This window comes from Trachypithecus francoisi, unplaced genomic scaffold (genome assembly GCF_009764315.1).
Source record: "Trachypithecus francoisi isolate TF-2019V2 unplaced genomic scaffold, Tfra_2.0 Lachesis_group1, whole genome shotgun sequence".
Taxonomy (NCBI): domain Eukaryota; kingdom Metazoa; phylum Chordata; class Mammalia; order Primates; family Cercopithecidae; genus Trachypithecus; species Trachypithecus francoisi.
This window is the reverse complement of record NW_022681454.1, coordinates 129160958-129233046: the sequence shown is the minus strand read 5'-3', so window position 1 is coordinate 129233046 and position 72089 is coordinate 129160958. Positions and strand designations below refer to the sequence as shown.

Here is a 72089-nt window from a genome sequence, read left to right as displayed (position 1 = left end):
ATACACGAGTTAGTGAATTAGAATTGTTAGAAGAAGTGGATGACAAATTCAACATATCTTATGAAATTATTTAAAGTGATTCAACCAGAGTACAATTCTTACTGGAAGTAAAATGTTTTCTCACATTAGTTATTTTAATTATTTTTAACTGTACATACACATATTTGGATTATTCTTAATCTTTGCTGCTATACATGCTATTGTCATTGATCTATGCCTAGCCTTCTTTCATGTATCAGCTTTCTTTTTCATTTAATTTTACAAACTCATACTCATCTAAATGTAAAAAGTAAACATGAAATGCCACATACAAAAAACTCTCACATTTTAATAATAACTGATAAACATATATGACCATCCTCATCTCCCTAACCTGGCTTTTCCTTAATGAAGTTATCATCTTTCTGAATCTAACATTCACCATTCTCTTATTTTCTTTTTAAAATAAAACTTGTGTCTTTTACATAGATTTCTAAAGTTATTTTTTACATATTAATTAATTATCTTAACTGAAAATGTTTTTATGTTCTACATAATCTTTGAGAAACATTTTTATTAAGGATAGTAAATGTTAGATGTAATATTTGCTTCTTAGAGATTCACAATCTTATTAATATGCTAAAAAATGTAATACGTAGAAATTCTCTCCTTTTGGTTTTGGTTTCAATTCCTCTAATATTCTTTATCTAAATGCCTCATTTTCTATAACAAGTCCTACAGGAAAGTCCTGGGCAATAACGTTAGTATATGCTGGTCTTAAAATTGTAGTGGTAAAAACACTAAACGTGAAATCTATCCTCTTAACAAATGGTGTATAGCGATGTCACTACTTTTTGTGTATAATGAAAACATTACAACCATTGAATAGCAATTCCCCATTTCCTCTCCCTTACAAACTCTGGCAACCACCATTCTACTCATACCCAGGAGAGAACAGTAGTTCTACTTTATGCAGAGTAGGATGGTGGTTGCCAGAGTTTGTAAGGGAGGGGAAATGGGAGTTCTATCTATGAGTCTATTTGGAATATCTCATGTAAGCGAAGTTATACAGTATTGTTCTGTAACTGCTCTATTTCATTTAGCATAATGTCCACCAGTGTCATTAATGTTGATGCATATGGCAGGATTTTCTTCCTTTTAAAATCTAAACAAAAGCCTATTATAGGTACATAACACATTTTCTTTATTCATTTGTCAATAGACGTTTAGATTGTTTATTATCTCAGGTATTGTAAATAATGCTGCAATGAACATAGGTGTAAAGATATCTCAACATCCTGATTTCAGGTTTTTGGGAAATGTTACCAGAAGTAGTATTACTGCAGGCTTTGGTAACCATTATTTTACTCTCTATTTCTATGTATTCAACAATTTTAGATTCCACATATAAGTGAGTGTGTTAGTTCATCTCACACTGCTATAAAGAAATACATGAGTTTGGATAATTTATAAAGAAAATCAGTTTAATTGTCTCATGGTTCTGCAGGCTGTATAGGAAGCATATTAGCTTCTGCTTCTGGGGAGGCCTCAGGAAACTTACACTCATGGCAGAAGGTGAAGAGAAAGTAGGCATGTCTTACATGACCAGAGCAGGGAAAGGGTTGGGAGTTGCTACATACTTTTAAATAACCAGGTCTTGTGAGACCTCACTCTCTATACAGTACCAAGAGGGTAGTGCTAAACCATTCATGAGAACTCTGTCCCCATGATTCAATCACCTCCCACCAGGCCATACCTCCAACAATGGGGATTACAATTCAATAAGAGATTTGGGTGGGGACACAGATCCTTACCATATCAGTGAAATTATCTGGTAGTCGATTTTCTGTGCCTGGATTATTTCACTTAACATAATGTCTTCCAAGTTCATTCATGTTATTACAAATGACAGAACTTCTTTCTAAGGCTGAATAGTATTTCATTGTTGTACATATCCCACATTTTTAAATCTATTCATCTGTTGATAGACACTTAGGTTGATTCTACATCTTGACTGTCATAAATGGTGCTGCAATAAATGTGGAAATGCAGGTATTTATTTATCACATTGATTTCAATTCCTTTGGATGTATACCCAGAAATGGGATTATGGATCATATGATGGTTCCATTTTTATTTTTTGAGGAACCTCCATACCATTTTTCATAGTGGCTATAATTATTTGCATTCCCACCAACAATGTACAATAATTCACTTCTTACTGAATCTTCACCAATACTTGTCTTTCATCTTTTTAATAAAAGCCATTCCAAATGTGTAAAGTGATATCTCACTGTGGTTTTAATTTGCATTTCTTTAATGATTAGCAATGTTGAGTATCTTTTCACATACCTCTTGGCTATTTGTATGTCTTATTTTGAGGAATGTCTGTTCTGTTCCTTTGCCCATTTTTAAATTATTATAATTTTTTTTTTTTGCTACTGAGTTGTTTGAGTTTCTCACATATATTGGATATTAACCTCTTATCAAATGCATTATTTTCAAATACTTTCTTCCATTATTTCGACTGGATTTTTGCTTTGTTAATTGTTTTCTCTATGCTGTGAAGAATCTTTTAAGTTTGATACCATTTCACATTTTTCTTTTTGCTTTTGTTTCTTGTACTTACAAGGTAATAACAAACACATTATTGTCCAGACTAATTTTACAGAGATACACCCCTATGTTTTCTTCTGGTAGTTTTACAATTTCAAGTTTTACTTTTAAGTCTTTAATCCATTTTGAGTTGATTTTTGTTTATGGTATTAGATAAAGATCCAATTTTATTTGCCTGCATCCAGTTTTCCCAACACCATTCACTGAAGAGATTGTCTCTTCTTCATTATGTGTACTCAGCACGGGGCATTTTTTTTTTTTTTTTGACAAAAATCAATTGACTTTAAATATATGAGTTTATTTTGGGGCTTTCTATCCTGTTCCATTTGTCAAACTATTTGTTTTAATGCTAATACTATACTATTTTAAATGCGATCATTTTACAATATGTTTAAAAATTAGGGAGTATGTTGACACTGACTTTGTTCTTTTTGCTCAAGGTTATTTTAGCTACTTGGAGTCTTTTGTAGTTTCAGACAAATTAAAGATTTTTTTTCTATGTCTGTGAAAAAAATTATAATTTTGATAGGCATTGCATTGAATCTGTAAATCCTTTTAAGTAATATGAACATTTTCACAATATTAATTCTTCTGCTCTATGAATATGGAATCTATATTTTTTATTTGTGTCCTCTTCAACTTTTTATCAGTGTTTTATAAGTTATATTATACTTATCTTTCACTTCCTTAGTTAAATTTACACTTAAGTATTTTATTTTTTTCTTAATTTTGTAAATTGAATTGTTTTCTTCATTTCCTGTTCACATATTATGTAAACTTATAGAAATACCACTGATTTTTGCACACTGATTTTATATCCTGCAACTTTGCTGAGTTAGTTTATCAGTTCTAACAATTTCTCTCTCTTTTTTGTAGTCTTTGGGCTTTTCTATATATAAGATCAGGTTATCAGCAAAATGAGACAATTTTATTTCTTCCTTTCCTATTAGATAGTTTTACTTCTTAGTCTTGCCTAATTGCTCCGGATTGGACTTCCAGTACTATGTTGAAAATAAGTACTGAGAGTGAGCATCTATGTCTTGTCCCCAGTCTTAGAGAAAAAGCTTTCAGATTTCAGAAACTGAGAATGATGTTAACTACTGGTTTGTCACATAGGGTCTTCATTGTTTTGAAGTATGTTTCTCATATACCTAATCTGTTGAACGTTTTTATCATAAAAGAGTGATGAATTTCATCAAAATATTTTTCTGCATATATTGAGATAATCATATCATTTTTATTCTTTATCTTGTTGATGCTGAGTTTCACATTTACTGATCTGCATACGTTGAACCGTCTTTAAATCCCAGGAATAATAGCCCACTTGATCACAGTGAATGATTCTTTTTATGTATTATTGAATTTGGTTTGCTAATATTTTGTTGAGAATTTTGACATCCATGTTTATCAAGAATTCCTATAATTTCTTGTAGTGTTATTGTCTCGCTTTAGTATCAGGATAATGCTGGCCTTGTAAACGAGCTTGAAAGTATTTCCTCCACTTTGATTTTTTTGTAACAGTACAGAATAATTACTACTAGTTTTTCTTTAAATGATTGGTAGCATTTTGCAGTGAGGCTGACCATCCTGAACTTTTCTTCGTTGGGAGAAATTGTAGTACTGATTCAGTCTCCTTACTCATTATTGATATGTTCAGATTTTCTATTTATTTATGTTTCAGTCTTGGTAGGTTGTGTTTCTAGAAATTCATCCATTTCTTCTAGGTTATCCAACTTGTTTGCATATCATTGTTTATAGTAGTTTCTTATGATCATTTGCATTTCTGTGGTAACAGTTGTAATGTCTCCTGTTTCATTTCTCATTTTATTTATTTGATATGTCTCTCTTTTATCCTAGTCTACCTAAGGGTTCTCCATTTTGAGTATGCTTTCAAAAAACCAACTCAGTTTCATCGATATTTTTATTGTTTTTCTAGTCTCTATTTTATTTCTCCTCCAATCTTTTTTTTTTCCCCTTCTGCTAACATTGAGCTCAGTTTTTTTTTTTTTCTTTTTCTAGTTCTGTGTGGTGTCAGTTTAGATTATTTGAATTTTTTTCTGATATAGATGTTAATTGCTATAAATTTTTCTCTTAGGATTCGTTTTGCTGCATTCTATAGGTTTTGGTATGTTCTTTCCTTTTTCGTTGGTCTCAAAATACTGTTTTGATTTCCTTTGGTTTCTGTTGAGATCTAGTGCTTGTTATGAAGCATTTTGTTTAATTTCCACAGATTTATGTATTCACCAATATTTTTCTTCTTAATGATTTCTAGATTCATATAATTGTGAGACAAAATATTACTTAATATGATTTCTATATTCTTAAAGTTTTAAGACTTGTTTTAGGTCCTAACATATTGTCTATCCTGATTAACATTCCATATGTGCTTAAGAAAAGAGGAATGTGTCTTTTGATGTTTGGAGATCACATGTTCTATATATGTGTGTTAGGTCCCTTTGGTCTAAAGTGTAATTCAAGTTCAATGTTTTTCCATTGATTTTCTGTCCAGATGCTCCTTTCATTGTTGAAAGTGGGCTATTGAGGTCCCCTACTATTACTGTATTACAGACTTCCCCTTCCTTCAGATTATTTTATCACTACTTTATATACTTGGGTGCTGTAATACTCAGTGCATGTATTTTTACAAGTGTTATGTCCTTTTGGTGAATTGACCCCTTTTTCATTATGTAATGACATTTTTTGTCCCTTTTTATATATTTTGTTACTTAATATCCATTTTGTCTGATATCAGTATAACTACTCCTGCTTTCTTTTTAACATTTCTTTGTGTGAAATATCTTTTACCATCTTTTAATTTTCAATCTATGTGTGTCTTTTTTTTTTTTTTTTCGAGTAGAAGTATTTTTATTTCAAGGCACCATAAAATGATGATCTCTCTAAGAAACACCTCTCCTTCCATGTGTGAAAATCCTTGGGCGAAAAAAAAAATCCCACACTGTGCTCTTGGCCATCAGGATCATGGAAAACAAACTTTGGTGAATGCGAGCAACTGCGCCAGACAGGACACAGGTTACAGGGCCTGATGTCACTACGGTAACTGACAACCTTGGAACGGACCCTACTGCTGATGTTTCAAAAGGACACAGACGTGAACTGGTCACTTCTAATTAAGAAGAGCCAGCGGGGTGGGGGACGCTGAAAACCAAAAATCCACGTAGACATACGTGGCAGTGAGAACGTCTGTCCTCCCCTTCCTTCTCCTCACTTCCTCTCCTCCTCCTCACTCAGGCTGGTATTCTCCTGGTGTGCAGACGTCAGCTTGCCCTGCAAAAGGGCTGCCAGTTTTTTACATGTCTTTTTGAGAAACGAGCTGCCCGGGTGAGCACTGTTCACGTGAAGGTACAGGTCCTCCTGGGTGGAGCCCGTGTAGCCGCAATCCTCGCAGACGTAGAGCTTGTCCCGCCGCTGCTTATAGGCGTACTGCTGCTGCACCCCGTGGATCTTCTTCAGGTGGGACTCCAGAGAGCAGCGCTGGGTGAAGGCTTTATTGCAGACGTTGCATTTATAGGGACGAATGCCAGTGTGGGTGTGGACGTGACTCTTCAGGTCGAAGGTGTCGTTGAAGCCCTTGCCGCAGAAGGTGCACAGGTGTCTTTTCACCTGGTTGTGGCACTTGAGGTGACGGTTCAGCATGCGCTGCAGACGGAAGCCCTTGCCACACAGGTCGCAGCTGTGAACCACCGAGTCGCGGCACGTGCCTGTGGTGAACTTGATTTTCGATCTGGCGACCGGGCGCTGCTTGGCTGCCAGGTGTCCATCGGGGCCCTCGGCGTCGCCGGGCTCGGGGGTTTCGCGCTCGGGGGCGTGCGGGGACGAGCTGCTCTCGGCTCCTCCAGGCTCCCCCGCGCTGCTGCTGCCGCTGCCGCTGCTGCTGCCGCCGCCGTCGCTGCGGCGGTCCTCGGGAGGGTCGTGGAGCAGCCGGCCCAGGCCCACTGGGATGTAGGTGTCTGCCCTTTTCTCATCCGGGAGTTCATCCCAGCTGCGGACCGAGACCCCCAGGCTCCTCCTCTTCACCAGGAAGACTTTGGGCATGGTGGGGTCCCCTCTCCCGACAGCGGCCCCCTCCTCCCGGCTGCTCCCCGCTAGGGGCGACGGCGGCGGCTCCGTCCCCGGCTCCCGGCGGCCAAAGCCCACCTTCCCGCCTCGCCTGCCCTCTTCCTCCACCCCCCGCCGCGGCGTGGCCCAGGCCTCTCCCCCGCACGCCTGCCGACTCCCAACCTCCCGGCTGGGCGACACCTATGCCTTAAATCGCGAGTGACACCACGCCGGGGAAAAAGTTTCATAAGGTGGAATAGAAAAGGCACCAGGAAACTTGGGAGTGAGCATGCGCCCTGCAACATAACGGTGTCAACAAGCTCGCTACCTGTCCGACCGGTTCCGGCGGCCGGGGCTGCCTGTTCCAGCCCTTCCTTAGGCATGAATGTTTGCAAAAGAATTTAAAGTCTGCTCTTCCCCCTCCTCTTTTTAAGAAAGGAAGAACATTTTTTAATCAACCCCCGCCCCATTCCCCCATCACCTGCACCTCGAGGCGAGCTCTTCGAAGTAAACCGCAGGTTCGCCTCCCAGGGCACCCCTCCGGTGAGCTGGGGCCTCCCACGAGTTGTCTCCCTCCCCCGCCCGGTGGATTTGTCTTCGACGAGCCAGAAAATGGCTCAGTTCCTCTGGACCTCGTGGAGCCTTCCCGGGGCTTGATGAAATCAGGGAGGTCAGAAGGGCGAGGCGGCGGGAGACTTCCAAGGATTCTTTCCAGGAAGCCAGCATAGTGAACATTGGCTACATCTTCTCGCCGCCCCTACCGGGGAGGTAGGAAAGCTTTGCATTTATTATTATATCTGTTTGTTCCTATCAACCTTTATGCCTGGAGGAGAGAGGGAGAGAAGGAGGGGGAGTTGGTAAAATATGCCAAGTTTCTAAAGCAGTTGTGCTCACGTTGGGGGACGCGCTGCCCTTCCCAAGGCCTTGTTCCGGTGCGCCCAGGACAACCGGCCCAGCCTCCTGTATCGCTGCGGCCGCCCTCCTCCAGGAGGTCGTCAGACGTGTGCCAGCTGCCGAGTGCTGCGGGGGCGCGTCTGATCTATGTGTGTCTTTACATATAAAAGATTCATAGTAACGTAAGTGTTTTGTAGACACCATATGGTTAGATCTTGGGTTTCTGTTTGTTTGTTTGGTTGGTTGGTTGTTAATCCAGTCTGCCATTCTGTGCCTTTTGATTGTAAAACTTAAACTATTTTCATTCAAAATAATTAGCGATAGGTAATCATTTGCTATCGATATTTTTTAAAATTGTTTTTCTGGTTGTTTTGCAGATTCTGTTTCTTTCTTCTTCTCTTGTTGACTTTCTTGCTGAATTGGTGATTTTCTGTTGTGGTATGCCTTGAACTCTTTCTTTTTGTATTTTGTGCAACTCTATAGGGTCTTGCTTTCTGATTACTGTGAGGCTTACATTAAACATTTTATTTTTATAACAGGCTACCTTGAGCTGACAATAACTTTCTTTACATGTACAGAAACTCTACACTTTTACTACCTCCCCTGACCCTTTATGATTTTGATACCAAGATTTAAATTTGGGAGAAAATTTGTATATCTTAACAATTTATTGTAGCTACAGTTGTTTTTAACCTTCATGGTAGAGATAAACTTGCTTTACATACTGAGTTTATAAATATTAAAAAATTCTGAATATGTCTACATATTACTTAGGTCATTTAATTTTTTACTTGTCAATTTTTGTTGTTGTTGTTGTTATTAATTAGCAGTCTTGTGTTTCGGCTTACGGGACTCCTTTAACAATTCCTATATGTCAGGCCTGGTAGAGAAGAACTCCTTTAATATTTATTGATTTTAGAAACTTTTTATTCCTTCCTCATTTCTGAAGGACAGTTTTCCAGTGTAAAGTATTCTTGATTGGCAGTTTTTTTTTTTTTTTTTTCTCCTTTCAGCACTTTGAATATATCATCTCACTCTGTTTTGGCCTGTAGAGTTTCTGCTGAGAAATATGTTAAAAGCTGACTGGGGATCCATTGAATGTGGTATGTTTCTTATATTTCACTGCTTTTAGTAGTCTTTCTTTATTTTTTAATTTTGATAACTTTATTATTATGTATATTGGTAAATTTTTTGTGGGAGTAAATTTTATGGGAGCTTGCTAAGATTACTGCACCTGGATATTGTCATCTTCCCCCAAACGTAGGAAATTGTTAGTCATTATTTTCTTAAATATACTTACTTATTCTTTTTCTCTCTCTTTTCCTTTTATAATTCCTATTATGCAAAGACAAATTTGTTTGGTGGCATTCCATTATTTCCATGGGTCTTTATTATTTTTTAATCATTTTTCTTTTTGCTCTTCTTACCGGATAATTGCAAATGTCCTCTTTTCAAGCTCGCTGATTCTTTTTTCTGCTTGTTCAAGGCTGTTGTCAAAGATTCCTGATATATTTTTTTATTTCAGTTATTGTACATTTTATATCTAGGGATTTCATTTTTTTATTGTTTCTATTTCTTTATCACATTTTTCATTTTGTTCACAAATTATCAAATTTCATTTAATTTGTTGTCTGTCGTTTTTTGGACTTCCCTGAACTTCTTTAAGATGATTATTCTGATTTTTTTTTTTTTTTTTTTTGGTCAGTTGTTTCACAGATTTCTGTTTCTTCCAGGTTAATTATTGGAGTTTTATTAGTTTATTTTGATGGTCTCACATTTTCTTGAATTTTTATAATCCTCATGTTCTTTCATTGGTGCCTGATTTAAGAATATATATACTTCTTCCAACAGTTGTTGGAAGGTGTTTTAATTTTTTGAGAACATTTCATCCTGTTTTCCATAGTGGCTGTGTAACTGGGGACCTCAATTATATATATATAAATTAATCACACAGTATCTTTTTCTTCCTTCTCACTCCTTTTACTCCATCATTTCTTCCCTCTCTAGACACTCCCTCCAGCAATGTATCCTTATCTAATTTTGCTTTTGCTTAAGGAATTCCTGAGACTGATTTTGAGACAAACCAGGCACATAGCCCAGATTCAGGAATTTTCCTACTTAGAGGGAGTCATGAACAATTAGTCTACTACCATCAGGCCAAAGTCAAGATAACAACAACCATATATCTGAATAAGCAATTTCCCAAGGTAGCCACTGAAACAAAGACACAGAGACCCTGCACCTCGCACCACTCCTGCATATACATTAAAAAATGTAAGATGGTCTTTGTGAATATAGTTCACTATCTTCTCATTTTTCTGGCTCTCCAATTAAACCTGCTTTTCTTTCCAATAGTATTCATCTTTTGTGTGAGTACCCAAAGCTGGGTTCAGTTACAGTTGTATTATTTATATTCACACCAACAATGTACAAGTGTTCCAATTTCTCCACATAAATGGAAAAATTTAGTACGGCTTCTTTCTCTTCTTTTATTTTCAGGTTTTCTTTGGAAACATTAACCTATAACTTATTACCACTCTCTTAATTCAAGCGGAAAAATCTCACTTCTTATTTCAGAGAAAAAATAAATTTATTAAATGTACATTTTGAAATGCCAGTGTGATCTTAATTATTCTCCTTTTCTTCTCTCTTATTATTAGAGGAGGAGAGTTGTTTTTTGTAAATAATATTACTTTTTTTTTCTTTATAACATCTTTTGTTCATTATATTGGGGACTGTATTCTGTAATTGATCCGTGCCTTATCATAACTTTACTTCTCTTTACTGGTTAAGACAAGTGACATTAACATACTTTCAGTTACCATACATCTTAAAGACTCTTTTTCGACTACATTATTTTTTAGCCAGTCAACAAATATTTATTGAGTACTATGTGTTATTCAATGGACATATATGTAAATAAAAGACAGATGCTTCCTGTTCTCATAATTTACCACATCATGGAAGAAAATAGACACCACAACCTAATTAAAATTTGGAAATTGCACTGTACAAAATGATAATAAAGAAAGTTATTGTGTTCTAGTAATCTATTCCGTGAAAGATTATTGTTTTTCATGTACTGATAGTTTTCTCTGAGTAAATACAGTAACTAAAAGTGTTAATTAATTGTTAATTTAACCATAAGTGTTAGAATGCTGAATGGATTCTTCCACTCCACCACTTCAAACTTGTGGAAGAGCATTGTTCTTAAGTACAGACTTCAAGAATGAAAAAAGAATAATGTTGAAAGGAAACCTTGGAATTAAAAAATAAGATTCTTTGTGTTTCACCACTGTGCGTTCCTTGTCTTCAAGTCTCCAGTCATTACCAGCATTAAGATGAAGCACCTTGCTACCAGGAAGTTCACAGTTGACTTGTGCTAGAGTTCTTATAAAGAGTCAATGTGCAGGCATATTCTAGCTACATGTACAACCCTAATTTTTGATTTTCCTACTCTCTGCCAAAGCAGAATTCTCCAAAATAAGATGCAAGCATAAATTCAGTTTTTATTTTAAAACAATGCTGACAGGCTGCTACATCCTATTCTAAAACAACTCACAGACCCATAGTTGTAGAACATCATTTTAGTTTGGCTTAAAACATAATGATGAGGAATGTAATCATGATGTTGCAAATGCAAACTATTTTTTACACTAGAAGCCTGTGTAATATGACTGCGGCACAGATGGAAGATGCAGAAGATGAAGACACTGACTGTATTGTGGTGGAAGTTGGGAAAGAGGGAAAGAAGCAAATGTTAAAAGAAAAGTGATTCTTCATTTTTTGGACGCTTATCTAAAAAATGTAGTGATTCACTTAGAGCTGCTGCAGTCAACATTTAGCATTCGATGAAAGTTGTTAAAAAATGAACTATTGCACTTAAGTAGAAATTGTACAAATAAAAGTCAAACACTCTAAAAATAGTTAATACTAAAGAAAACCATTTGGTTCTGTCCAGCTGGATTTGGAAAAACACATTCTATAATCTGTGCAACATATGAATCTAGAGAAGAAAAGTGTAAATGGAAATAAAATGGTTAGAAGGCAATTTCCAAGGAAATGCAAGGTTGAAAAGAATAATGATGTGAAAGAAAAGGCCACATAACTGTGTTCTTCATTGTTAACTATTTTAAGAATGTTAACATGCTCAAATACATGACTCAGAAACATTAGTAACCTATTCCAAAACTTTTGAAAGATATCAAACTTCTAAGATGTTTTGAAGTTTACGTATTTTATAACACAATTTCTCTTTGAATCCATTGAGTTATTTCTCAAATGAAGTGTTGAAACAAAACAGAAGAAATGAGGTTAGACTCATATAATTCTAATCCATACTTTTCTTATGGGATATACATTAAAAATAGCACAGAGGAGGCAGGTAGATTGACAGCAAAGAAAGAATGCCACTATGCTAATCACTAAGCAGCAAAAATACAAAGTAGAACACTCTTTCAAACTACTTTTGTGTTCCTGAAACTTCTGAGGTTGGAATGCTGTTATATGTTCTTTCAAGTATTAAAAGGGTTGATGATTAGCAATTGGAGTACATTTTTCAATGAGGATCACGTCTTATGATTCATACTCTACTATATAGAGGATGACATTTGAAAGATGACAATGACTGTGATAAAGAGGTTCAAGGTACCAAAGATGAAGTGAAAGAAGTAGGTGTGGAAGAGAATGATGATATAGCAGAAAATTATGAATAATGTCAATATCTGGTGGACTGTGAGCTGCAATGACTTAGATTGTATATATTATTATAGATAATAACCTGCAGGGCAAAACTCTAGAAATAAATATTAATTATTCACAGCCTTACATTGTTTAATTTGCTAAGTTTTGATATAGCATAATGTATGTTTTCAAGATCAGTTTATTGTATTTAGAATTTTATCATAAAATTTTCTATGAGATATATAGAATGCAGCAAATTATCTGTTTATTCATTTCTTACAATGGACTTTTGTGAAGTACTCTGGGTTCTTATGAAAAACTGGGCCTTATGAAGTACTTTCTTTATCTAGTAGCTATGAAATATATCAGAATTGTAACTGAGTCATACAGATATTTTGACATTTTTTTCAAAAGGACAACTAAGGTTATTTTCAACTCTGCTTAAATGATGATTCTTTAGTCACTGTGTATTAGAAATGATATCTTTTATTATATTAACTAGAAATGTTTTTAAACTTTGACCTTCATATGATAGAAAAGTTAAAAAATAAACCCTAGACTTGTAACTGATGCTAACACTATAATTTCACCTGATGATTTTTATATTACATAACAGTTACATTAAAAGAAAGTTATAAATATTACCACAATTTATGTCTAGATATAAATAAAATCTTAACTTCATCTGAAATGAAAACTTCTGAATTTAGAGCATATAAATATCTAGAAATCAGTGATGTCACACAGGGCCTTCGCTCACGTTCACATATGCATTTGACTTTCTTTCTTTGTTTAGAGTGATTATTATTAACACTCCATGTGAATTATTAGACTCTTCTGATAACTTCTATAAAGCTTGGATCCAAGCCCTACCCAAATAACTAGAACCAGAATCTCTGGGCATGGAGCCTACACATTTTTGCTGGTTTGTACTATTTCTAGTGGTGATTCTAATGCCTGGAAGATGCTGAAAACTATGGCGATAAAGTAGTGACATGCATGAATTCTTAAAAGAAAAAAAGTATCTTCCTTGGAATTTATATTTGAAATCAAGTTCTCCATTTGTTTTTCTTCTATTTAATTTCCTCATTTGTGAACAGACCTACTAAAATATTTTGAACAATATGTGTGAATTAATCTTATAGCCATCAAAAGATTATATGGTAAACTTTTATTTTAAAATTTTAAAGCAATTTTTTAAGATTCTTTTGTTTTTAAGAATTAAATTCTTAGTATAGTATTTATTTATTAAAATCGTAGCTTTCTAGAGTGATAGGGCATTAACCAAAGTAGCAATTTTTTCTCAATTGAAGAAAAAATGTCATCCTAAAACTAGGTTTGTGAAACACTTACTGAATTTCAAATAATACATTCTATGTAGTTTAAAAACATATCTTGTTACTTTATTTCAAGTTCTAGTTTAATTTAATTACCTTAAAAGTTGCAAAATATTTCACAGCAATACTTCCCTACATGTCAGTTTATTAATGAGAAAACATTTGGGGTTTTTCTTACTTTAATGGGGGTACTTTATTATATTTAAAAAGGGCTCTTTAGAAGTAAGATCTCCTATTGGATAAAGCAAATCTAAAAAGTTGTAGAAAACTGTCAATAATGTCCAAGAGTCCTATAAAATGTTTGATTTCTTTCATGGTATGTTATACTTCATCAGATTTCCTAGTCTAAGCTGCAGTTCACATTGTCATTCTGAAACAGTTCAGTGATCAGTAATTTCTCTTCTAGCTGTGGCATAATAACCTCAAATTCAGGTTATTTTGGGAACTGGGATTTGTTTTGCATAAATTATATTTTAAAAATAATTTCCAAATGAGATTAATTGATGATAGGAAAATTATTCTTCAAAGAGATATGTAACTGGGCTTTGAGTATTTTTCTAGACTTAAAGCCACAATTGTCATTTGGTGGTTAGATATTTCTCTGAGGGGGGAAAAAAGATGCCATCAGAAGAAAAATAAAATGCTTCCCAAATTTGCTTTAATTCCTCTTTGAAATGACATTAGGAAAAAGAATGACAAGTTACATTTTCACTAAGTTTTGTAGTTCTTTCTTTTATGACTTATATTTCTTTGCAATTAGACTGAATGGTTGAGCTCAGTCAGATATGAGTAGTTCTACAGTTTGAAGGACATTAAAACTGAAGTGGAGCAGTGTACAGCAACTTAGAGAAGATTAGTACAATATTTGTTGCTAGGAAAAGGGATTTTCTTTTTATCTTGTTTTCATATGTTTTTCAGTAGAGAAACATCTCTGTGATTTGGTTATAACTGTCACAGCAAGAAAATTTAAATATTTAAATATCAAGTAACTATAGAGTCCCTAAAGTATTGATTGGCTTTAAAATGATATTCTTATATTTTGTGAGTTTTTCATTGAATGGAAAATATTGTTTAGAGTGAAGATTCAAATATTTTCAAAAGTATGCAAAATTCTAAAACAATGAGGAAACAGCAAATAATTTTGCTTATTGTTTTTTCTTTAATGTGTGACTATTTCTAATGTGAATCAACTATATTAATCAATGCTCCTCTAAATACATGTTACTTAGGTAACTTATAAAATTATAATTCAAGTTTCTAAATTTCTGCCACAGAAAAAAATATTTGCCTTTAAAATATTATAACTTTTTAAATGTATAAATTTATACAAATACTGCTGCTGCTAAGAGTTAAACAGCCACAGTGTGGCTAAGATTGAATATTTTATTTCAAGACTATTTAGTAGATATATTGACATTTCAGTTTAAGAGGGCTCCCTGAAGCCCTAGTGGGAGCCCCTCTCTAATGGAGAGGAATCAACATAGTGAGTAAATATTAGCACATCAAGTAGAGCAGATGATCAAGTAGATCATTTAAGGGGGCACATTGGAAATCATCAGAGAAGGGATAGGAATTACAGAAGGTGGAGGAGAGCAATGCCAGGCAGACAGCTGAGCTTGGACTCTCACGGAACTGGGAGAAGCTTGCTGATGTGGAGAACAGATGAGTGAGTAAGAGAACCCTGGGGTTCCATACTTCTGCAATTAATGTGTATAATCTTATCCATGGGAGAGTCATTTTGATCCCCCACGCCCCCACACTGGGTCTCCAGTCTAATACATGGAGCTGCCTAGAGACTGTGCAGAGTCTCTACTCAAGCCCACATGGATTCCCATAGACTTTTGATACCTGAGCAGCCTGGTGCCAACTGCTCTCTACCTGTCAGGGAGGAAGTTGGCAGGCTGGGCACTCCCACACACCCCAAAGACAGATACTGCCGTTGAAATATGGAGGAATGGGCAGACCATGCACCATTACAATTGTCAGCCTAGGTGCTCCCTGCTGAATACAGCCTCCCTCCTTCAGTGTTGGGTCTGCTGCACAGCTGGGCTGCCCCAACTTGTCTATTTTGTCTGTGGCCCAGTGTGTTTCTGAAAGCCCTGCCCCCAGAGACTGATGACAAGCCCATTGATTCCTGCAATAGACACAGCCACCACTACAAATGCCCCTGCAACTCCTGGGCCTAGGAGGTAGTTAGGAAACTGGGCACCTTCACATATCCCCCAAAGCAAATTTCACTGCCACTCCTTTAGGAGGGAAATGCAAGTGGATCACACATTCTATAGCTGCCAGCCTCCATTGTACCAACTGAGGGGGTCTGCCTCCTTCAGTGAAAGGCAAGCAACACAGCTGCTCTGCTACCACTCAACCATTTCAGCTACCACCCAGAACCCTTCTGAGAGCCTACCTCCCGCAAGCTTGTGACTAACCTTAGGGCTCCCATTGCCTTTGTGTTCTGTCACCCCTGAGTTCTGCCACTGCTTGAGCATTCTGCAGACCCTTCTGAGAGACCAGCCTCCACAGGCTGGTGATTGGCTGGGGTTCCCACTGTCAGAGCATTCTGCCTGCCATACCTGAGAGTTTGGCAGTGATCTAGAAACAAGCTCATGTCTCCCTATGATAGTCTGCACGTTAATTCTGGGAACACAAGAACAAGTTCACTGTACCAGTCCCAGTCCAGTTCACTCAAGTCTTGTACACACTCTAGTGGGCCATCTTGGAGACTGGGGATTGGAGGTTTTCCCAGCCCAATCCACTATCACTGTCACTTGACCACTCCTCCCAGGGTCTCAGCTCTAGCCAACACAATCAGCTGACATCACTACAGCTGATATCCACTTGCATGTACCGAAAGGAGGAGGCCCTACCCTTCTATACACAAAGCAGTAGTACTGTCACATTGAAGAGCAGGAGAGCCACAAAGATGTCTCTATTGGGCTGAGTGAGGAGGTTCCAACCCAAAATTACTCCTGCAGAGAACTGTGGGACAGGTGTCTTTTGTGGCTCTCAACTACACTGTGGCCTAGAGATAGATAACGGTGTACATTTGAACTGAGAGCCATGAGCCCTGGAGAAGGAGGATGATAGGAAAACAGATCACTTTCATGCCTATCTAAGACAGGGAGCTAGTGCAGCCTCCTCACCTCCCACAGAGACCTTGATGCATTACGCCAGGAGTTCCCCCAGACACCTCTGTTAGGGTGTTGTCCATGATCATCACTACAGTATTCATAGGTAAGCCAGGAGGTCCAGATTTGCCCAGCTATTTTCTACCCCCTATCCTGCTGAACAGGAATTTCTGGGCACCAGATATTCCACTGTCCAGCCCAATACCTGAAACAACAGAGAGCACTTCATAGTAAAACAAAACTAAGCACATACCTATATGCTTTTGCCACAGCTGACTTTTACCCACAAATGCTACCTACTGGCTTGCAGGTTGAACTGCATTACCGAATACAAAATCTGACAACAGAACTACACATGCCTATAAAAGCAAAGCCAAAAATCCTACTCAAAATACTCTACTGTCACACCCTCAAGAGGGAAAAAATTCACATCCAGATTAAAGTAAATTCAATAAAAAGAAGTGACAGCTTGTACAGATGAGAAGAAGCCAGCACACCATCTCCAGCACCAAGAAGAAATAGAATGTTGTGACACCACCAAAGGACCACATTAGTTCTCTGGCAATGGATACTAACCAAAATGAAAACTTTGAAATGGCAGATAAGTTATTCAAAATATGGATTGTTAGGAAACTCAATGAGATCCAAGAGAAAGCTTAAAACAAACACAAACTGGAAAAACAACTCAGGAGATGAAAGACAGAAATATTAAACAAACAACAATAACAACAACAACAAACAAAACAGAACTTCTAGAAAGAATTTCAAAACACAGTTAAAAGTTGTGACCAGACCAAGCAGAAGAAAAGATTTCAAAGCTTGAAGAATGGTCTTTTGGATTAATTCAATCAGATAAAAATTTTCAAAAGATTTTTAAAAATTAACAAAGTTTTTGAAAAATATGGAAATATATAAAGTGACCAAACTTATGACTTACAGACATTTCCAAGGGAGAAGAAGAAAATGTAAGACATTTGGATAGCATATTTGAGGAAATTGAGAAAATTTTCCCAATCTTGTCAGATACATAGATAACCAGATACAAGAAATCTAGACAACACCTGGAAGATACTATACCAGATGAACATCACCAAGGCATGTAGTCACCAGACTATCCAAGGTCCATGTGAAAGAACAAATCTTAAATGGAGCTAGAGAGAAGTGTCAATTTATCTACAAAGGAAATCTCCTCAATCTAATAGTAAACTTCCTGGAAGAAAGAGATTAAGAGTCTATTTTTATCCTCCTTAACGAAAAAATACATCAACCAATAATTTCATATTTTGCCAAACTACACTTTGTAAATGAAGGAGAAATAGTTATTCTCATACAAGAAAATGCTAAGGAAATTTGTCACCACTAGACCAATCCTATAAGAAATGCTCTAAGGATTTCTAAACATGGAACGGAAAAATGACAACTACCATCATGAAAGCACACATAGGTAGAAAGTTCACAGACACTATAAAGCAATAACACAATTGAGGCTCCAGTGCAACTAGATAACAACACTATAAGAGTATCAAAATCTCACACATTAATATTAATCTTGAACATAAATGACCAAAATGCCACTTAGAATATATAGATTTGCAAGTTGGAAAAAAATAAAAAAGATTGAACCATCTGCTGCCTACAATAGACCCACTTACTTTCTAAAGGCATCTATAGACTCAAAGTAAAGGGGTGAAAACATAGATATCACTCAAATGAAAAATAAAAGCAAGAAGAAGTGTCTTATAGCAGATAAAACAGAATTTAAACCAAGAAAAGGTTAAACAAAGTACATAGAAGGGTATGAAATAATGGTAAAGAGCTCAACACAACAAGAACATTTAAGTATTCTAAATATACTTGCATCCAACACGGGAGCACCTGCATTCACAAAGCAAACACTACTAGACATAAACAAAGAGACTAACAGCAATACAATAATAGTGGGAGGCATCAATACTTCACTGACACTGGGCATGTTACTGAAGCAGAAAGTTAAAAAAAAAAAAAAAAAAACTTTAAACTTAAACTGGACTCTAAACCAAATGAATCTAATAGAAAATTACAAAACATTCTCCCCAGCACCCACATAATATACATTTTTTTCTCATTTACACTTGGAATATTCTCCAAAATTGGCCATATGTTTGGCTGTAAAGCAAATCCCAATGAATTAAAAAAAAAAAAAAAGTATATCAAGTATCTTATTAGTCCACAGTGGAATAAAACTAGATATCAGTACCAAGAGGAACTTTCAAAGCTACACAAGCACCTAGTAACTAAACAACTTGCTTCTGAATGACTTTGGGGTAACCAAGGAAATTAAGACAGAATTCAAAATATATTTTTGAAACAAATGAATATAGAGACACAGCATACCAAAACCTCTGAGATACAACAGAAGCAGTACTAATAGGAAAACTTACAGTGTTAAATGCCTACATCAGAATGATCTCAAATTCACAACTTAACATCACACCTCAGAAAACTAGAAAAATAAAGACAAATCAAACCCAAATCTAGCAGAAGACAAGAAATAATGAAGATCAGAGCAGAACTAAATGTCTAAATGGGATTGAGACCAAACAAAACAAGAAAAAAACAAAATACAAATATCAATGAAATGAAGAGCTAGTTATTTGGAAGGATAAATAAAATCGAGGAGCCACTAGCTAGTTTGACCAAGAAGAAAAGAAAGAAGATTCAAATGGCACAATCAGCATGATAAAAGTGACATTATAATGGATACCAAAGAAATGCAAAAGGTCGTCAAAGATAACTGTAGAAATCCTAGAATAAATGGATAAATTCCTGGGAACATACAAAACTCCCAAGATTGAACAAGGAAGAAAGCAAAATCCTGAACAAAATGAATAAAATAAATGAAATTGAATAAGTGATAACACAATTTCCAACACCAACAAAAAAGCCCAAGAACAGATGTATTCACTTTGTATATCTGACAGAATTTTGCCAGATATACATACGAAATTATTGGTTGACTTATTTTTCTCATTAAGGAGAAATATCATATGTCAGATATGCAAAGAAGAACTGATAGTAACCTTAATCAAATTATTTCAAAATATTGAGGAGGGTGATTCCTCTCTAACTCATCTTACACAACCAATAATACCATGTTATCAAAACCAGGTGAAGATCCAACAACAATAAAAACTACAAGCCAATATACTGATGAAAATAGATGCAAAAATCCTCAACAAAATACTATGAAATAGAATCCAGCAGCACATCAAAATATGATTTATCACAATCAAATGGGTCTTATTCCATGTATGTGAAGATAGTACAATATTTACAACTCCATAAATGTGATTCACCACATAAAGAGAATTAGAAAACAAAAGCCATGTGATTATCTCAATAGATGCAGAAAAAGCATTAGATAAAATTCAACATCTTTCTGATAAAAATCCTCAAAAAACTAGGCATCAAAGGAACATACCTCAACATATTAAAGACTATATACAACAAACCCACAGCCAACATCATACTGAAAGAGGAAGAGTTGAAAACCTTTCCCCTAAGAACTGAAGCAGGATAAGAATGCCCCATCTTACCACTTCTAATCAACTTAGTATTGGAAGTCCTAGCCACAATAGTCAGGCAAGAGGAACAAGTAAAAACATCCAAATTGGAAAAGAGGAAGTCAGATTATCTCTGTTTGCTAATGACATGACCTTATGCCTAGAAAATCCAAAATACTCTTCCCTAAGGCTAGTATCCAGAATCTATAAGGAATTTAAAGAAAAAAAAAAAAAAAACACTAAAAAGTGGGCAAAGTACTTAAACAAATGCTTCTCAACAGAAGAGATGCAAAATGCTTATCACTAATCATCAGATAAAAGCAAATTAAAACCATAATGAGATATCATCTTATGCCAGTCAGGATGGCTATTTTTAAAAAGTCAAAAAACAACAGATGTTGTCATGGATGCAGAGTATAGGGTATACTCATACACTGTCACTGAGAATGTAAATTAGTACAACCTATATGGACAACAGTATGTAGATTTCTTAAGGAACTAAAAGTGGAACTATCAATTAACCCAACAATCACACTGCTGGACACCTACCCACAGAAAAATAAATTTCTATAAAAAAGACATCTGCATTCATATGCTTATTGCAGCATTATTTTCAATAATAATGTCATGGAATCAACCTAAGTGTCCATCAGTGATTTGCTGGATAATAAAAAATGTGGTATATATACACCATAGAATACTATGCATCCATAAAAAGAATGAAATCATGTTCTTTGCAGCAACGTGGGTGGAACTGGAGGCCACTATAAGTGAAAGTAACTCAGAAAGAGAAAATCATATACAGCATGTTCCTACTTCAAATTGAGAGTAAACAGTAAGAACACAAGGACATACAGAGAAAAATAATAGGCACTATGGACTTCAGAAGGTGGGAAGTTTGGAGTGGGGTGAGGGTTGAAAATATAACTATTGGATACAATGGTTAATATTTGGGTGATGACTATCTAGAGGCCCAAACCCCACCGCTGCGCAAAATATCCAAGCAACGAACCTGCATATGTACTCCTTGATTCTAAAATAAAATAAATATTTTAAAAAAGACTATTTAGCAGACATCTTACAATGAAAAGGCAAAATAACAAAAATAATCATGGCTCACAAAATCAGACAGTTTTTTTTTTTTTTCCTAAAGTGTCAGAATTCAAGTTTGTATGTTTGTTAGGGTATTAAGTAAATTATTTTTATTTTTTCCTTGGTTTACTAGAAAACCTCTTCTACTCTTCATCACTCTCTCCTCATACTCCACCACTACCAACTCCATTTTCTTTTTGAGAAGAGTCATTCTTAAAATTTTAGTCTTTGAGTCTTAAAAGTTAACTGCTATGTTATTACATATTATGTAACTGCAAATATGCTATATGTTATTTAATTTAAAGCTGAAATCTCTCAGGTGGTGGATGTTACATTTTAAAGGCGAATAGTCCAAAAATAAATATATTTCTAAATGCATTAATGAAAATTACCTTACAGAAAATTTAGAATGATAATTATATAGAACAACAATGGTATATATTGGTTTACTGAAAAAAAGATGTCTGTGTGTGTGAGAATTACTTCTAAAAATGGCAATAGGTTGTCAGTTTTTAAAATTCTTGATCTAATAAAATTGTTTTTCATTTCATATCATAAATATAAATTTAGCTTTGATTTTTTTTTTTAAATAAAGCAAGCCAGAAACATTTTGCTGGAAAACAACTAGCTTTAATGGATTAAAATGTTATAAAAGTTTTCAAAAGAAATGACAAAGATGTTTAATGCTCCCTTGGAAATAGTAAGAGAGTAAATGAGAATAGAATGCACTGTGTTCGTAAAAAATTAACTGCTTGGGCAACAAAATATACTAGGTGATTGATGGTGAGCTTTGTTTCTTTTTTTTTTTCCTTGCTAATTTCATACATCAACTACCTTTATATTTCCTCCCATGCTCTGCCCTTTCTAATAAAAGCCACAAGTGCCATTTCATAGTTCTGCTTAATCAATCAATGCATATAATGTTGAATTAAACTCAATTAATAAAAATAATAGACCCAGATAACTTACTTAAAATAATTTTAACTGAAAAACTATTGCTAACAATTCTATCACATCAATAGCAAGTTTGTCTATTTTAAGAAGGTAACACATTTTGTCTACTTTTTGTATCTTGTTTATGGTACAAAATATATTTTTATTTGTAGGCCAAAACTTTTAATAATTTAACTCAACCATGTCTCAAAACCAAACCATAAAGATACTGTCTTGACTCCCAAAATACACCATTTCTTCAGGATTAAAAAAGAAAAAAAACAAAAACTTAGTCTTCAATTTTGTTTATAGCCCATTAGTCAGATTAGTTACATAGAAGTCAGAGTGAAGATGAGAAAATCTCTACGCATATTAATATTGTCACCCACACTTGATGTATACAAAATTTATGTTGGTGAGGCATTTAAAGAGATAGGTAATACTTTTACACTTTCACCTCCCATTGCTGACAAGTTGTTATTGATCTTCTCAATAACATATTACAACTTGAAATTGTTGTAATATGATACAAATTACATAAAACAATTAAATTTTAATGATTTCTCTGTCAATAAAAAATAATACAATTATTTTGTCTTACATTTGTAAAGTATGTAAAACATAACCATACTTTACAAATGTAAGACAAATTAATTGTATTATTTTTAATTCAGACAGAAATCATTAACATTTAAATGTTACTATTTAATTTATAGTCAAGAATAGTCAATAATCCTTTTTGGCTATCTCACTTTTCCAAGTTCACTATTAATATTTTAGTGTCTCTCTTTTTAGTATTAAATGTGTAGATATATGGGAACATGGGATAAAGAGATATAGAGATAGAGATTGAGACAGAGATAAAGGCACAGTAAGAGAGAAAGAGCACACAAATGAGAGAGAAATTAAAAAACCCATCTAGCAATGCACAAATTAATTTTTGGAGCTACAGAAACATAATGGCTAAATGGATGCTATTGAATTAAAAATAAATGGCTGTAATTAAATGCAGTAGCACATGTAACTTTGAATGTAGGGATCATATTATGAACCAGTATTCAATTATTCTTTTACTTTATCCTAAAATATATAGCTTTCCTCATAAGGTCAATAGTCATGTGGGATCTTATCTCTCAGATTATTACTTCATTAAAGTATTATCTATCCCTTTGACTATAACATCAATGTAAATTTCAAGCAATCTACATGTCACACAGAAAATGCTTTATTTTCACCATATTTTTCATTCTCTAGGCACAAAAGTAGGTAACATTTTCTAGTATTCGTGTGACTAATCTACTAAATGGGATGTAATCAAAATTGAACAGCAGATATGATTCCTACAGGATTATCTCCTCTACAACAGTGACTCAAAGATTATGTGTAGAGATGTTAGATAAGTCATCTAACTGCCTGGATCTCTGAGTAACCATGTGGAGTAGAATGTCACCTCCCTCCCATCCCACCTTTAACCAGAATGAAATACATGGGATGAAGGATAAATACACTTTTTTGTGAAATAACTTAAAATATAAAATTTCATTGGTTTTCAGAGCATAAATCAGCCCACCTAATTTATACAGCATGCAGCCCAAACATCCTCAAAATTGAATGGAAATACAACTGACATCATTTATTTTATACTGTATAAAAAGTGTCAGAGCTAACATTCCTATCATTTATATATTTATTTATTTTTGTTTGTTATGTATGCAATATATTTATAGAACAGTTATTGAAGGGCATACATTTTAAATTAAAAGTGTTTTCCAAATGATTTTATATCCAGCATATTACTATAAAATGCTCAATGTTATTAAATATTCTCATGAAATACTGATTTTTGCTGCATAGATTTTTATTATATGTATCAAAATCTCCTACTGATATTTAACTTGATTAAAATTTCTTGCTTTTATAAACAACGCCAAGATAAACTGGCATTGTTTCTGTAAATATACATATCTATACTTATACTAAGAGTAATTACCATAACAGTTAATAAGCAGTTAAATACTTAGGTACACTGTTATCTCAGGCAAGCATGCTCATTATATATCTTGTTATATGATCAAGTATATTATACACATGCTCAGTAATATGCACCTAGTCTATTTTTTAAGAAATATATGCATTCACAATTTTTACTATTAATTCCATATTAGCATTAATAGTGTCTGAATTAATTAATGTGACCTTTAAATAATGTCTGGTTGTCATTCACAACACCTGAAAATATATCACTAAGTACCTTATCTTACTATCTAAATAAATTAAGAATACTATTGTTTTGCAATATTGTTTTTATAACAGATGCATCTCAGAAAAACATTTTTAATAAATAAAATGTCTAAAAAACCACTCAATAGAAAGAACCAAGGAAAGATGAACATATTTAAGCCCACTCCCTCATTTAAAAATCCCCAAAGAAATAAAGAGAGAAAACAATCCCTATCTTTGACGATATCACAATCACCAACAAGTATTAAAACATAATTTCCAAATACTGTAATATCTAGAAGAAAATTGATGACAATTGGCAGTTGCTTCTTCAGAATCCCAAAACATAAAAACATATGTTTTATGATATTAAAAAGTATTTCCAAAAGATTTTTTGATTTGATAGGAGCAATGATATAAAGGAGAAAGAACAAAGCCATGGATAAAAGCGAGAATGCTCTTATAGAGACAACACTCAACAGGTTGGAGAAACAGGGGGATTAAGGGCTGTTTTTTGTCTCTCACCTTACTTACTGCCTATGGCAAACTGCTACTGGAGCAGTGGAGTGTAGCAGGAAGAAGTGTCATCATAAAGCCTTTATCACTGTATGGGCTTATTAGCCATGACATCATTTTGAATGCTGTGGAAAATGAAGGGAAGACAGACTCCTCCAGGACATATAAAACATGCAGTTTCTTTTTTTTTTTTTTTTTTTTTTTGAGGCGGAGTCTCGCTCTGTCGCCCAGACTGGAGTGCAGTGGCCAGATCTCAGCTCACTGCAAGCTCCGCCTCCTGGGTTTCCGCCATTCTCCTGCCTCAGCCTCCCAAGTAGCTGGGACTACAGGCGCCCGCCACCTCGCCCGGCTAGTTTTTGTATTTTTAGTAGAGACGGGGTTTCACCGTATTAGCCAGGATGGTCTCGATCTCCTGACCTCGTGATCCGCCCGTCTCGGCCTCCCAAAGTGCTCAAGATTAAAATCAAAAGCTAAATGAAAACATAAACAAAACTCTTATTGAGGTTTCTAAATCCTTTTAGCTTCTTCTTTAAATTTTATTTACACAATTCACACCATTTTCTATCAAATAGTTGAACACAGTAAGAAAGATGTAAAAATCGCAAAAGAATTGCATTTTACCTGCCACAGATTCAACTATGCTCCGTAAAAGGATATGCTGAAGTCATAACCTCCAGGTCTTTGGCATGTGCCCTTATTTGGAAACAGGATCATTGAAGATATAATTAGTTAAGATGAGGCCATAGTGGGGTAGGGTGGGCTTCATCTACTATGACTGGTGTCCTTATAAGAAGAGGAAAATGTCATGTGATGATACGGACACCAAAGGAGAATGCTATGTGATGACACAGCAGATTGAAGAGATGTAGCTGCGATCCAAGGAACATTGAGAACTGGCAACTACCATCATGAGCTAGGAGTAAGCAAAAAAGAACTCCTCCTGTTCAGTTTTCAGGGGCAGCATGGCTGGCCCTGCCAAACCTTGATTGCAGACTTTTAGCTTTCAGAACTGTGGGAAAATAAATTTATGTTGTTTATTTAGCAATTCATTTTGCAGTACTTTATTACAGCAGCAGTAGGAAACTAATATAGTGACTATGCATAAAAGTTTCACGAAATGAGGAAATAATTATTATATTAATATATATTACAAAGAAATTAGCAATAGATAATTAACATTAACATTAATTATGTATCTATTTTCTCAAACAAAAAAGGGATCATATTTCTATGGATAGAAATTAGAAATCATAAAACCTCAGTAATGGATGAAAAGGTAAAGTCAAATCATACTTTCCATCTTGGGGAGAATGAGCAAAGGGAGAAAAAAGACTGATTATACTTGTTAAAATCTATTTGTTATTGAGTGGAATAGAAGTTCTTCAGAGACAGGCAAAGATACATGGAAGAGCTTTCATCTAAGATTTTGTAAAATATTTCTGGAATGACATAACGTCTTGAAAGCTTTTTATTGCAGAATGCATCACTTAAGTTTTCAACTACAGCTGATTAACCACAACCACTTTTGTAATATCATGGAAAAGAAGCAAACAAACGAATGAAGGAAACAATGACATTTTCTTCTTGAGACTTTGTAGGACTTTCTAAAAATGATGATCTAGTCAAAGAAACAGGAGATCAGGTTACACTAAAACTGTTGGATGCAGTACCATCAGAATTCTGATTCTCATGGTGGGGCAAGGTGTAACTCTGGCGCTTTGGGAGGCCAAGGCTGACAGATCACCTGAGGTCATGAGTTTAAGACCAGACTGGTCAACATGATGAAACACTGTCTCTACTGAAAAATACAAAAACTCGCCAGGTGTGGTGGCGGGTGCTTACAATCCCAGCTACTCAGGAGGCTGAGGAGGGAGAATTGCTTGAACCTGGGAGGCGGAGCTTGCAATGAGCCAAGATCATGCCATTACACTACAGCCACCACAGAGACTCCGTCCACCCCGTCAAAAAAAAAAAAAAAAAAAACGCAGTCAAAGGTAGTACTGTAATCACAGCTATGCTTTTCTTTAAAATGATTACAGCATCCAAGAAAAAATCATAAAAACCTATTTCTCATTGTTTCCAAATAACAATTATATTTATTTATCCATTTAAAAAATAACTGTGTTGTTATTCTCAAAGGTGTTATTTCCTGATACTAATCATCCAAAATGGGTGCAATGACCTGTTAGTCTGAAAATACTTTTTAAAATAGCAATTAACTCTGCATAATTTTAGAAGCATTTATACTGATAATTAAGGCTTTGTTGAGTAGCTCTGGCAGTTCAGTGGTAGGTCAAGATTATAGTATTTACTAAGCCTAATCAGGCCATTTCATGATTCATTATATTTATACTTTGGGGACTATTTACTTTATTTGTATGTTGAATTAGATACCCCTAATGTCATTAGCTATGTCAGCTACTTTTTCAACTTGCTAATTGTCTGTAATACCCTAATTAACATATCTAAAAAATGTGCTGTTCCATTGTTTCTTCCTAAATAGAAAGTTTCCCAATTAAAAAAAAAATTCAAAAATGTTCTCCAAAAATTGAACATAGTTATTTATAGATTTGATTTTATTTTTACTCATTTTTTATAATCTTAATTTATATTACTTTTTGAGAGTAATGTAATGTAAATTAAGTAATGTAAATGACTTCCTAAAAGTAATACAAATTACTTTTCCTTTTGTTACTTTTATTGCTTCTGTATTTTCTTATTGTAATATTCAAAAGATTACATTGTTCATTAATTAATTCATTAGTTATGCTACTCATTTCACAATTGTTTATTCTATATCTGTAATATTTCCAGTATATTTTTAAATACACAGAATTAGAAATAAATACGATCTGGTTTCTTCTGTCAAAAATCTCAAAATCAGCTAAGTGATAAATAAATATAAATATGAGTTATTTTATGATTTCAAAAGAGTATTAAGCACCTGTGATTGAGGAAATTTGCCTTGAGGAGGCAATGCTTAAGCTAAATCTGGAGAAATTATTTTGAATTCATTGGGCATAGAAATAGAGTAGAATGTAGTATTTTCTGATCATTTTATATAGTTTGGAAAGGCTGGGTATGGGATTCAAATGAGACAATTTAGGAAGATGATAGAAAAAGGACACATAGGACACTATAAAAGCGTGAACAGAAATCTGGAATCATTTTTCAGGTTATAGAAACCATGTAAAACACTTGTTAAGTAAATTTTGAATAGATTCACAATTCAGTAATAGATGTCTGGTCAATGTAGGTTAGCTAAATGGAAGAGGCTGTAACTAAAGGGGATAATAACAACTAGGGGACTACTTTGCAGTTGCAGGTCCAAAACCTACATGTTGAAAGTAGAGTAAAAAGTGGGTGGTTAATGCAATAAATATTAAATATTTTTTCACACTCTTGGGGAAAATAGAGGAGTTGACAAAGATAACCCCCAGTGCAATTGGCATAATTATAGAAATTATAAGTAAATAGATATATTTATAATGAGTGTATTATCAATAATGATATTAATACAGCTAATAAAAATATTAGCTAACCTTGATTTCTGACTATATGCTAGGCAATGTGATAACCACTTTATATTCTTGAATATTTTGAAAATTTATATTATTAAAATTCGCTAACTACATACTCACCTTTTGTCTATAAATCTTTTTGTATTTCTCTATAAGCCTTGACTATATGTTTATTCAGCAACTGTCTTGCAATAAAGAGATTACTAAACTTAAAATATTAATTTGTTCTATTGATCAACTAATTGATGTTAGAGAAAGTTCATTATAAAATTTATAATTTTTTATCCAGGAGTCTTTCTCTATTCCTCTATTCCAATTACTGGCTCACTCTCTTTGATAATAATTATATACTTTCTACTCTTTTTCAATTATCTTAAGTTTTTTTCTATGTCTACCATCAGGTGACTAGCCATGCTTCATATTTAACTGAGGAAAACACCTGTTTTGATCCAATAAAAAAAGATTTCCACAACATCCTACCACCATAACTCCCCAACTCACACCTGGGTTCATGTATTTAGTCTATCCTATTACTATGAAAGAATTTTTTGTTCCTCTATTAGGTCATATACTTCCTCAGTACAACAGCTTCCCCCCTCACTTGCCAGTGCATAGATATTATTCCAGCTTTTATTATCTTCTGCTCCTGCTTTCTCTGTTATTATATATCTCATAATTTTTCCCATTTTCACAAACATATTTATATTTTCCTCTAAAATCAAAAATCAAAAATACCTTCTCTTAAAATGTATTTATCTGTCATGGAGTCTTCTCCTTTGTTTTAGGTAGAAAAAATACATTAAAAAGAGATATGTATAGTTGATGTCTCCAATTGTTTTCCTCTATTTCTTTGGTTGCCATTGAATCTTCTCCAAACATTCTTTGGATTCCAATATTCCTTTCAAATGTCTTTGTATATATCAAAAAATCCAGTTGTCACGTATTAGTATAAATAAAATTTTGCCTTTTATTGCAAATAACACAGTTGCTCATGTCTTTTTGGCTTTTATTGTAAAATACAACATTCTTATTGCTTTCTTTGGCTCCAACTTACTGGTCATTCTGTCTCTTTTGCAAAATGCTGTATCTGCTAGACCTTGAAATTTTAGTGTGTTTCAAGGGTCTAATCCTGAAATTTTCTCTTCTTACTCTACATTCTTATTGATCTCAACTTTTTTTTTTTTTTTTCTCTTGGACAGAATCTCGCTCTGTCAACAGGCTGGAGTGCAGTGGCGCCATCTCGGCTCACTGCAACGTCCCCCTCCTGGGTTCAAGCTATCCTCCTGCCTCAGCCTCTCAAGGAGCTGGGACTACAGGCGTGCAACAGCCTGTCTAGCTAATGTTTTTGTAGGTTTTCTTTTCTTTTCTTTTTTTTTTTTGAGACAGAATCTCGCTCTGTCGCCCAGGCTGGAGTGCAGTGGCCAGATCTCAGCTCACTGCAAGCTCTGCCTCCCGGGTTCATGCCGTTCTCCTGCCTCAGCCTCCCAAGTAGCTGGGACTACAGGCGCCCACCACCTCACCCAGCTAGTTTTTTTGTATTTTTTAGTAGAGACGGGGTTTCACGGTGTTAGCCAGGATGATCTCGGTCTCCTGACCTCGTGATCCGCCTGTCTCAGCCTCCCAAAGTGCTGGGATTACAGGCTTGAGCCACCGCGCCCGGCCTTTTGTAGTTTTAGTAGAGATGGGGTTTCATCATGTTGGCCAGGATGGTCTTGATCTCTTCACCTCGTGATCCACCTACCTTGGCCTTCCAAAGTGATGGGATTACAGGCATGAGCCACCACACCCAGCCTGATTTCAACTTTTATTATGACTTCAAATAGCATCTATATACAAATTTCTCTCTTGGTGTCTGTACTCATTCATCTAATTGTCTAAATTTCATCTCTACTTAGATATCTAGTAGGCATTCCATACTTAACATATTCAAAATCAAACTCGGTTCACCTGCAGTTCTTACTGTGAATGAATAAAAATGCTTGTCTCACAGCTCTCCCCACCCACTTTCACTAAGGCCAACTCTTTTCTTCATATTGCTTAGGCCAAACATTTGGGATCGTCTTTGATTGTTTTATTTTTCTTGCATCTATTATCAAATCCCTCCACAAATCCTACAGTAATTTTCTCCAAAATATATCTAAAATCTACCATTTCTCTCTTCTAAGCTAACATGTTGTCCAAGCAACCTTCATCTCTTATCTCCTAAATTGATTATTTAGTATTCTCTAAATATTCTCCTTGCTTTTGCCTTTGCCCTTCCCTTTAGTTTTACAAAGTGGCCAGGGTAATCGTGTTCTCAGTGAGCCCCTTTTGACAACCCATTATGAAACTGAAACCTTCCTCCCTTCCCTCCAGCACTATTTATCTGTGTTCTTTTCTTTATTTTTCTTCCTCACATTTATCATTTTCTACTACATGTTTTAGTTATTGTTGTGGGAATTCAGGGACCTCAAATGGAGGGACTGGCTGAAGCCACAGCCGAAGAACATAAATTGTGAAGATTTCATGGACATTTATTTGTTCCCAAAATTAATACTTCTATAATTTCTTACACATGTCTTTACTGCAGTCTCTGAACATAAATTGTGAAGATTTCATGGACATTTATCACTTCCCCAATCAATACTCATAATTTCCTATGCCTGTCTTTACTTTAATCTCTTAATTCCGTCATCTTCATAAGCTGAGGATGTATGTCGCCTCAGGACCCTGTGATGATTGCATTAACTAAAAACTGTAAAACATGTGTGTTTGAACAATATGAAACCTGGGCATCCTGAAAAAGAACAGAATAACAGCAATTTTCAGGAACAAACGAGATAACCATAAGGTCTGACTGCCTGCGGGGTCTGGCAGAACAGAGTCATAGTTTTCTTCTTGCAGAAAGTAAATAAGAGAAATATTGCTGAATTCTTTTCCCAGAAAGGAATAACCCTGGGGAAGGAATGCACTCCCAGGGGTAGGTCTATGAATGGCTGCTATGGGAGCGTCTGTCTTATGCAGTTGAAGATAAGGGATGAAATACACCCTAGTCTACTGCAGTGCCCTCAGCTGACTAGGATTGGGAAATTCCAGCCTGGTGAATTCTAGTCAGACTGGTTGTCTGCTCTCAAACCCTGTTTCCTGTTAAGATGTTTATCAAGACAATACATGACCAGTGGGACATGGAACCTCATCAGTAATTCTAATTTCAACCTGGCCTTGTGATCTTGCTCTGCCATATGCCTTGTGATCTTTTATTGCCCTTTGAAACATGTTATCTCTGTGACCCACTCCCTATTTGTACACCCCTCCCCTTTTGAAGTCCCTAATAAAAACTTGCTGATTTTGCAGCTCAGAGGCATCACAAACCTGCTGATATGTGATGTCACCCCCAGAAGTCCAGCTGTAAAATTTCTCTCTTTGTACTCTTTCTCTTTATTTCTCAGACTGGCCAACACCTAGGGAAAATAGTAAAGAACCTACGTTGAAATATGGGGGATGGTTCCCCAGTAGTTATTTTTATTTTTACTGTTTATTTCATCCCTCAGAGGGCAAAGATAATTGTCTCTCATATTTGATGCTCTACAGGTGGTGTCCAGACTAGTCTTCACATAGAGAAAACAATATATATTTGTTAAATACATTGATGACTACATGCATTGGAGAATATTTTAGGTTTAAAAAACGATCATGCAGCTTGCTCATGTCACATTATTACATTTATAGAATGTGTCTTATTGATAATTATAAAGAAAAGAAACAGCAAAAAAGAAAAGAAGAATGGAAAGAAGGAAAGATGGAAAAATAAAGACATAAACTGGAAAGAAAAGATAAATAGACCTTCATCACTGGGTTAACTTGAGCAAGAATGATCCTTTCCAATGTTAACCAATAATATTATTTACCTTATTAAAATATTCACTGACTTCCCAGGGGACTTAGAATAAGATTCAAATTCTGTATCCTGACCTCAAAATGTAAATAGAATGTGCCTTTTCCTGATATTATACCCCTTCACCACTTGTCACTAGGTTTACATTACCAGCCTTTGAGATCTAAAGACACTTCTACTTAATTGAATCCTTATTATCCTTCTGGAAGAAGGTTGAATACTAACACCTGAGAAAGGTCTTTCTTCACAGTCAAATTTAAAGAGTTCACCTAATATTTCTGTGTTATATCACCCTGATTTATTCTATCATGATTTATTAATTTATCTTATTTGCATGTATTTATTCTCTATCTCAATTAAGTAGAATTTGAGCTCCATGAGAGTTAATTATAATATTAATGTTCTATTTCCATTGAAGCTGGGAATTCAAAACAATTCATTGAAGTAATCTATTCTCTGAATCTACTTGAAAGAAGCAGCCTTTTCATGAGCTCATGTCCTAATGTTGCCCAAACACCTTGATGATTAGAAGCAAGAGTACTCTGCTTAGTAGAAACCTGGAGGGGGAGCAGTCAGAGAAAACCATGTTCTACTGGGATAGTATGAATCTCTCTTCATAAATCCTGATGTGCTAGAAATTTCACTTTCCCTTCTTCCCCCAAATGAGCTATGATGCTTAACTGCTATTTTTGTAAGAAAATGCATTCTTATTTCCTCCCACCTGACTTTAAAATGGTTGTTTGGAATATGACCTGTTTGTCAGTTAGAAGATTCCGATACTTAGTTTTGTACTTACAAATAAAAGAAAACATCAAAAGAATTTTTCATTATTGTACTTTTAATTTTGATATAAAGTATATACATCATCTGGGCCTAGGAAAATCCAGACATAACAGAATAAAAAGCATTAAGGTATATTGATTACATTGTTATGCTGCAGATCTCGAATTGACTATTTGCAGCACAAATGGAAAATGAACACAATTCATGTGTATTCATGATAATTGCCCAAAAGAAGCTGGCTCTGAGTTTATAATTTTTTTTTTTATAATGATGAAGCATTTTAGGCACTCACTTTGGGCCTATTCCTTATAATACCAGTTATTTTAAAACTAAAGTGTTTTAGTATGTCTGCTATCTGCCTAAAAGCATAAGAAAAACTTCAGAAATATCAAATAATGGCACACATACTTTTTGAATAAAAGAATTCTTTCATATAAAGCATTTATCATTCAGCATAGGAATACAAAAGAATTGTGATATTTCAAATGGAAGTCTATTTGAATGGAAAAAAAATTACATGCACATATTTTTTTTCTCAACAATAGGTATATATTATGAATACACTTTGCTCTATTTATGGATTCACTTAAATAATAATTTAGATTTATTTTTTAAGTAGTTTTATTTTCATATCTACCTCTGTGTTTTCTATGTTTAAAATGTTTAATTGATTATATCTGTTTTTAAATGCATACTAAATAACAGAATACTTAATCATCAAAAAGAAATAGTGGTCAATATTATTCTTATGAAGGATCTTATATACTCTTACTAAGGAATATTTTGAGAAAGAAAAAGGATAACACATAAATATAAACAATTTGTGAATTTAAGTTAGAAAATCAGTGGATATATGCTGCATCTATCTTCGTTGTTACATAAAGATCCAGCCATGGTCTTGCATACAGTTTTGGACTCAGCTGGTTACTAACTCAATTCTGAAATGTGTTTCTTAGATCCTTTTCTCTGTCCACTACAGTTTGTGGTTTAAGTCATCTTACTTCCTGTTTTGTTCTGGCTGATTATCTTGTTTTGCATAGCACTTTTTGCCTCAAATATTCATGAGTCTCCTTCATGCCAATGATCATCCATCACTAAAAACCAGTCTATTTGAATTTGTCCCTGACATTCCTGCATTAAATTTGGTACTTCCTACTGACCTAGCCTATGATGACATGTAAGTCACAGACAAATGAATGAATATGCTAGATTTTATGCAACTTCAATATTCTACTGTTATGTAGAGTTCACCTTTGTGAATTAGAATTGAGTTCACTGCAAACTAGCACTTTCCCCTCACACACAAATGTAGTGAATTTCTCTTTCAAAGGATGATATCTATTGAATGGTCAGCTATTTCTCAGACATTGCCTTTACCCAAAGGAAAATGTCATCCACTTGTAGCATCCAGCCCCTCTTTTACTTCTTGTTCCCCAAGGACTGAAAATTACTTAAACCCAAGTCCCTCTGAATTGCAACAGAATTCCAAATCCCCCTGTGAAAACTCAAAGATTAGGCTTGAAATTGGTATATTTTTATATATTCTCCTTTCTTGTGATTTGGCAAATGTTGCAATAACTAGAACAAATGACAGAAAAAAATTCTCAGATAGAGATTTTTATTTTTTTACTGAGTGGTATCAAAAGGTGTCATATGGACTCCAGTTTATACCTCGTAAGATAAATAGACATTCAGAATATGTTTTAGTTTATTTCACCTTCAGGCAAGAGTAATAATAAATTTTAATGACTATATAATAGAAGTCCAAAGTTAGTGTCATCAGGGTTGATTAAGAGGCTTAATAATGCCATAAAAGGCCAAGACATTTTTATTTGAATATTCTTTCTTTCTCAGCATCTTGGCTTTGAATCCACTATATATGTGTATATATATACATATATATTTGTATATATATGCATATATAAATATATATTTGTATATATATGCATGCATATATATGTTACTATGAAATAAAAATAACTGGAATTTTTTGAAATTAAAAATTATCAAAATTAAAATTAAAATATCAATAGTGGAACTGAATAACACATGCACACTTTTTAGTTCTAAATTACTTAACTTATCCATGAGCTGCTGATTCCTCCCCAGCATAATGACAAAAAACCAATATATGAAATTATAAAAGTAAAATAGATATGCTAGCTAAATTTAGGAATTACATAATCCACTTATTAAGTATTTGTAGATAATAAAATATAAGGAATATAATAAAATATTCCAAGAAAATAATAAAAGAAAAATCTTCAGAAATCAAGAAAGATGGTCATATGCTGACTATAAGGTCCTAGGGAATATTTCCCAAGGTTAATTAGAAGAAACTACCTAATTAACTAAACCAGCATTCACATTGTTAAAGTTTAGAAAAACATCCTTTTACATGTTTGATTGACAAACTAATTTAAAGATTCATAAAGGAGTCTGACATATGTGAATAAAAATACTAACTTTATCACTAAGAGTTGACTTACCTGCTTGTCAAAAATGAGCATCTTAGTACCTAATCACAGAATCATGTCTCACCCAAACACAGACTGCAATGGAAAAGCATAGGTTTCCTTTAGGTGGCCAAGTGTGCTAAAACTAATAGCATACAGAAGTAGAGAAAAATGGATACCCTCTGAAGGTGATCTAATTTCAAAAGTGAGAAAAGTATTAGAAGTCAAATGCTTCACCCAGAGTTACCACTCAAAGGAGTAAGAAAATGATTGTACAAATTGATGATTTTCCGTTCCTAAATAATAGGAAAAACACACACATCAAACAAATGGTAAAATGTTCTCATGACAATGCAATTATAACAAAGATGATACACATTCTCAAATTTGCAAATACTAAACCATTTTACCATCCATGGGCTTTTAGTAAAGGATTACTGGAGAATATTATTTCCAAGTGTATTGGGGTTCTCCAGAGAAAGAGATCCAATAAGACAGACAGATGATAGATAGATAGATAGATAGATAGATAGATAGATAGATAAAAGGAAATTTATAAGAGGATGAAATCACATGATTATGGAATGAAGAAATCCCATGACATGCCTTCTGTAAGCTAGAGAACCAGGAAAGCCAGTGACAGTGTGCTTCCAGAGAAGCAGGCATGAAAGATATGTAGGAGGAAAACAACATTTTATAGGTTGGATAAGGAGACAAGAGAAGCAAAATCTTGCCAACACTGACTTACTTATAATCTTTATAATCTTTAATATTACAATCTTCAAATTAAAATACTTTATTTTGCTATGTGAAGATAATATTAAACATTTCATGTGGAAACGTCAATGTCCATGGTCTCCCTAGATCTCTGATTGTATGTGTATATATAATGGTAGGATTCATATTGTAGAATTAAGTAACATAAAGCAAAGGTTATTCTGGGGCGGTTTGTTGAATTACGTTATTCTGAAATATTTGCTAACTATAGAAACCACTTTGTTACATAAACTAGTTTATTTTGTTTCATACTGTTATGGGAACTTCCATTGCTTACTTACATGAAAGAATAAAATATTGAAAATTAGCATTTCTTAAACTTCAAGCTGTTTCATTAGAATGAAAGCCTGTCCTCAAAAATTAGAAAGGCAGTTTAGTAAAATTGCTAGGTTATAGCCTCTGGAGCCAGATTGTGTGTTTGAATTGTGATTGTCAATTATTCACAAATAATTTATCTTTGTCAGCCCCATTTCTCTAACTTAATAAATTAATACATACAAGAGTCTTAAACATGGTTCCCGGACAATTGTTAAAAATAGTGAATTCTTAACAATTATTATTCATTCTTCCTAGTTGTGTCTAGCTTAGCAAATATGGTGTTATACATTACCTCTGCTGTGAGTACTTCACAGTAGTGGACATGCGACTTCCATTCTTTCTATTTCAATCTACCCTGTTAGTCAAAAATACATTTGCTTTTACATATCAAAGTCTCCGTTGGTCTTGAACTGGAATGCCTCAAAGATACACTAAAAATCTATTATTTTCTCAAATTATTAAAACATGCCTATATAATACTGCTTCCTAGTACTCAACTTAAATCTCATTCTGACACTGTTATCATAAATATTCTTCTAGCTTCTTATTCAATAGATGATAGGCTTTAAAAACTCCTTAGTTTTTATTTTTAATTGTTCTTTATAAAAGAAAGTCACATAACCTCTTATGGTGAAACTAAAATTGTAACTTTCACAGATCATTGCTTAGAGGATGCATCAAGAAAACAAAAAATAACAAATGCTGATGAACTCTTATATGCTGTTGGTGGGAATGTAAATTATTACAGCCTTTATCAAAAACAATGTGGAGGTTTCTCAAAAATCTAAAACTGAAACTACCATCTGATCTGACAGTCCCTTGACTAGTCTTCATCCAAAGAAAATAAAATCAGTATGTCAAAAAAAATACCTGCACCCTCATTGTTATTGCAGCACTATGTACACAGCTAAGATATGAAATTAACCTAAATGTTCATCAACAGATGAATAGATAATGAAAATGTGGTCTATATACCCGATGAAATACTATTCAGCCATAAAAAAGGAAAGAAATCCTTTCATTCACAACAGCAAGGATGAGCCAGAAGGACATTATGTAAAGCAAACTCAGTCAGGCATAGAAAACCAAATACCACATGTTTTCATTCATATGAGAGCTAAAAAATAATTGAGCTCATGAAGGTAAAGAGAAGAGGTGTGGGTATTAGAGGCTGGGAGAGGTATTAAGAAGAAGTTGGTTAATGGAAATGAAGTTATAGTTACACGCGAGGAGTAAGTTCTGGAGTTCTGTGGAACCACAGGGTGATTATGGTTAGCTATAATTTAATTGTATATTTTCAAAAAAACTAGAAGAAATTTGAATGCTCACAACACAAAGAAATAATACAAGTTTTAGGTGATGGATATGCGAATTATCCTGATTTGATCATTACACATTCTATACTCATATCAATATATCACTCTGTATCTAATAAATATATACATTTATTATGTATCAACTTAAAGAAAAAAATTAAATGACTGGTTAAAGGTCAGTTTAACAAGCAGTTAATCCTCACATTTTCACCCATTCTACTTGTCTCATCCTTCCATAACATAGGTGACTGCCCCTTTCCAACTACAGCAAGAAGACCAGAGATTCATTAATGAAGGATATAAAATAAAGCCTTTAAACTACCAGACATCAGCCCCTGGTTAGGGCAAGTGTACCATTTTGAAAACAGGGACACTCATTGAATTCTGAAATCCCCAGGTCACTGTCTCACTAGTTTCTAAGACACATGCAGCTAAGACTACACACTTCAGACAGGAAAATATAAAAGTTTCCAGGGCCTCTGAGAAATACAAGAGAAAATAACTAAAGCTACTGATGCCAAGAGGTTGTCTGAAGACATATCTCAACCACAACCCGAAACTCATTGTCAAAGTAGAGCTTCCAATCAGGTTGTTAACACTCCAATAACTGGTAAATATGAGCAGACACACAAGGATCTTCAACTACATAGCTTCAATTATAAGATACAGACCCAAACAAAGGAAAAACAAATAAACAAGGGAAGAAGAGCAGCTTGGAAGAAATGGTGACTAGGCAGAAAGACATTTTTATTTCAAGAACTGTAATCAATATCCTTAGAGAGAAAAGATAATATATTATGTCCATGAAACAAAAATAGGCTGCCAAAAAGAGAGTGAAAGAAAAGAAAAGAAAAGAGGCCGAGAAGGGCGGATCACGAGGTCAGGAGATCGAGACCATCCTGGCTAACACGGTGAAACCCCGTCTCTACTAAAAAATACAAAAAACTAGCCGGGCGAGGTGGCGGGTGCCTGTAGTCCCAGCTACTCCGGAGGCTGAGGCAGGAGAATGGCGTAAACCCGGGAGGCGGAGCTTGCAGTGAGCTGAGATCCGGCCACTGCACTCCAGCCTGGGCGACAGAGCGAGACTCCGTCTCAAAAAAAAAAAAAAAAAAAAAAAAGAAAAGAAAAGACAAACAATTTTCAGAAAGTGAATTTAAAATAATAGAACATGCAATACTTCAGATGGGGTAATCACTTTCAAGCAGGCCAAATACAGTTACAGGAACACTTTGTACATCACCTAATCATGTTGATATCAGATATTGTGACATGCCTTACCTGTTAAGGATCTATTGTATTTGAAACTGGCTAACACTACGGAACTATGCTGCAGGTTTCCTTTAATCTTACCTTAGCATTTTAGAGAAAACCATTTACTTGGTAATAAAAGGGAATGAAATGTTTTAAATTTTCAGACAAAAATTCAGATTCATAGGAACAAAATTATCAAGTGGTCTATGAAACCTTTATAATTTTAAAAAGTTTTGTGTTTCTCCCTATTTCCCATGTTTCCTTTGGTATTGTTTATTTTCTTCCATCTTTACATTCTTTTGCATTACTGAAGCCCTAATAAACCAGTCTGGATTTTTGCTATGTACATATTTTAATTTATGTCTATTATATTTATTACACTTTATTTTTTACTTTTTTTTTTTTTTTTTTTGAGGCAAGGTCTTGCTCTGTCACCCAAGCTGGAGTGCAGTAGCACAATCTTGGCTCACTGCAACCTCCGCCTCCCGGGTTCAAGTGATTCTCCTGCCTCAGCCTCCTGAGTAGCTGGGACTACGGGCATGTGCCACCACGCCTGGCTACTTTTTTGTATATTTTTAGAAGAGACAGGGTTTGGCTGTGTTAGCCAGGATGGTCTCGATCTCCTAACCTCGTGATCCTCCCGCCTCGGCCTCCCAAAGTGCTGGGTTTACAGGCGTGAGCCACTTTGCCTAACATCCTTTATCCTTTTTACTTTAGGTTTGCCTTTAATGTTTTTTCTCCAACATTTTGAATTGAATGCTTAATTTGTTTTGAACTTCTTATTTAATATAATCGAATGTATAAATTTCTTTGAGCTTGATATATGCTAGAGCCATACATTTATTATCGCAGTACCTAAGCATGTCTTAATTTTTGTTTCCATTGCAATGTAAATGATATTTATTACATAACTCATTTCCCAATAGCATTGTTTTAGCTATGGTTTTGTTAATAATTTTTGTAATTGACTATATCAAAGAATTTAGTGTGATATTTATTCTTTGAAGTTTTAGGGTAATAAGGCCTAATTTATTTGAAGTGCTTGAACTTACTAATTATATAGTTTATGTTAAAAATTATTTGCTTATTTTTGTCCGCTTATCAATTGCTAAGCATATATTAATGTCTCCAGTTAAACTGTTTATTTCTCCATAAAGTTCTGCCAGTTTTTGCTTGACATTTAATCTGCACTGATGAATTTATACATTTAAAATGTTTGGATAATTTTGTTCTCCCATTCCACTAATCAATGTGTGATGTCATTTAATGCCACTGAGTATTTTTCTCTATATTTTATTTTGTCAGATGTTAAGAATATTACTCCTTCATTCTTATGGTTTGTTTTTATGTGATGAATAGTTTTTAACTCATTTATTTAGAATTTTTTTATATATATCTTGTTGATACATGTACCCTGAATAGACCACATACAGCTAGACTTGAGAGATCTGTCTTATAGTCAATGAGTTTAAAACTTTCACATTTCCAGATGGTTCTTGACATACGATGGTTTGACTTGATGACTCTATGACTTTAGTATGATGCTATATGCATTCAGTAGGGACTGCTACTATATTCTCTCAATGGTAGACAGTGACAGTGAATGGTAACTCCCAGTTAGCTATGATACTCTACAGTCTACTGTGTTGCCAGATGATTTTACCCAAGTGTAGGCTAATGTAAAGGATCTGAGCATGGATAAGGTAGGCTAGGCAAAGCTATGTCATTCGGTATGTGTATTAAATGCATTTCACTGTTTGATATTTTTAACTTAACAGTGGGTCTATCAGAATGAAAACGTACATTTTATTGTATTTACTCTTTTGTTCTTTCTTGCTTTACAACTGAGTAGATTATTATTTTCTCTCTGTGGTTTGTTAAATTTTACTTTTCTAACTTTGTTTGTTTCTTTAAGTTTCACAAATAATAATGCTTTGTTGCATTCTTTGGTTTCTTAAAGTGCTCAGAACTTATACTTTCTCCATCACAAGACAAATACTTTAGTATACGTGCTTATATTCTCTTCTTCCAAAACTCTTCACTCTGTTTAGATTGTCTAGATTTTTAATTTTAGGTCCAAATGGAAATATATGTTTTGCCTTAGTTTAATTTTTTAATTGTTTATGTGATGGTAAACATGATAACTAACCTTGAATGAGCCTTATATTTCCAGTTCACTCCATTGTTCATCTCAGTTACTCACCCACAACTTTTCTTTCCTCTAATCTTCAACATTTTACATACTATTTTGATTCTCAGCTGATGACTTTGTTTTCTATTTCACTGCTTCACTGATAAAAGTGAAGTAATATGATTTTCATATGAATTGTAATGAAACAAGAGATCAAAGAACTGACAATTTAAAATATTTGTATAGATGTCTTTAACTTATTTGAACAATGTTTTGTATAAACAATCTTTCATGCCTTTTGCTAGATTTATCCTTAAGTATTTTTAAAATTTTAATGATTTCGTAAGTACAGTTCTTCAATTTGTTTCCAATCATTTGATAATTAGTTTTCATATTTTAATTTCCTATGTTACAGCCTTACGTAAGTCATTTATTGATTTTAGTAGCTTATTTTTGTAGATTCCCAAATATTTTCTATATATATATATATATATCACATTGTCTGCAAAGAAAGATATTTTATTTTTCCCTTTCAAATCAATATGTTCTTTATTTCTTGTTACTGTCTTCTTGCACTGGCTAAGACATACATATGTTGAATAGAATGAGTGAGAGCAGAAGTCACTGCCTTATTCTAAATCCTAGCAGGGAAACACTTGTTCTGTCACTATTAAGTGAAAAACAATATTGGATATCAGTATTTTAGATGAGTTTTTATCATTTTAGAAAGATTACTTTCTGTTTGCTAAGAGTTTTCTGGTTTGTTTTATTTATCACAAATAGATGATGCTATTTTCTTTACATTAACTTTATTTCACTTATTTATTTCAAACTAGAAAATTTACATTGAACTATATTCAAGGTTACTGATTTTTTTTTTCTGTGCCCAGTATGCTTATTAACCCACTGAACAGATTATTGATCTCTGATATCATGTGCTTTTATTTCAAGCATTCACTTTAACTTTTTTAAAAATATATTTTCCATAACGGGACTGAACTTTCCCATTCATTCATACATGGTTGTTCACATTTTTAATGTCTTTATAATGTGTTTTCTTTGTCTTGTTTATTGTTTTTCTTATAATTGAAAGCCAGATATTTAACATTTAATGAAAGAGAGGGATAAAGATGGAAAATTACAAAGTCAGATTGCAGAAAAGTGTCTTCACACACACACATGCACATACACACACAAACACACACACACACACACACACACATACACACACTAAAGCCTAGGTAGAGGTGACCAGGAAGGCCTCTGCTGAAGATTGCCTGGGCTGGGAATGCAAATATGCATAGATCATGGCAAAGGAGCCTGAGTTCTTGACTGCAACTCCCTCCGGACACTGCAATGTGCTGGCTGTTCCACATATCTTACGTGGGAAGAACAACTTTCCTCCTGAAGCCTTTGTAATTGCCTGTGGTTGGGCCTCAAAGATCACACATAGGTTGTTTTTTAGGAGCTGAACTCTTCACATGTATCATGCTTATTTTTAGTCATTTGTCTGTCTTATCCACCTTAGTTAATATGTGTTATTTAATTTGCTGGAGAGTTTTGTATAATTCTTACAGATTGAAAATTTGATGCTCACTGAATACAGTCCTTTGCTTAGTTTTGTGTCCAGGTAAATTTACTGAGAAAGCAACAGATAATTTTGAAGCCAAATATCTCCATAATCTCCAGTTTTGCTATCCCTGGACCCCAAAACAACTTTGATGAGAGTTTTGCCTTTAAATCCTTCTTAAGAAATATCCCCATTGGAAGGAGGCGGTCACCTCAGTTTGCAAAGCTCATTAGTTTTGGAGGGAGAACAGGTAGAGATATAAATGGTAAAGGAAGAATAATCATTCCATATCTCTTTTCATCAATTCCACCCTTCTAAGAACTTTGTGCTAAGTATTATCATGCCAAAAATAGCAGGCTTAGGGGTTTTTATTTTTTCTGTGTAACAATGTAGTAAGTGAAAGGCACTGAAGTTGGGGAAGGTGAAAAGAGAAATTAAAATATTTCCTCTAACCCAGCCTTCATCTCCTGCTTCCAGTCTTGATTACTACACTCCAACCTTAAGTCTCTTTATGTATTCAATAGTTTAAGAGCCTTCACAGTTACCAGCAGCTTTTCATGTGTTTCTATTTATATAACCCATCTCTCTCTCACTTAAATCGTTCTCCAGAATTATTTGTGAATAGAAAAAGAATAGCTTGTACTTTTTTACTGTAAATTTATACTATTTATTTGTGTTGGGGTCCTCATATACCGATTATACCAAAAGCTCTTTGGATATCAACCTATCTTCAAGTTCTTTCTGCATATTTTCAGGGTGTCTCTGTAAATCCTAAAATTCATTCTTGAAAGAAATATTACCCAGAGTACTGCTGGTGAAACTTTCCCACTTAAATAAACATTATTAAATATAAACATCACAAGGAAATGTTAAAAGAAAGAGAAGGAGGAGAAGGACAATGAAGAGCAGATGGTGGAGAAAAAGAAGGGGGAGGAGAAGAAAGAAAATAAACAAGAAGAGGACGAATAGGAGAAACGAGAAGAGCAAGAAAGAGAAGGAAGAAAAGGAGAAGGAAGAAGAGGAGGAAGGAATATTACTTGTGTAGAGCTGGTAGAGTGGTATATGACAAGGTGTTACCTGTGTTTAGTTACTACCATTCTGGTCCAAAGTCAAATAACTAATGGTGGTCCTGAGAGTGGTGCTGATGTTAGCAGCAGCAAATCTGTATGGGTTTGCAGTGTCCTCAGTTCTTGCCCCTACAGAAGAAAAAATTCGAAGGGCATAAGGCAGAGTGGGAAATCAAGGCAAGTTTCAGAACAGGAGTGGAATGTTATTGAAAAGCTTAGTAAAGTACACTTGGAAGAGGTCCAAGTAGGTGACTTGCAAGATAAAGTGCATGGTTTAATCTTTGGCTTAGGGTTTTATACTTTGGCATACTTCCAGGGAATTGCCTCCTTTCTATCCTGTGTCTTCTCTTTGGGTGGGCTGTCTTCATGTGCAGTGGCTGCCACAACTTGGGAGATATGTTCAGTGTGTTTACTGGAGTTGTAGGCATGTTCTTCCCTTACCAGTCCAGGGTTCCTAAAAGGTCATATACCAGTTAAACTCCGTCATTTTGTCTTAGTGTGCATGCTTGAGCTCACTCACCCAACTCCGGAGATCTTATTGGGAAGCTGCTGATACCAGTTTCAGGAGTTTCTGTCTACTGGGAGACTGCCGGTTCCTTTCATCAGCTGTGACCAATTATTATTCTCTTAATGGGAAACTGCTGATCACTAGTTTCAGGTGTCTCAATTGGGAGACTCCATTTCCCTGTTGCCAGCTGTGACCAATTATTATTTGAACAACCACCTGATCATCACCTGATGGTTGCATGACCCCTGGTGTGGGCGTGGGGGTAGGGCAGGGTGATCCTCGGCCTGGCTCATGTTTGACTAACTACCTGCTGTACCATTTCTCCACTCAAGAGTCCAAGACTCCATTTATTTGGGAAAAACGGGCAAAGGTCAGTCTTTTGTAACTGCTTTCTTCTGACAGAGGAGTGGAGGTGGTGGTTCTGTGGGTCTTGGCATTTTTTTATTTTTCTGAGACCGAGCCTCGCTCTGTCGCCCAGGCTGGAGTTCAGTGGCGCCATCTCGGCTCACTGCAAGCTCCGCCTCCTGGGTTCACGCCGTTCTCCTGCCTCAGCCTCCCGAGTAGCTGGGACTACAGGTGCCCGCCACCACGCCCGGCTAATTTTTTGTATTTTTAGTAGAGATGGGGTTTCACCGAGTTAGCCAAGATGGTCTTGATCTCCTGACCTCGTGATCTGCCCGCCTCGGCCTCCCAAAGTGCAGGGATTACAGGCATGAGCCACTGTGCCCACTAAGGCCTTGGTCTCTTATTAACTGTCAGGGTAGTGTTGTCTCCCTGAGTTTGTGAAAGCAATACCCTGCCAGGTCCAAGGGAGACAGGGGCAACATTTCATCTTTGTCATGTTCCACTGATTGTCAGTGTAGGGGTACTCTCTGTAGAAGGGTGACTCTTGAATATTGAGAGGATGGTATCCCTCACACTGAGGATCATCTGGAGCTTCATGGCCTGAAGGTGAGAAGAGACAATTGTTTTTTTTTTTTTAGAAAGATGTCAAAATAAAATTAAGGGGTGAGGACAACTCTAAAAATTTCAAAGACCACTGATGTGTCCAGGTAGCTGGTGGCTATAATCATTACCTGCTAAGACTTAGGTGCATGGGGTTGCTAGTTAATTCCAGTATGTGCCCAGAATTAGAATATTGGTCCAGATTTTTACATTGCCCACCCTCTTGTTTCTTCTGGGCTGCAGGCAGCAATCACTGGTTGGTTCACAAGAATAAGCAGAGTTAGCCCAAATTGCAGTTAAAAACTCAAAAAAAAACTGAGAGACTTGAGTCTAATAACAGGGGTAATAAATTTTTTGAAACACAATTTTTCTCTCTAGTTTTCATTAAAAAATAAAAGCCAAATCATAATAGGACTGATTTGTTTGCAAAATAACTTTAGGCTTACTATACACAGCTTGATTATTTGCATAAAGCACAGAAAGAATAATTATTTGCCATATGTGCTTTTTTAAAAGAAAATGACTTTTATGGAATTTTGTTCCATAAGGAATCTCAATATGACTAATTTAAGGCCTTGGGTCCAGCCGTGAGTTGGTGCCATCAAATACATTTGTGAGTTGTGTATATCCTCTCTTCTTGAGGTCACAAGATATCTTGGGGCTCCTGGACCTGTCAGAAAGTGTCATTCTTCATCTACCACAGGACAGGAACTCTGTACATTGTGTAGACAAAGTATGAGTCCAGTTTTCCCAAGGATTTTTTATTGGCTCTTTAAATCAAATTTGATTCCTAAAAGAAAAACAAGCCATTTTAGTCAAAGCCTAAGTAAAAATATAGGCTGGGCTATATTTGTGTCCCCATGAGCTTATAGAGACTCTCACTCCAAGTATTCTAGCAAAAAAATAATTATCTATTTTCTCAGATTCCCATTTCCCATGTTCTTTAAGTAGGCAAGAAACCTGTTTTTCAGCTAACTGCTGCAAGGTGGCTGGATTTTCCTTTTTTTAAATATAATTTTGAAGGGCTTGATGCATACTGAGAAGGGTATGGAAGTGGAGGAGGAAAAGGAGAGGAAATGGAGGCTGCAGGAGGAAGTGAAAGAAGCAAGGGGAATACTCACAGGAAGGCTTCATATGCTAGTGGAAACAGCAGCCTTTGAGCTGAGGAGGACAATGTTTATTTGCCCTCTTGACATAAAGGAGGAACCTCTGGAGGACTCAGGGCTTGGGGTAAGAATTCACACATGGCAAAGGAAGAATTTCCCCTCCTCCTAAAGAGGTGCTGACTCAAAAATAAACAGTAGGTGAGGTCTTTAAAGGGCCACAGAGTGAGGCCCTATGCAGGCAGGTTAACTTTTTCAAAAGTCACTGGAAAAGTTGGCCCTGGATCATAACAGGGATGAAAAATATATAGTTAGTCACAAAGAGCTGGCAGAGCCGGAGTTCTAGTTAGTGTCTGTCCCAGCAATGGGCAAACAAGCATCTGCAAAGGAGTCTGTTTCTTTGCTGCTGAGAAAATGCAGCAAGAGCTGTGGGCACATGAAAAATGGGTGTATGTTTAAGACAGACTTGCTCTGAAGGCAAAGGATCCAGCAGGTACAAAAGGCCATTTCATAATACACACAGAGTAAACAGGAGAATAGGTGATATGAGTTTTTGGGAAAGAGTCAATTTTAGATGGAAAAGCAGAGGAAACCCAAGATATTACATGATCTCAGGCTTTAGCCCTACTACTCTCCCAAGCTTCCAGTTCAGGAGAGCCATGAGTGTCTCTGGTCTACTCTGTGCATATCACAGGGACCTTGACACCCTGACAAGTATGTTAGGGTAAGCTGAGAGATCAGCCAGGGAGAAGCAGAGACACTGTGACCCAGTAGAGTCATTTTGGGGGCTGGTTATTAAGCAGGAGAGTGAAAGGGGAGAAGAAAATGTACATGGGGTTGAATGCCTCCAGCTGAAGAAGGCAAGACATAGAGATGTCTTACAAGCAGGGAATGTAACTTGAGTCAAGTGTCACCAATGTATGTTAACAGCAGTAAATTTATGCAGGTCAGCAGCAACCTCAGTACTTGCCTACTCAGAAGAAAGAATTCAACTGAGGGGCATAAGGACTGACATTCGTGATGGTGATTGGGGGTGGAGTGGGGCTCTCTTGCCCTGCTTGACTCTCCTGCCCTGCCCGTGTTTGACTAACCACCTACTGTGACAGTAGTTGCTGCAGTTTCAGTTATTTATAAAAGCTGGACATGTGTAGAAGATGACAAGCTGGGACCCAAGGAGGTATTGTTGCGTCTGGCACCTTATTTGACTGACTTATGTAAGACTTCAAAATCTTGCATAAGCTTGTATGACTAATGCTACTTAGAAAAATGCAAGAAAGAAGATTCTGTGAAATGTATTCCTCAGTTTAACCAAAGTGACACAGCACAGTTGAAACCTTGGCAACTTCACATTCATCGATATCTTTTTTAACTGTATTTTTTAAACTCATACACAGCATTCTAACTATATTTGGTATTCATAAGTGTCTCTTTTAGGTATATTTAGCTTTGAAATAAGAAAATAGCAAAAGAATTATTTCTCCTAACAGGATACAACTATCCCTTATACCTCTCATCACACGCTAACTCTCCCCTCAAAACAGGATATGTCCATTTATCCATCACTAGGTGATGTCAATTTCTTTTCTAGCTGAGTCACTTATTTATTTATTTATTTAATTAATTTATTTATTTATTTAGAGACTGGGTCTTGTTCTTTCACCAAGGCTGGAGTGCAGTGGTGTGAACAGCATTCACTGCAACCTTGACCTCCTGGGCTCAAATGATCCTCCCACCTCAGCCTCCCAAATGACTACAGGTGCATACCACCAAACCAGGATAATTTTTGTATTTTTCATAGAGATGAGATTTCACTGTGTTGCCCAGACTGATCTCAAACTCCTGGACTCAAGTAATCTACCCGCCTCCCCCTCCCAAAGTAATGGGATTACAGACATGAGCCACCATTCCTGGCTTACACTCCTCTTTGTTAGTACCTAAATTGAATACTGAGAGACAAATTTACCTACTACTTATTACTTTGTATCCAAGGAAAATAATTTAGTTTTTAGTAGGAACCTAGAGCAATCCAGAAGATTTTATTCAAAAAGATGATACCGGCAGGAAACAGAAGAGTTGTTCTCCAAATTCTGAAGGCCTTCACTGTGATTAATCTAAAATAGTGATTGTAAGAGCTTCTCTTGAAAGTACTATTTTTTCTTGTTTTGTATTTTATAACATTAGAAAATGCATTAGAGCTTTTTGTAAAAATTGTGAGCCCAAATCTAATTAATATTGATTGAATCATGGGTCCCATGGCTCAATCATATGCCTTGAATTTTACGCATTGAGAAATTTAAGTATGCTGTCCAATTCTTCACTGTTATTATTATTATTATTATTATTATTGTAGATTCCTTATTTTGTAATAATGTTTTACTATTATCTAATAATAGTAGTAGATTAAAATAATTGTGACCATGTATTAAGTGCTTTACTATGGAAGTAAATACTAATAATATTTCCATTTTATACATAAGGGTACTAAGGTATTGAAAAGGTAATTTATTTGACATAAATTTAATTAAAAAATTATACATTAACATATTAACATTGGACATGCAAAACATGGAGAAAAAAGTAACATTTTATATACATCATATTTAACTTGAGTTGTGAGTAGATACATTGGCATGATTAATAGGAGGAAATTATTCAATTATTTGATTTAAAACTAAATAAATATGATCAAAATAAGCCAGGATAATCATTACGTTACTCATACTTAACATTTCTCCATCTGTCAAGCTTCTTCTTTCTGAGATGCTCTTTGCTTGCTTGTCAATGTGCATCACCTTTGCTGAATCTTCCCTGTATGAGGATTCTTGGAACATATGCCACGTGACTACTTTACTCACCAAGTTTTGATTTTTCAGTTTCTCTCTTTCAACTTCCCATAATTAGTCTGGAGAGGCTGAGATAAAGTTTATTGCCAGAAAATGACTATGATCAAAATCCCAATTACTGGCACTTTATTCCTTTGATAGAAATTGAGGCTGCCTTATCATTTATTATGGGAAAATGCATATAAATACATCAGAAAGATTGTTTAAACACCTTCTCTTTTGGTAAATTTCATTATGGGGCTCTAGCAATTTGAGATTACATAAATTGAAATCATTTAACATTTTATCTTATTCCATATGATTTACAGAAATGTCTTAGAGTGTAACTATAAGTAAATACAATTAACTTGAATTGATACTATACCACTGTGAACTAGAAGCTGAGATGACTTTCTGCTTCAGGTTGTGGACCTTTGTGAACATATTATTTGGACAAGAAAACAGAAACTACTATGTATGCCCTTTGAATTTTCACATATCCTCATTTTCTTTGACACAATGTGAATACCATTTATATATCCTGTGTATATACACTGATATATAGCAGTAAATATTTGTTGTTGTCCCTTAGAGTCATTGAAAGGAGCAAGGGTAAATTGTAATTTTTTTTTTATAAAATATAATAATGTACAGGTATATTTGGATCATTCTTATAATTTTCTATTTGGTGTTTATTTAGCATTATTTGCCTATTAAGAAAATTATATGCAGCAAAAGAAAAAATTAAACTTTTGTACTATTTGTTTTCAGCACATAAATAAATTTCTGCTGAATAGAGAAAAGTAAATTTCTTTTCACAGTAAACAAAAATCACTAATATTTCCAGTGCTTAATTATTATTATTATTTCTACTCCAAAGCTATTTCATTAATGCTTTTATAATCACAAATTTCTCTTTCATTTAATATGATTCAGGTAAAGTTTACAGATTACAATTGTTCCAAAAGAAAGTTATTATTCTATTTAGTTTTAAATAAGCATTTTCAAAATTTCCCAAAGAGAAAATTCAATTTTCTTCCGGTAGCACTCAAATTCAGTACATAAATGCTGTGTTTATATAATGGAATGCATTGGTCCCCTTGTGCTAAAATGTTTATTATTTCAACTGTAGAAAATGCCACATCACGGAATTGATTTTCCTTCAATATAATCCAGTTAATACAACAGTACCTGAAAGTGACTAAGATGGTTGGGAGACATAAAGTTTATTGCTTGTACTGTAACTGTATCTGTAATAAACCTCAAAAACTTATTTTCCACACCAAAAGTCTTCAACTGAAAGAGAGTTTTAGGTGTGAATATTAGTAAACTGAGAAAACTAATGGAAAGAAAATTATTAAACAACAATTGCATTATTTAATAAATACTTCTATTAATATCTGTGTATAATGACTCCAGTGGCTCTGTCTAGGGGAAAAAAAGGCGTTCACTTCAATTTTTTCAAGAAATAATTTCAGCCTGAGAAATAACATTTACCTTTGTTGAACTCTGTGCTTTGCATTTAGGAGGAAATTCTTCAAAAAGAAGGTACTATATGATACATGTACAATCTTTTTAGGAAATTATAATTTGTGTAAGATTTATCTTGCCCCAACACCCGAATAAAGACAGAGTATTGTAACAATTCTAAGCCTTAACCCTCCAATCAATTCAGTTTAGTCTTAATTCTGAATGTAGGAAAGAAAATTTGCTAAAAGACCAAGGACATTTTCGAAGTATGTGCCAATTGAGTTATCATTTTTATTGATTTACTGTTGTGAAAAGAGTAAGTAGAAGAGAGGAGAAGGAGAGGAGGAGGAGGAACAGAAGAAAGAAGAGTAATAAGAAGGGGAGAAAGAATAAGGCTGTAATTAAAATGAATGCAGAATTTGAAGAAAATCAAAATGAATATATTACTCTTAGAGCTAAATAAATGTTACCTGAAGACTTGCACTAGGAAGAAGTATTTTTATTAAAAATATCAAGATTACTACGGAGAAATTTTGAAAGGATTATATGATAAACTTCAATGCATATACTTATGAAAACAGAGTAATTCAAAATATTCAAAATTTAAAATTCCAAGTTGCTATTAAAAACATAAAATTATCAAGATATCATAATAGTTTTACAAAAATAAATATTGTTAAAGATTACTGTTAAGTATTGTGTGTAAATTAACAAAAACTCTGGTGTAATAAGACAGCCGGAGTAGAACAGATTACCAAAATAAAGGAGCAAAGCCCCTTTTAGGAAGAAACCACATTTTTCTATAGCTTAGATATTCTCTGAAAAAAAAAAAAATTCTCATAGATAGTAAATCATATATCTCATAACATCTCTCTCAATATTTTGATGAAGTGTAATTTTGAAGATTGTGTTTAAGTGGATTTCCATGTTAGTCAGATAAACCGATTTTTAATAGATTAAATGATTATGATGGGAAAATAATTTTATGAAGATATTGCCAATTAAAAATATTCTAGTGATACAAGTAACCAGTCTTTCCCACATAAGATATTTTAATCTGTCTTAATACCAAAAGGTAATGTAAATATGTAAATTACATAGATGAAGCATGTTTAAAATATCTCAGAAACTGTCTTAATCTGCATGCCTGGTTTTACGTTTCTGGATGGGAGGAATAAATCTAGTCAGGGAGGCTAATGGAGTGGAGGAGACGTTCTAGAACTCGAGGTTTAAAAAGAATATTAATAAAGCAAGCAGAAATTATTGGAAAGATAGAAGTAAACTAAATAAAAGAAACTACTGGAGAAATGGGTTATAAAATGGCTCCCCAAAATACTGCATGCCCTGCACAGCTCCTGGGATTGAAATTATAATGGATTCTACTCCCATAATCCAGTCAGCCATGCAGTGCTGGATTACTGGTTCATAGAACTCTGAACTAATAAATGTGTGTTGTGTTGAACTGTTAAGCCTGTGAAATGAAAAAAATGAATATATGAGGTGAACACAGTAGAGTAGGAGTGAAGCATAATAACAGTAAAAAGTATACTGTTCAACAATTTTCACATTGGTAAATCATTCATTTATTTAACAAATATGTTTGTACATATATTAGTTGTTCATGGTGGAGGTATTCACTCATGGAAATTAAAGTCAGATACTTCTGAAATCATCCAGTGTGATTCGTAATTTTAAAAAATATTTGAGAAATAGCTTATTTACACTACTACTAATTTCTGGGTTGGAGTACACATTCAGTGGATCTCACAATTTCGATATTCAATCAGATAAATACTTACAGATATTTTATCAAAATACAGAAATAAGAATAAGTGCGGACTGTGAAACAGTAAATAGATATTACAAAATGGGTCATGAGTTATAGGGATGGCAGTTTACAGTCTTTACACAGATAATGCCCTTTATTTCAGTATATTGTCAAAATGTATGAATGGAAATTACTGATATTCCATTAAGTAATATCTGTTGCATAGAATTTTTAGATCAGAGAGACTTCTGAGAATTGGGTTTGCTACTGATTAATTGTAAGAACTTGGCAAGTGTTATTTAATGTCTCTAGGCATATTTTTTACAAACTTATATATAAATACCTTAACTATACATAATATTAAAATTACTACATAAGGTAGTCATGAAGATTAAATATGCTGATACCTGTAAGACATTTAGGAAAGTACCTATAATATTGAAAAGTGCTCAATAAATATTAGATATTAATATTTATTACATTATTATGTATCATGTACTAATGAATTTCATTAATATTAATTAAATATGCATAGTGAATAAATGAATAATTTGACATATGAATGAATAAATGCCTATGCCCTCTTGAGTACACTATTCATAGTTTCCCCATTACAGCTGCAATTGATTCTTATTTGATACATTATTTTGGTAGTAATAGCTACCTACATTCTCTCTGCATTCTTATTGAATATTTCTAAACTTTATAATTTTTGTGAAATACAAATTGATAAACAGTAAAAGTTGCCTGCTTTGAATCATGTTTAATAAATGATTATGGTCAGGTTAATATTCATAACAAGTCACTTGGTTTGAAATTAATGTTAATGCATTAGCTTTCTACCCGGCCATCAGCCATTTTAATTCATTTGGGAAATAGGCAGCAAAAATAATAATCACAAATAAAGAAAAGTGAAAATTTATTACTTTAGTTATTTCTTATTTGGACTTTCTTATTTGAGCCAGTCATCACTTGACCTAATTCCAAGCTCTCCTTTGCCTAGATGATTTATTCCACAATGTCTCAAAAATCATGTAATATTCAAAGTCATAGAAATAAAACAAACTGACATTCTAGGTCATAGAATGCCATAAATTATTAATTAAAATCACTCATCTTTCTCTAAGTTATCTCTGTTGCATAGAGCAGGATGACCAATATGTGTTCAGGTCCTAACAATAAATCTGGAGTATTAGAGTACACAATTGACCAGTAATTGGTGGAAAGAGAAAATATAATCATATGGTGGAATTGCATAAATGACAATTTGGCTAATGTTCTATGTCTTAAGATGGTATCAACAGAAGTGGTAAAACAATATACAATTTTGGAATAAATGCTAGAATTGATTTCACAATGTTTGAGCCCCAAATCTAGGCACTTGTGATAGAGATAAAAATTACAAAAAGCTTGGGAAAGCAAGTGGAAAGATAACCTATGGACAGAATTCAAAGGCAGCAGCTCTTGCCCTGTGGTGAACAGCCTTGACATTAAGCCTATAGGTGGAGGTTTCCATAGTATATTTCTGCATATATGCTTGTCTGTATTGGGGAGCTAATGGACTCTCTACTAACTAAATCCTAAAATCTTTGACATAGCCATACTCTAAAATGAGGAGCATAGAGAGGGTGATTTGATGTTCTACTTTAAATAGTAATTAAAATTAGAATTTCTTTGTTCTCCATTTTTTTTTTGGACCTCACCTCTACTCTACCATAGGTGGTTCATTTTGTAAGCATTTTGGCAAATGTTAGAAATGAGTGACAAGGAAGACCATGAAGTGTCCTCCCCAAATAGCTAGCTAGATCATTAAGCCTGTATTTGAAACTTTAAGAAACCATGGTACCCTTGATTACATAAAAGTAATTAAAGAAGTCATGATAGTTGCTGTTTGTTTGTTTGTTTGTTTGTTTTTCTTATTCTGGGCAGAGGAAAGTATTCCACTGATTAACAAGAGAATGAGAGACAAACATAGGTTGTCTTTTGTTTATGTCCTCTCAGTCATGCTTTCACAATATATCCATTAAATTCATAAGGGGAATGACAATTCTGAAACATAGTTTGAATTATGTAGATTAATGTTATTATAGAACAATCAGTTTGTGAGATAACCTCCCCAGTAATTAGAAAAGTGCAAGAGAAATAATATATTCTACACGCTTTTTGTTGTTGTTGTTGTTAGAAGTAAGAATTGTAAGAAAGTATAAAATGCATTGTACTAAAGTTGTTGCAAGTGACTATAGAAAAAAGATAGCCATTGCTTATGAGTATATGTGAGATACATTTATCCTTAATATGTTGATGTTTAAGTGCAATAATATTTATGTTTGTACAAAAAACATTCATAGAAATAATCTTACCATTTCAACTTATGGAAAAATAACTTTCTTTTAAGAGGTATTATAAAACTATTTTGTTAATAACCCAATTTTCCCATTGAGATGCATGTTTTTATAATGTGGCTTTGATAATTTAAGGAAAAGCAATGGGCTACTGAAAAATAACAGGCTAACTTCCTTCATTGGTGACAATATAATAAAAATATAATTCTGCATTTTATCTTGTCATTAGATGTAAATTATTTTCTAATGGGAAAATGAAGTGTGTAATATAATGAAAAAAAGAACTTTGACTGTAGGCAGAGTTCGGCACATTTTCAAAACTGCTGCAAAAATGTTTGAGTACAAAGTCAATGTAATTCTGTGGTCAAAATACGTGTAATTCTGGGTCAAAATACATTCTTTCTACAGTCCTTCTATATTGTGATGAAAAAAATGCACGATGTCATACCACATTTGTTCTTAACAGGATCAGTTTCAAAATTGGCATATTGCTAAGTGACAAATTTCTCTCTAGAAAAGGTCAGATTTACAGTTAATTAATTTCAACTAAACCTAAGTATATGAATCCATGTTTAACAAAACATGAATTTATAGTTACTTTTCAATTTAAGGCTTAGAAAAATATGCCTAATAATTCTCTTATAGTTCTGTGTCAGAATTTTTCTACTTATATGAAAGTAGAAAAACATATTTTAAATGTATGAAAAACATATTTTAAATATAAGAAAATAAGAAAAACATATAAGAAAATAAGAAAAACATATAAGAAAAACATATAAGAAAAACATATAAGAAAATAAGAAAAACATATATATATAAGAAAATAAATATAAAAATAAGAAAAACATATTTTAAATATATGAAAAACATATTTTAAATGTATTAATCCATATGTGTATAGTTATAACCAATCTGTTAATTTACAGTGTCAAGGAAATTTTTTTTTTTTTTTCCTATATCAGAAGACTGTGTGGATGCCATCTGCTGCTGGAAATCCTTATTCTTAAAAATAGATGGATACTCCAAGTATAGAATCCTGGTTTTATTTCTGTTTTGTGTAAACACAACATCTGTTACATTAAAAAGACAGGCTCCCACAGTGTTTTGTTTGTTTGTTTGTTTTTGTTTTTGTTTTTTTAAGTAAGTCATCTATTAAATGAAGGTATGTATGGTTTAGCAACATAATTACATGAAATATTTTTCCCTTAGTAATTACGCTCTGAAAATAAAAATCTGTGCACGTTTTATGTCATCCAAAGTGAGGTGTAAAATTTCATTATGTATAGGTTATATTTCATGCATTTATTTATCAAAGTCTGCACAATCAGATGCTATAGTCACTCTAATCAGAAGTGTCTTTGCTAATAATGGAGTACATTGGTAAAATAGGTAAGTAAAATTTGTTAAACAGGATTTGGGAAGTTACTTTCACATTAGGATAATTTTAAAGAAAATTAGGTCAAACTAGGTTGGTCTTTTAAAATAACTAATTAATAGTGTCTTTACTATGTTGTATTATGATAAATTCTTTCTCACATGCTTACCTGTCAAAGCACTTAGTTTGAAAATAATTTTTGCCAAAAACAGGTGTTCAGTCAGTGCAAAATCACTTTACTGACTATATATTTAGTATCACATGAAGAGTGACATGTTTTAAAGCATTCTTAGCACAGGACCTCATGATTGTCTGCATATGTTTCTGTGGGTCTGTCTCACTGGCAATTTTAATTTTCCAGTGTCGAGTTCTGTATTTTATTTGGTGTTTACAGCTTCGTGGTATCAGTATACCATATATTATGTCCCTCCTCACCCTGGTCTTGGGATGATACTGCAAACATTGTTGGGATACTGTGTAAATTGTACGATCATTTATTAAATTTCTATATGTAATTTGTGCTACTTAGTGTATAGGTGCAAACAAGAATATATTTTTCTAATTTTACTTTGTAGAGGGTTTTCCTTAGACTTCTCCTGGTAAACATTTTTGCAAATGACTGATACTAAAAACAGAAAGTGGCTTTCTAAATTTGTGAGTGGGAGGAAGAGCAAGTACTTTGAGTGACAAAGTCAGAATCCAAAGTAAAGAGATTAGTAATTGCCTAACCAATATCTATTTTCCAATTTATTTTTACGAAAGATTTTTGTTACAGTAACTTTAAGAGCAGAAAACTCCTACCATTTAAACTGTTTCTTGCAGCAAGGACTGAATTTGGGATGAACATTTGGCCAATTAGATTTGGAAAATACTTCATCTCCTAGCAACCTATAAACAACTATTCATCTCTTTAGTGACTACTTCATCTCCTTGGTAACTGTAAGAAACTGTTTTTTAGGGTGTTGATATCGACTATCTTAACTAACTATAAACAAGTAGTTGTTTACAGTTACTAAGTGTTTGCATAGGTTGTAACAGAAATAGATAACTAGAAGAGGATCTTAAAAGCGTTGATTATGTCTTACTCATGTATTTATGTATTTTCTGTGATACTTGTCATTATACCTCACATGGAGTAGGTATCTAAAAGTAACTGTAAAATTATAATATCTATGAAAATATCAAACAATAAATTAATCAAATATTTTCTTTAACTTATTATTTTCAAATCAAGATGTGCATATATGCATATGTAATTACATATATAAAATATACATGTTAATAAATACATGTAAACATGAATATATTTTAATATATAAATATATTTAAATATGTAAATTTCCAGTGTTTATATAGAAATACTATTTTTAACCAACATTTCATTAGTAATGCCCAGAAAATGTGAAGCAACAATTAAAAACCTACTAAATGATATAAAACTATTCCATTATGTAAAATAAGCTTTTAATTTTCCACTAATTGCTATTCTTTGGTTATTTTTAAAGAATAGAGCATAAGTTCTATTATTAAAAATATTATAGCAAATCCTTAATATAATATATATATTTCCTAATTTAGCACACAGAGCATCCTGAAATGCCCTTAACTTTAAAACTGAAATTATAGTCAGGTAAAATGATAAAGTACTTCTGTACTATGTAAAGATATTTAAACTTTCTTAGTTTTTCTTTCATTTTTTTTTTTTCAGAAGCCTCATGTTTCCTACATTATTTTCTGAATGCCTGATTTTAGAACAAGGCATCATGGCAAGGAAAAGATGAATAGGAAATAACATTGCTAGTGTTACAGGAAGCAAGATGGGGGACAGAATAATGCTTCTTTCTTGTTGGCATTATATCCAATTGAGGAATTTGATAATTGATTCCATGTAAAGTATAAGAAAAAGCAGTCATCAAGAATGAATTACTGAAATGAAAGTAAGGGCATTAGTAACAATATTAGAAAAAACAAAATGTAAAATAATAGAAAAATGTTAAAAAATTGATGTCAGCAGATAGATGCCCTAGTGAAATATTAGAAACACACAAGCTACCAAAATGGTCATAAGGTAAAAGAGAATATCAAAACAGACCTATAACAAGAGAGATATTGACTACATAATCAATAAGCATGAAATTATGCCTAACTTTGTCTAATATCTCAGTTTTCATAAATACTCTAGGTATAATTGCTAAATGTAACTAAAATCAATGTAAAAGGCATAAATATGTATGAATGTACATTACATGTTGTTTGAGGTTTTAAAGTTACGTTATATTGAATTAAGCAATTCATTTTATTTATATTCATTAAATGTCTGGGTCATATCCAAATGAGATAAAAACATGAACAAATCACTGTATATAATATTTGTTCTTGGTTTCTAAAATTTTATGGAAAGACTAACTGCATTTAGATCTCTTACTGCTCAAAAAAATTATGTTATGAGAAGTCATGTTTTAAAAAATTATAAAGATTCTCATCTATACAATGCTAATATGCGATGAACCACTCAAAATTGGTTGGTAGAAATTAATGTTATTTAGAGTTAAAATTCTAATTATTTTATTCCAATATACATAATTTTAATATAAATCATACCAAAAGATGTATTTTAATAAAAAATAATATTAAAAGGCATGAAATGTGTCTTTATTAAGAAAAATATATTTTGTTTAACTCAGAGTTTATTTAAAAATTGTTTCAAAATATGAATTGAGGAAGAAAATAAAAACTAGCTAGAAAGAAAACAGTAAGTAGGACAGATGGATATAAAGTAAGTTATATTTATAAATATTTATTTTTGGTTAAAAAACTTAAAAATTGTATAAGAAAAGTCTTACATAATAATTTTTCTACAATAAAATGGGTGATTGTTTAAGAAAGAAGTATAGAACAAAGTATGAAGTTTAAACATATTATCGAAAGTCAGAGTAGGTCATGAAAGGTTTGTAAATAATACATTTAAGAAAATTTTATACGTGATCAATTTGGCTAGAATTAGAAAAACAACTATTTATGTTCCTCTAAACATGGAGCTTTGATGTTAAAAATACACTGATAGAAAACTAAATGTTTAGTCACCTCTGTTAGAACAAGAAGATTTTCTTCTTCTTCTTCTTCTTCTTCTTCTTCTTCTTCTTCTTCTTCTTCTTCTTCTTCTTCTTCTTCTTCTTCTCCTTCTCCTCCTCCTCCTCCTCCTCCTCCTCCTCCTCCTTCTGCTTCTGCTTCTTTTTTTTTTTTTTTTTTTTTTTTTTTTGAGACGGAGTCTCACTCTGTAGCCCAGGCTGGAGCGCAGTGGCTGGATCTCAGCTCACTGCAAGCTCCGCCTCCCAGGTTTAGGCCATTCTCCTGCCTCAACCTCCCTATTTTCTTCAAGTACTGATCTGATCCTAGTAAAATTGTAGGAAGGTTTGATTATTAATTCTAAAATATGTTTCTTTAACAGCCATCTTCTAAATTGCAGACAGTTTCCATTTATGCCACGTTTCTTCCTGAGATTGATTTAATTTCTCTAGTTTCAGGTTGGCAACATTCTCACCTTCATTTAGAGTGTTAGTTTTATCCCTTGAGGTAGAGTTTTTCTCTTAAAGCTTCTAAAATGTGTATCTCCGAAGTTCAACTTTTGCTGTATCTTGCAGCACTTGATTTGCAAATCATGCCTCATTGCCTTTAGCTCTTTCTCTTCTAGAAGAAAACCTGAGATCATCATTGTCTCCAGCTTTTTATAACAACTCCTGCAACTATTTTTCCCTCCAGTTCTCACTCTACTGTTATGACCTGACACTGAAGTGTCTATTTTGAAGGCCTAAAAAAATCAATGTTTTTCCCCAGAATTATTTTATTCTCTACTCTTCTTGGCTTTTCTTGGTACTTCTGAATTGCTTCATGAAACCACAAACTTGCTCATGATGTTACTTTTTCTAAGAGTCATGTATTCCTGTGCTCAATATACTAGTTTTCTTGTTAACATTCCTGTGTAATTTGGGTATAATACAAACAGGCATTCTTCTGTGTCTGAATTCAAGCTTTTTTTTTTTTTTTTTTTTTAAATTAGGCTCAACTTCCAGGTTTTCTAAATGGCTTTCCATAAGGAGAAGCAATTATACTGTAGGAAGTTCTCTTTAGCTTTGTGGCAATTGGTCAAAAAAAAATAATAAAACAAGTAACTTGCATTTTATCAAGATAATTTCTTCTGTTGTCTATATCAGTTTTTTGATTACTTATAAAAAATAAACTTTGTAAGGGTTAAGAATTTTATATTCATGTAACTTTCTGTATTGCTTTCGAGGTCTTTGGATTATCACTCTAATTAAATACATGGCTATTATTTTACAGTGACCTGTGGTTCTGTTTTGTTAAAGTGTTTTAAACCTTTTGACATCTTTGGCAATATTCCCCTGGATCAAAATTCTAAATTAACTTCTTTGACCTGGAATAAACTTTGTAATTGTCCAGTTGATCCCCTGGAGACCCTCAAAAACATATTTCTCATTTTAGAGATATTAAATGATTAGATTTATCTAATCTAATTAGACTTAACTAATTCTTCCAAAATTTGGAAACCCGTTGTGAATATTCTTATGGTAATATGGTTATTTGCATAAGCCCAATAAAAATCTGTTATCTCTTTGTAACAGAATACAACTGAAAACATTGATTATATAACCAAGACTGACTGAAATGTCGTATTTGAGAATGTGCAAGGAATGCCTGTCTTCAAGGGTTCCTAGCTTTGCAGAGAGTAGACAAAAATAGTCACTTTCTGGCAGACACAGAAAACTTAATACTGTAAGTAAAAGCTAACTTCTGTCCTCAGCATAGAAGTTTTATTTGGCTTTCCATCCTCAGGAAAATTTAAATCTGTTATTTTTATATAATCAATATCTAGAGAAAGTTAGACTTCTAAAGAAAGTTATAATATAGCCATTATTAAATTGTCGCTCAGTGTATTGTTTTCATGTTCTTATTATCTACCTGTAGACTGCACAAGATCTTGAATTCTTCCCGATTCCTCCAATAAAACTTTACTTTGTATTTTATTGGAATTATTAAAAGTGAGAACCGTTCTGTTTCTGAAGCCCTATAAGCTGAAACTAAATAAATTTTAAGGAACAAGTTTTGTGTCTGATGTATGGGCCCCACAGCAAGTTTACAAAACCACCCAATGCCATAACCATAGACACTCAAACTACAAACCAGGACAAAAAGTTGATGTTTTTGTGCTGTAAACAGCTTTTCCCAAGATGTCAGAACAGCTCTGAATATCATAATGAGATTTTTACCTGTCTTTATGTCTGCCTTTCTCGCTTGGCAGGATAATGGTGTAATTGAAGTTTCACAATCAGTAGCTCATGCTGCTGACTTGGCAGAACTTAACCTAAGAGATAGTTTAGCATCTATTGATTAAATAAGGAAATGTCTGAAATGTCTGTACTATTGCTAATACTACATGATGTACTTGGAAAAATTCCTGTGGGATAGTTGAGACCCATATGTTCAAAATAAGGAAACAAGTCCCATGGTTACAGCAGTTCTCACCTACTTCCCTATGGTCATATGATTTATTCAGTTGATTGCCTTTTAAGCAACTGGGATTGTCATATTACTATTTATTTTACTTTGTATATTTTTTCAAACTTTGTTATCTGTTACTTGTTAAATTTTGCAGAAGTACAATTCTTCACAAAATAATGCAAATGTAGCACTTTTACATGATGGCAAAAGATGACAGAACAGAAAATATTGAATTTAATTAAGGACTCCAGCTAGACTTAACCTGAGAGTCACTTTTTCATAACTCTCTTGTAGCTCGAATGTGACTAAAAGGGTTTTGACAGTTACTCCTACCTGCTGTTCTCTACCTCCAATGTGGGATTAGACCTGGAAGAGTAGACTGGTAGTGGTCTTCTTGGCACCAAGGAACAGTCAAAGACTAACTACAGGATAAATAGATTATGCTTTTGGGAAAAAAAACAAAACAAAAAACAAAAAACAAAAAACTCTGATAAACAGAACCAGGAAAGGCCATGAAGAAAAAGATTCTCATGGTTGATAACAAAAATTACAGAAAGAGCTCTGCAAAAACTGCAACTTTGCACAAAAGCCATCACAACTTTACACAAAAATTAATTCTGCGGGGACATCTGCCCAGCAATTGCTTCTATAACAGAGTGATTTAATCTGTTATTTATCCTTGTGGCTAAGGATAATACTCTCAAAACAACTATGTAATCCTTATGACTCTTTCTTTAAAATATCTGTCTTCCTTTACCTCTGTGAATTCATACATAATTCACTATGGCATAAGCATTCCCATAGCAGTCCCCTATTCCTGAGTAAATATTTTCTTTAAAGAGCCTCTGCCTCTGTTTGTTATTTGTGTTGACAAGCCTTGTGGGTTAAAATTGAGTGTCCAGCAATAAACTCATATATCCAAGGCCAACTGATGCTCAACAAGGGTGCCAAGATTATTCAATGAGAAAAACACAGTCTCTTCAACGAATAGTAATGAAACAAGTGTTTACTAAATGCAAAAGATGAAGCTGAACTATTAAACCACAGTGTATAAAATAATTAAATGAAAATGAATTAATAGCAAATATAAGAACTAAAACTATAAAACTCTCAGAGGAATGCATAGAATGAATTATCATAACTATTTGGCAATGGATTCTTAGACATCAAAAGTACAAGCAATAACAACAACAAACAAAATAAATTAATAAACATCAATGAAAAATTTTTGTCCCTCAAATGACATTCTCAAGAAAGTAAAAGACAACACACAGGATGAAAAAAATGCAACTGATGTATACAAAAACGGTCTAGTATCCAGAATAAATATACTGTAACAACTCAACAACAAAATGATAAACATCTAAATTCACAAATTGGTGCAAGACTTGAATTAACATTTCTCTAAATATATACAAATGTACAAAAATCACATGAAAAGATGTTCAACATTATTAGTCAATAGTGACATGTAAATTGTAACCATAAAATACAAGTTTATATTCACTAGGATTAGTATAATTTTTTAAAAGAAAATAACAGGTATTAGGATATGGAGAAATTGGAACCCTTGAACATTGCTGTTGGAATGTAAAATGATGTAGTCATTGTGGAAAAACAATTTGTCAGTTTTTAAGACATTAAAACATAGAACTACCATATGTATTAACAATTCCAACCTCAGTTACTTACCTAGAAGAATAGAAAAAAAAGTACTTAAACAAATGTGTATACATAAAAGATGATAGCAGCACTCTTCAGAATATTCAAAAGATGCAATTTGCAAATGTGTATAATGTTACACTTATAAAACTAATCAGATGATAATAAAATGAATAAGGAATTATTATTATTTTAATTTTCTGTAATAGTAACTGCAGATAAGTTATTCACCATCTGGACACTGCTTAAAAGGATTTAAAAGCTTGTTAAAAAGATTTCATATATTCCATATTGAAATTCAGTTTTTTGGGGGGCTTCATTCTGATTTTTTTCACTTGTGTTTAATCACAGAAGGCTAGATCAAATGTTAGTATAATTTTGTATATTTATCTTTAATGCCTATGAATCAAAATTTAATAACTAAATTTCACAGTATCAATATGTTAAATTTAATTAAAGTCACTGCTATTATTATCCTTGGCACTATCTGGATTTATGCCAGTTTCTCAGATGAAAGAAAAAAACAGTAATTTTGTAAGCCAATGTTGCAGTTGTCTTTATGTAATTGAATGGTAATATGTACTATTTATACCAAATTTGAAGAAGTATGCTTTTAATATATATATTAATTACACATATTAAGAATAAGACAATGTAATCCAAAAGCACATTAAAGTGTAACTGAAAGCTACAAAAGCTTGAAAATATCCAAAACAGCTGTTAAATGTTTGCAAATTAATTTTTCTTATTATCCAAAGAGTGTTATAAAAGTAGAGAGAAGAGTACAAATGTTGGGAGAAAAAAAATCAGTAAAAGTTCATAAGAAGTAGGATTTATTTTCTTAATGCAAAATAGATTGATTTATGGAGGAACAGAGTGAAGGAGGAGAACATACACTCATTATTGATATAAATAAATCTCTTTTGAAATATTAACTTTCAAAGGAGGAATAATTTGTTATATACAATAGAAATAATTCCTACAGTAACTTTTAAGTCATTGACTTACATGAGGATGATTTCTAATGTAAAAATTCCATTACTTGTAATCACAAAAACAAATTTAACAGTAACAAAAAAAATCAGTAATTTTAAAGAGTAGAAAAGTAATTTCATTTACAAATTAGCACATTTTAAGATTATTGAATTTTAATAGTTTAAAATTTCTTAACTAGGGTACAGATAAACCACTCTATGTGAAAATTGCTCTATGAGCCAAATGAAGCAGATAAATTAGTTTTAAGCCTCATGAAAGTGGTTATTGTAGTCTTCAACTAAAATGAGCAAAACTCTCTGGCAAAAAGAAAAAAAAAATCAGTTATCCAGTTTCATGAATTAGAAGAATGACAGACAAACCATATAAAAGCAACAGAATTCCACTTAATTTGTACCTGATATTGCTCTATTCTCCAGGATTGGGCAACAATATTGCCTATAAGATTAAATAATTTTGAAAGTAATATCCTGTATTCTAAGTCTTAGGAGAGAAAAATGTATTATTTTGTAGATAAGAATAATTTAAAGTAAGGTCTTAGAATACACAAAAACATTAATCTGTAAATCAAGATTTTCTCTTTGGGGAACACAGAACCCTATAAAACTGGTGTGGATAAAGGCTGGATAGAATGATGAGAAGAGGTAGCAAGATGAAAGTTATACCAGAAAAGCATAGCCACATATAAAAGAGTGCCAACCCAAAAATGAATATATTAGTCACACGTAACTATGAACATATTTATAGAACCAAAGGAGACCATGTAAGCAATGAGAAAATAGTTTATGGATTCAGATTGTAAAGGGAACTGCAAATAAGGTAGTTTGAGATAAGTAAAGAGATTAGTCCTGTAAATCTCACTATATTTTACTTTTACTTTAATCACAATAAAATAAAATATAAACAAAATCACATTATTTTCAGTAGTGGTACTTAAAAATTCAAAATATGGAATATAAGCACTGAATTTGAGCATTTGAAATATTTGAGGTTCTCAGTTGCTAAAATATGCCACTGATTTTATATAACACACAAATAAACTTATTAATATTTACACTTAAACACACTTATTTAAATCTTTTGAATTTTTTCCCTGAGGCTCTTGCAATTATGCCATCGATATTTTTCTTCATTGATATTTGTGGTGGTCTATTTGATGTGTAAACTTGGTTCGGCTACAGTCCTCAGTTATTCAATCAAATCCTAATCTAGGTGTTGCTGCTAAGGTATTTTTTAGATGTGATTAAAGTCCATAATCAGTAGATTTTAAGGAAGTCAACTTGAATTAAGAAAGATATTCTGGCCGGGCACGGTGGCTCACGCCTGTAATCCCAGTACTTTGGGAGGCCAAGGAGGGCGGATTACGAGGTCAGGAGATTAAGACCATCCTGGCTAACATGGTGAAACCCTGTCTCTACTAAAAATACAAAAATACAAAAAAAAAAAAAAAAAAATAGCCAGGCGTGGTGGCAGGTGTCTGTAGTCCCAGCTACTCCGAAGCTGAGGCAGGAGAAAGGTGTGAACCCAGGAGGCTGAGCTTTCAGTGAGCCGAGATCTTGCCACTGCACTCCACCCTGGGTGACAGAGCAAGACTCTGTATCAAAAAGAAAGAGACAGTGAGAAAGAGACAGAGAGAGAGAGAGAGAGAGAGAGAGAGAGAGAAGAGAGAGAAGAGAGAGAAAAGAAATTCCAGGACATTTTAATAGTGTTTCTATCACCCATTGGCTGTTTCCAGTGGTAAAGAGGAAACTTGTAGTCCATGGAAACTTATGACAATAGAAATGCACCAAATACTGGTATTAGTTAATTCTAATGAAATACCTATAGACAGCAAGGATAAAGGTTACCATGTATTTTTTACTCTGGAGTATTTTATCAAAATGAGGGTTAACTGGCTGTTACTTACTACCCTGAGAATGTATGGAAAGAAAACAATGGGATTAGGGTTTCAAATTTCACGGTCAAACTCCACATAAATTATCTGAAATCGTTGATACCTGGTCCTGAAATAAACCTTTTTTCTCCTCTTGCTGCAGGTCAAGGTCTCTGAAAAGCAAACCCAAAGTCTCATTTTTAAGTATTAAATTACAAACACAAATTTCTACTAATGTAAGCATCTGAAGGCATGATTGAGAGGGAATGGGACCTGTCCCTACCACTCATCTTTGATTTTGGAACCATATACTAGACTCATGTCCCATCATGCCCCAAAGGTTTGAGTCACAAAGTACAGTTTTTGATAACATATGCTACAGACCAAATGAATTGCATGACTTTTTCAATTTATACAGAAATCTGATAATACATGTGAGGAGAAACCATATGGGAATGGAATCGTGGAATCATTTTTAATATCATATAAGTTGAATCAGGATGAATTTTCTGATATGAGTCCCATAAGCAGATATTCTACATTCAATGTTGTAACTTAAGGTGCTAAAAATGGCTCTGGCCGTTTGTTTCCTTGGTTTGCTGAAACATGAATTCAAATGTAACCTTCAGCAAATGAAACTGACGTGCCAAAACTGCCTTAATTTGTTGTGGGGGTGGTTATACAAAGGCTTATGGATATTGAAATATACTGGATTATTATGTAAGACTTGAATATCCACCTTGAGAAGGTCTAGAAAACACATCTTTTACCGTGAATGTTAGAAATAAATGTGTGACGTGAGTTTCATCATATTTGAAGAATGGTGTAGTTATTCTCTCGATTGGCCAGAAATTACAGTAGACATTGAAATGAGAAGCTAAATGCCGTGGGGACAATAGAAGTGGCATGGGCTAACCAAAGACACAGCAAGAAAGTGGACCTCTACAAGCTATGAATCAAATCAGCTGTCACCTTGATCTGGGAGTTCCTAGACTCCATAAGCATGACAAATAAATTTCTATTGTTTATGCCACCCAGTCTGTGGTGTTTCATTAAAGCAGACAGAGAAGACTTATACATCAATGACTGAAAGATATGCTAGTTTTAAATAAAGTCTAGCAAAAGAAAAGGCTCTACAATAGGTACAGGCAGCTCTGCAAACTATCTTGCTACTAGGACCATATGATCTAGCAGATACGTTAGTGCTTAAAGCGTTAGTGGCCAATAGAAATGTCATTTAGTGCCTTCGATTAGCTCGGATAGGTAAGATAACACAGATCCTTAGAATTTTGGATCAAAGGTATGCCATAGTCTGCATATGATTGCACAGTTTTTTTAGAAAACCATTGTTTGGCTTGCTATGAGGCCCTTGTAAAGACTAAGCATGTAACAACAGGCCACCAAGTTACCATTGGACCTGAGCTGCCCATCAAAACATCATAAACTGGGTGTTGTCCGACCACAAGTTTGGCCATGCACCTATATGACATTGGGCTATAAGAAGAAGAGGCTTACATGACACTGGGCTTCAGTAGACTCTGAAGACAAAGTACATTGCATAAGAAAGTGTCCAAATACACATAGCCCCTACTCCTTCTACACTACCAGGCCTACATCAATGGCCTCGTAGGAATTTCCCTACAACCAATTGACTAAGAAAGATAAAACACAGACTTCATTTAAAGATGACACTGCACAATATGCCTCTCCACCAAAAAGTGAACAGTGACAGCATGATAGCTGTTTTCTGGGACATTCCTGAAGAAGAGTAGTAACGGGAATCCTGCCAGTGAGTGGAACTTTGAGAAGTACACCTGATTGTTCCTGTTACCTCGAAGCTGAAATGGCCAGATGTAAGAGCCTTTATTGATTCACAGATAGTGGCCAATGGTTTGGTGGATGCTCAAAAAAGTAGAACGAACACAATTGTGAAATTGATGACAAACAACTCTAGGGAAGAGGTATGTGGAAAGACTTTTCTAAATGGGCAAATTATATAAATATATTTCTATCTCAAATGATAACTTTAGCAGATGATTTTTAATAATCTAGGACAGTATGACTCAGTCTGTGAATACCAGTCAACCTCTTTCCCCAGCCAGTCCTGTCATTGCTCGTTAGGCTTATGAAAAAGGTGATCATGATGGCATGAATGGAGATTTTGCATAGGCTCAACAACCTGGACTTCAAGTTACCAAACCTGAAGTCTATACTACCAAACTAAAACTGTCTATAGCTCTGCTGATTGCCCAACCTGCCGGCAGTGGAGAATGACAATGGATGCCTGATATGGCTCCACTTCCTGAGGTGATCAGCCAGCGACCTAGTTGCAAGGTGACGAGACAGATCGCTTTCTATCAGGGAAAAAGCAACACTTTGTTTGCTGGAATAGATACTTCAAATATGGCCTTATGCCAAAAGTACCATCCATGGGCTTAGTGAATGCTTTATCTACCATCATAGTATTCTACATATTATTGTTTCTAATCAAGTGATTTGATTCACATCATATGGTATGGGCCCATTAATATGGAGTTCACTGGTCTTACCATGTTCTATCCTCTTGATGTATCTATCTGTATTAAGGATGAACTGGCATTTTGAAGTCTTACTTATAGCACTTGGTAACAATACCTTGCACAACTGAAACACTGTCCTGAAGGTTAATCTATATCAGCATCCACTATAGGGTACGATGTCTTCTACAAAATAATTAGTTCAGGAATGAAAGTGGGCAGATAGGAGTGGCTCCTCTCACTATTTTCCCTAGTAATCTAATATAAACATTTTTTTGCTTACTGTCCTTTTGATCTTAGACTCTGTTGGCCTAAAGGTCTTAATTTCAAAAGAAAAGAAAACTTCCATCAAGAATTAGGTATCACCATGAATCACAACAATGAGTCCATTGAACTGGAAGTTGAAACTCTCATCTAGCCACTTTTAGCTTCCCATGCATCTGAATTAAGAGGAAAAAAAATGGGGTTAGTATACAGGCTGAGATCATTGATTCTGATTAACAATATAAAATTTGATTTCGACTACACAGTGAAGGCAAGAAAAAGTATGTTTGCCTGTAATCCCAGCACTTTGGGAGGCCGAGACGGGCGGATCACGAGGTCAGGAGATCGAGACCATCCTGGCTAACCCGGTGAAACCCCGTCTCTACTAAAAAATACAAAAAAATTAGCCGGGCGAGGTGGCGGACGCCTGTAGTCCCAGCTACTCGGGAGGCTGAGGCAGGAGAATGGCGTGAACCCGGGAGGCGGAGCTTGCAGTGAGCTGAGATCCGGCCACTGCACTCCAGCCTGGGCAACAGAGCGAGACTCCGTCTCAAAAAAAAAAAAGAAAAAGTATGTTTGGAATAGAGCAGATCCCATACAGTATCTCTTAGTAGTCCTAACATGTAATGTGATAAAAGTCAATGGAAAATACAACAACTGATTTCAGAAAGGACTGCTATTATTCCAGATCGTTTAGGAATTAAGGTTTGGGTCACTCCACTTGGACAAGTACCACAACTAGCGTAAGTACTTGCTCAGGGCAAAAGGAATACAGACAAGTGATGGGAGAAGGTATTATGACCATGTTACCAGCTGCAGATATGAGCACTGAAGAATTGTAATAGTTACAGGTATTTCTTGTTTGTTATGAGTTTGTGTCTGAGACACACACACTCATACACACACACACACTAAATTTTTTATCTCTTCCTTATACCCTTACCATCTAAGATAAGATTAATAATAAATGTATATAGCAGTATTTGATTTACAGGATATTAAGGAAGAGTGAACATCACCTAAGAACTTGTATCCTCTTCTGGGAAAAGGGTTAGAATGTTTGCCATTGCGTGTACAGTTGTCCCTTGAACAACAAGGTTTGAACTGTGTGGGTTCACTTAGTATATGCAGACTTTTTTCAATAAATACAGTGGGCCCTTCATTATAAGTTTCTCATCTGTAACCAAATGCAGATAAAAAATGCAGTTATTTATGGTATGCAAAACTTTCCTATCCCTGAGTTCTTCAGAGCCAACTATGGGACTTGAGTATGGGTGGGTTTTGATATCTGCAGGTAATCCTGGACCTAATGTCCCACGTACACGAAGGAATGACTATAGTTATATCATGTTAAATGAAAGTCTGACTTTGTTACTGCCTTTAGTTGGAGATTAGATATGGTTTAAGAAGACATATATGAGGGCCATATTTTTATATGTTCACTCATATTTCTAAAAGACATATTTCTGAGTGAAACAAAAGTTTTAAAACTGTATAACTATTAGTTTATATTACAAAATTATACAACTAAATATAGCCACAGTAACATAATAGAATTTACTCTCACAGTCTCAAAATGTCTAGATTTTAAATATGGCTAATTAGTGTTAAATTTACAATAATAACTAATATTAAACATTTCCTTAATTTGCACCTCTTCACAAAAGAGAGTTTCTCTATGTACAGCACTTTACAATACTGGTGGTAGTTAATTCCTTCAGCCCACTGAAGCTATCATTTCACTGATCTCCATTCTTTCGGTTTTTCAGCTAACTTCCCTGCCTTTGAAGCTAATTTGTCTTTTTTGCTATTGTTCATGACTACTTTTCAAAACTTCTCTTACTTTTGGTATGTTTCTTTTTTCAAAATGATAAAGTCATCTTTAACCTGTTGTATTATGTTAAATATTATACTAATAGTGTTTATTATATATATACACATATATATGCATATATATACACATACACACACACACACACACACACACACACACACATATATATATATATATATATGAACTCTCTCCAATCCACATTTTATAAACGAAGAATTTGAGTTTTAACGATGTGGTTGCTTGTCCAAGGACACAAAGCTGGTAAGTTGCAGCCTGGATTCAAACCTAGATGGCCCTATCTCCAGAATCACTGATTTTAAATCACAACTTGACATTGGCTTAATTTTTTTGTTGTTGTTGCCTTTCAAGTTATCCACTATCTTTCACTGCCTGTTGTAAACACATTCAGAAACACTATCTTTCATCACTTTTGAAAAATTCTGTCAACCCCAAATATTACTTCAAACCAAATTTTGCTTTCCTTTCCTTCTAGAAATATGGTTAAATTTATTTTAGAATTTCTTATTATGTCACACATGTTAACATCTAGTTTTATGTTTTCCATCTTTCTTCCTCTCAGCACTGCTTTCTGAATAACCCTTTCTGTCATATTCACTTCATTAATCCTTTCTCCAGCTGTGTCTAATCTGTTATTAAACCCCTTTATCGAAGCATAAGTTACATTTGTTCTATTCTGCTCTTATAGATCACTTTTTTAAATTCCCCTGAGTAATTTCTTTGGTTTTATGATTATTGCAGATATTTTCAAGCTAGTCTTTAATTTCTTCTAACTTATTAAACAGCTTCAGAATGTCTGGAATTTAAATATAACTAATTAGTAACAGCATTCATTATTCTAGATATGCATAAATGACTCATTACTGGGAATTTTTATTGCTGTAAAATATTTGAAGGTTGATATCTAATGATTAACACCTTAGAACCCAATCCCTTTACATGCTTATGTCTGATTCTTTCATGTTCAATGCCCTGGAAAATATTCTTACAGGAATTTTTTAAATTTTATAAGGAATAAT

General features: G+C 34.1%; 1 protein-coding gene and 1 long non-coding RNA gene across 2 annotated transcripts; both read right to left on the bottom strand.

Moving 5' to 3' along the window:
- Positions 1-5543: 5543 nt before the first annotated feature.
- LOC117084804 (transcription factor Ovo-like 2) lies at positions 5544-6898 on the bottom strand. The gene has a single exon (XM_033213296.1). The coding sequence runs from the start codon at positions 6646-6648 to the stop codon at positions 5818-5820; it is 831 nt and encodes a 276-aa protein (XP_033069187.1). The 5' UTR covers positions 6649-6898; the 3' UTR covers positions 5544-5817.
- Positions 6899-43791: 36893 nt separating this feature from the next.
- On the bottom strand, positions 43792-51721 carry LOC117084803. Its single transcript, XR_004437676.1, has 3 exons — positions 51488-51721; positions 45025-45029; positions 43792-43801 (listed from the first exon to the last, which is right to left on the bottom strand). It is a non-coding gene; the product is annotated as an uncharacterized LOC117084803 (long non-coding RNA).
- Positions 51722-72089: the final 20368 nt, after the last annotated feature.

Coding starts and splice junctions, on each gene's coding strand:
- LOC117084804 (XM_033213296.1), bottom strand. CDS start 6,648: ATGCCCAAAGTCTTCCTGGTGAAGAGGAGGAGCCTGGGGGTCTCGGTC.